Genomic DNA, 72,089 nt, shown 5'->3' with positions numbered 1-72,089 from the left:
GATGTGAAATTGTGCTTCGTGCAACATAATTCTGGGTGCCATTTACAAACCATACGTGCTAATGACTCCATTCCTTTTTGTGGTTGTAGGGGCTGTTGATTGGAGTACACTAAAACAAACCTGATCTCTCTAGGACATTCAGAAGCCAAGTTATAAGCCCACAAAGGTGTAACTGCAATACTTCTTTAAAGTGACACCAGGCCCGGTGACGTTTGGGACATGGTTTGACCCCCTATAGGAATGTGCGATCACCATGAAACGTTCAGGTCACTTACAACTCAATAGATTCTACCTTCTTGTAACGTTTCAGCCTGATCTGACCTTGTTTTAACACAAATGGACCCAGAATGATGTGAAATTGTGATTCCTGCAACATAATTCTGGGTGCCATTTACAAACTGTAAGTGCTAATGACTCCATTCATTTTTGTGGTTGTAGGGGCTGTTGATTGGAGTACACTAAAACAAACCTGATCTCTCTAGGACATTCAGAAGCCAAGTTATAAGCCCACAAAGGTGTAACTGGACTACTTCTTTAAATTGACACCAGATCCAGTGACCTTTGGGACATGGTTTGACCCCCTATAGGAATGTACGATCATCATGAAACGTTCAGATCACTTACAACTCAATTGATTCTACCTTCTTGTAACGTTTCAGCCTGATTGGACCTTGTTTTCACACAAATGGACCCAGAATGATGTGAAATTGTGATTCCTGCAACATAATTCTGGGTGCCATTTACAAACTATAAGTGCTAATGACTCAATTCATTTTTGTGGTTGTAGGGGCTGTTGATTAGAGTACACTAAAACAAACCTGATCTCTCTAGGACATTCAGAAGCAAAGTTATAAGCCCACAAAGGTGTAACTGGACTACTTCTTTAAATTGACACCAGATCCAGTGACCTTTGGGACATGGTTTGACCCCCTATAGGAATGTACAATCATCATGAAACGTTCAGATCACTTACAACTCAATTGATTCTACCTTCTTGTAACGTTTCAGCCTGATTGGACCTTGTTTTCACACAAATGGACCCAGAATGATGTGAAATTGTGCTTTGTGCAACATAATTCTGGGTGCCATTTACAAACCATAAGTGCTAATGACTCCATTCCTTTTTGTGGTTGTAGGGGCTGTTGATTGGAGTACACTAAAACAAACCTGATCTCTCTAGGACATTCAGAAGCCAAGTTATAAGCCCAAAAATGTGTAACTGGACTACTTCTTTAAATTGACACCAGATACGGTGACCTTTGGGACATGGTTTGACCCCCTTAGGAAAGTGCTATCATCATGAAACGTTCAGATCACTTATAACTCAATAGATTCTACCTTCCCGTAACGTTTCAGCCTGATTGGACCTTGTTTTCACACAAATGAACCCAGAATGATGTGAAATTGTGCTTCGTGCAACATAATTCTGGGTGCCATTTAAAAACCATAAGTGCTAATGACTCCATTCCTTTTTGAGGTAATAGGGGCTGTTAATTGGAGTACTCTAAAACAAACCTGACCTCTCTAGGATATTCAGATGCCAAGTTATAAGCCCACAAATGTGTAAATGGACTACTTCTTTAAAGTGACACCAGGCCCGGTGACCTTTGAGACATGGTTTGACCCCCTATAGGAATGTGAGATCATCATGAAACGTTCAGATCACTTACAACTCAATAGATTCTACCTTCTTGTAACGTTTCAGCCTGATTGGATCTTGTTTTCACACAAATGGACCCAGAATGATGTGAAATTGTGCTTCCTGCAACATAATTCTGGGTGCCATTTACAAACCATAAGTGCTAATGACTCCATTCCTTTTTGTGGTTGTAGGGGCTGTTGATTGGAGTACACTAAAACAAACCTGACCTCTTTAGGACATTCAGAAGCCAAGTTATAAGCCCACAAAGGTGTAACTGGACTACTTCTTTAAGGTGACACCAGGCCCGGTGACCTTTGGGACATGGTTTACCCCTATAGGAATGTGCGATCATCATGAAACATTCAGATCACTTACAACTCAATAAATTCTACCTTCTTGTAACGTTTCAGCCTGATTGGACCTTGTTTTCACACAAATGGACCCAGAATGATGTGAAATTGTGCTTCGTGCAACATAATTCTGGGTGCCATTTACAAACCATAAGTGCTAATGACTCCATTCCTTTGTGTGGTTGTAGGGGCTGTTGATTGGAGTACACTAAAACAAACCTGATCTCTCTAGGACATTCAGAAGCCAAGTTATAAGCCCACAAATGTGTAACTGGACCACTTCTTTAAATTGACACCAGATCCGGTGACGTTTGGGACATGGTTTGACCCCCTTAGGAAAGTGCTATCATCATGAAACATTCAGATCCCTTACAACTCAATAGATTCTACCTTCCTGTAACGTTTCCGCCTGATTGGACCTTGTTTTCACACAAATGGACCAAGAATGATGTAAATTGTGCTTCGTGCAACATAATTCTGGGTGCCATTTAAAAACCATAAGTGCTAATGACTCCATTCCTATTTGGGGTAATGGGAGCTGTTGATTGGAGTACACTAAAACAAACTGATCTCTCTAGGACATTCAGAAGCCAAGTTATAAGCCCACAAAGGTGTAACTGGACTACTTCTTTAAATTGACAACAGATCCGGTGACCTTTGGGACATGGTTTGACCCCCTATAGGAATGTGCGATCATCATGAAACGTTCAGATCACTTACATCTCAATTGATTCTACCTTCTTGTAACGTTTCAGCCTGATTGGACCTTGTTTTCACACAAATGGCCCCAGAATGATGTGAAATTGTGCTTCGTGCAACATAATTCTGGGTGCCATTTACAAACCATATGTGCTAATGACTCCATTCCTTTTTGTGGTTGTAGGGGCTGTTGATTGGAGTACACTAAAACAAACCTGATCTCTCTAGGACATTCAGAAGCGAAGTTATAAGCCCACAAAGGTGTAACTGCACTACTTCTTTAAAGTGACACCAGGCCCGGTGACCTTTGGGACATGGTTTGACCCCCTATAGGAATGTGCGATCATCATGAAACGTTCAGATCACTTACAACTCAATAGATTCTACCTTCCTGTAATGTTTCAGCCTGATTGGACCTTGTTTTCACACAAATGAACCCAGAATGATGTGAAATTGTGCTTCGTGCAACATAATTCTGGGTGCCATTTAAAAACCATAAGTGCTAATGACTCCATTCCTTTTTGAGGTAATAGGGGCTGTTAATTGGAGTACTCTAAAACAAACATGACCTCTCTAGGATATTCAGAAGCCAAGTTATAAGCCCACAAATGTGTAAATGGACTACTTCTTTAAAGTGACACCAGGCCCGGTGACCTTTGGGACATGGTTTGACCCCCTATAGGAATGTGCGATCATCATGAAACGTTCAGATCACTTACAACTCAATAGATTCTACCTTCTTGTAATGTTTCAGCCTGATTGGACCTTTTTTTCACACAAATGGACCCAGAATGATGTGAAATTGTGCTTCGTGCAACATAATTCTGGGTGCCATTTACAAACCATAAGTGCTAATGACTCCATTCCTTTTTGTGGTTGTAGGGGCTGTTGATTGGAGTACACTAAAACAAACTGATCTCTCTAGGACATTCAGAAGCCAAGTTATAAGCCCACAAAGGTGTAACTGGACTACTTCTTTAAATTGACAACAGATCCGGTGACCTTTGGGACATGGTTTGACCCCCTATAGGAATGTGCGATCATCATGAAACGTTCAAATCACTTACAACTCAATTGATTCTACCTTCTTGTAACGTTTCAGCCTGATTGGACCTTGTTTTCACACAAATGGACCCAGAATGATGTGAAATTGTGCTTCGTGCAACATAATTCTGGGTGCCATTTACAAACCATAAGTGCAAATGACTCCATTCCTTTTTGTGGTTGTAGGGGCTGTTAATTGGAGTACACTAAAACAAACCTGATCTCTCTAGGACATTCAGAAGCCAAGTTATAAGCCCACAAAGGTGTAACTGCACTTCTTCTTTAAAGTGACACCAGGCCCGGTGACCTTTGGGACATGGTTTGACCCCCTATAGGAATGTGCGATCATCATGAAACGTTCAGATCACTTACAACTCAATAGATTCTACCTTCCGGTAACGTTTCAGCCTGATTGGACCTTGTTTTCACACAAATGAACCCAGAATGATGTGAAATTGTGCTTCGTGCAACATAATTCTGGGTGTCATTTAAAAACCATAAGTGCTAATGACTCCATTCCTTTTTGAGGTAATAGGGGCTGTTAATTAGAGTACTCTAAAACAAACCTGACCTCTCTAGGATATTCAGAAGCCAAGTTATAAGCCCACAAATGTGTAAATGGACTACTTCTTTAAAGTGACCCCAGTCCCGGTGACCTTTGGGACATGGTTTGACCCCCTATAGGAATGTGCGATCATCATGAATCGTTCAAATCACTTACAACTCAATAGATTCTACCTTCTTGTAACGTTTCAGCCTGATTGGACCTTGTTTTTACACAAATGGACCCAGAATGATGTGATATTGTGCTTCGTGCAACATAATTCTGGGTGCCATTAACAAACCATAAGTGCTAATGACTCCATTCCTTTGTGTGGTTGTAGGGGCTTTTGATTGGAGTACACTAAAACAAACCTGATATCTCTAGGACATTCAGAAGCCAAGTTATAAGCCCACAAATGTGTAACTGGACCACTTCTTTAAATTGACACCAGATCCGGTGACCTTTGGGACATGGTTTGACCCCCTTAGGAAAGTGCTATCATCATGAAACGTTCAGATCCCTTACAACTCAATAGATTCTACCTTCCTGTAACGTTTCCGCCTGATTGGACCTTGTTTTCACACAAATGGACCCAGAATGATGTAAATTGTGCTTCTTGCAACATAATTCTGGGTTCCATTTAAAAATCATAAATGCTAATGACTCCATTCCTATTTGGGGTAATGGGGGCTGTTAATAGGAGTACTCTAAAACAAACCTGACCTCTCTAGGATATTCAGAAGCAAAGTTATAATCCCACAAATGTGTAACTGGACTACTTCTTTAAATTGACAACAGATCCGGTGACCTTTGGGACATGGTTTTCCCCCCTAGGAAAGTGCTATCATCATGAAACATTCAGATCACTTCTAACTCAATAGATTCTACCTTCCTGTAACGTTTCAGCCTGATTGGACCTTGTTTTCACACAAATGAACCCAGAATGATGTGAAATTGTGCTTCGTGCAACATAATTCTGGGTGCCATTTAAAAACCATAAGTGCTAATGACTCCATTCCTTTTTGTGGTTGTAGGGGCTGTTGATTGGAGTACACTAAAACAAACCTGATCTCTCTAGGACATTTAGAAGCCAAGTTATAAGCCCACAAATGTGTAACTGGACTACTTCTTTAAATTGACACCAGATCCGGTGACCTTTGGGACATGGTTTGACCCCCTTAGGAAAGTGCTATCATCATGAAACGTTCAGATCACTTACAACTCAATAGATTCTACCTTCCTGTAACGTTTCAGCCTGATTGGACCTTGTTTTCACACAAATGAACCCAGAATGATGTGAAATTGTGCTTTGTGCAACATAATTCTGGGTGCCATTTAAAAACCATAAGTGCTAATGACTCCATTCCTTTTTGGGGTAATGGGGGCTGTTAATTGGAGTACTCTAAATTAAACCTGACCTCTCTAGGATATTCAGAAGCCAAGTTATAAGCCCACAAAGGTGTAACTGCACTACTTCTTTAAAGTGACACCAGATCCGGTGACCTTTGGGACATGGTTTGACCCCCTTAGGAAAGTGCTATCATCATGAAACGTTCAGATCACTTACAACTCAATAGATTACACCTTCCTGTAACGTTTCAGCCTGATTGGACCTTGTGTTCACACAAATGAATCCAGAATGATGTGAAATTGTGCTTCGTGCAACATAATTCTGGGTGCCATTTTTAAACCATAAGTGCTAATGACTCCATTCCTTTTTGTGGTTGTAGGGGCTGTTGATTGGAGTACACTAAAAAAAACCTGATCTCTCTAGGACATTCAGAAGCCAAGTTATAAGCCCACAAATGTGTAACTGGACTACTTCTTTAAATTGACACCGATCCGGTGACCTTTGGGACATGGTTTTACCCCCTTAGGAAAGTGCTATCATCATGAAACGTTCAGATCACTTACAACTCAATAGATTCTACCTTCCTGTAACGTTTCAGCCTGATTGGATCGTGTTTTCACACAAATGAACCCAGAATGATGTGAAATTGTGCTTCGTGCAACATAATTCTGGGTGCCATTTAAAAACCATAAGTGCTAATGACTCCATTCCTTTTTGTGGTTGTAGGGGCTGTTGATTGGAGTACACTAAAACAAACCAGATCTCTCTAGGACATTTAGAAGCCAAGTTATAAGCCCACAAAGGTGTAACTGGACTACTTCTTTAAATTGACACCAGATCCGGTGACCTTTGGGACATGGTTTGACCCCCTTAGGAAAGTGCTATCTTCATGAAACGTTTAGATCACTTACAACTCAATAGATTCTACCTTCCTGTAACGTTTCGGCCTGATTGGACCTTGTTTTCACACAAATGAACCCAGAATGATGTGAAATTGTGATTTGTGCAACATAATTCTGGGTGCCATTTAAAAACCATAAGTGCTAATGACTCCATTCCTTTTTGTGGGTGTAGGGGCTGTTGATTGGAGTGCACTAAAACAAACCTGATCTCTCTAGGACATTTAGAAGCCAAGTTATAAGCCCACAAATGTGTAACTGGACTACTTTAAATTGACACCCATCCGGTGACCTTTGGGACATGGTTTTACCCCCTTAGGAAAGTGCTATCATCATAAAACATTCAGATCACTTACAACTCAATAGATTCTACCTTCCTGTAACGTTTCAGCCTGATTGGACCTTGTTTTCACACAAATGAACCCAGAATGATGTGAAATTGTGCTTCGTGCAACATTTTTCTGGGTGCCATTTAAAACCATAAGTGCGAATGACTCCATTCCTTTTTGGGGTAATGGGGGCTGTTAATTGGAGTACTCTAAATTAAACCTGACCTCTCTAGGATATTCAGAAGCCAAGTTATAAGCCCACAAAGGTGTAACTGGACTACTTCTTTAAAGTGACACCAGATCCGGTGACCTTTGGGACATGGTTTGACCCCCTTAGGAATGTGCGATCATCATGAAACGTTCAGATCACTTACAACTCAATAGATTCTACCTTCTTGTAAAGTTTCAGCCTGATTGGACCTTGTTTTCACACAAATGGACCCAGAATGATGTGAAATTGTGCTTCGTGCAACATAATTCTGGGTGCCATTTACAAACCATAAGTGCTAATGACTCCATTCCTTTTTGTGGTTGTAGGGGCTGTTGATTGGAGTACACTAAAACAAACCTGATCTCTCTAGGACATTCAGAAGTCAAGTTATAAGCCCACAAATGTGTAACTGGACTACTTCTTTAAATTGACACAGATCCGGTGACCTTTGGGACATGGCTTGACCCCCTTAGGAAAGTGCTATCACCATGAAACGTTCAGATCACTTACAACTCAATAGATTCTACCTTCCTGTAACGTTTCAGCCTGATTGGACCTTGTTTTCACACAAATGAACCCAGAATGTTGTGCAATTGTGCTTCGTGCAACATAATTCTGGGTGCCATTTAAAAACCATAAGTGCTAATGACTCCATTCCTTTTTGTGGTTGTAGGGGCGGTTGATTGGAGTACACTAAAACAAACCTGATCTCTCTAGGACATTAAGAAGCCAAGTTATAAGCCCACAAATGTGTAACTGGACTACTTCTTTAAATTGACACAAGATCCGGTGACCTTTGGGACATGGTTTGACCCCCTTAGGAAAGTGCTATCATCATGAAACGTTCAGATCACTTACAACTCAATAGATTCTACCTTCCTGTAACGTTTCAGCCTGATTGGACCTTGTTTTCACACAAATGAACCCAGAATGATGTGAAATTGTGCTTCGTGCAACATAATTCTGGGTGCCATTTACAAACCATAAGTGCTAATGACTCCGTTCCTTTTTGGGGTAATGGGGGCTGTTAATTGGAGTACTCTAAATTAAACCTGGCCTCTCTAGGATATTCAGAAGCCAAGTTATAAGCCCACAAAGGTGTAACTGCTCTACTTCTTTAAAGTGACACCAGGCCCGGTGACCTTTGGGACATGGTTTGACCCCCTATAGGAATGTGCGATCATCATGAAACGTTCAGATCACTTACAACTCAATAGATTCTACCTTCTTGTAACGTTTCAGCCTGATTGGACCTTGTTTTCACACAAATGGACCCAGAATGATGTGAAATTGTGCCTCGTGCAACATAATTCTGGGTGCCATTTACAAACCATAAGTGCTAATGACTCCATTCCTTTTTGTGGTTGTAGGGACTGTTTATTGGAGTACACTAAAACAAGCCTGACCTCTCTAGGACATTCAGAAGCCAAGTTATGAGCCCACAAAGGTGTAACTGCACTACATCTTTAAAGTGACACCAGGCCCGGTGACCTTTGGGACATGGTTTGACCCCCTATAGGAATGTGCAATCATCATGAAACGTTCAGATCACTTACAACTCAATAGATTCTACCTTCCTGTAACGTTTCTGCCTGATTGGACCTTGTTTTCACACAAATGGACCCAGAATGATGTGAAATTGTGCTTCGTGCAACATAATTCTGGGTGCCATTTACAAACCATAAGTGCTAATGACTGCGTTCCTTTTTGGGGTAATGGGGGCTGTTAATTGGAGTACTCTAAATTAAACCTGGCCTCTCTAGGATATTCAGAAGCCAAGTTATAAGCCCACAAAGGTGTAACTGCACTACTTCTTTAAAGTGACACAAGGCCCAGTGACCTTTGGGACATGGTTTGACCCCCTATAGGAATGTGCGATCATCATGAAACGTTCAGATCACTTACAACTCAATAGATTCTACCTTCTTGTAACGTTTCAGCCTGATTGGACCTTGTTTTCACACAAATGGACCCAGAATGATGTGAAATTGTGCTTCGTGCAACATAATTCTGGGTTCAATTTACAAACCATAAGTGCTAATCACTCCATTCCTTTTTGTGGTTGTAGGGGCTGTTGATTGGAGTACACTAAAACAAACCTGATCTCTCTAGGACATTCAGAAGCCAAGTTATAAGCCCACAAATGTGTAACTGGACTACTTCTTTAAAGTGACACCAGATCCGGTGACCTTTGGGACATGGTTGGACCCCCTTAGGAATGTGCGATCATCATGAAACGTTCAGATCACTTACAACTCAATAGATTCTACCTTCCTGTAATGTTCAGCCTGATTGGACCTTGTTTTCACACAAATGAACCCAGAATGATGTGAAATTGTGCTTCATGCAACAAAATTCTGGGTGCCATTTACAAACATTAAGTGCTAATGACTCCATTCCTTATTGTGGTTGTAGGGGCTGTTGATTGGAGTACACTAAAACAAACCTGATCCCTCTAGGACATTCAGAAGCCAAGTTATAAGCCCACAAATGTGTAACTGGACTACTTCTTTAAATTGACACCAGATCCGGTGACCTTTGGGACATGGTTTGACCCCCTTAGGAAAGTGCTATCATCATGAAACGTTCAGATCACTTACAACTCAATAGATTCTAGCTTCCTGTAACGTTTCAGCCTGATTGGACCTTGTTTTCACACAAATGAACCCAGAATGATGTGAAATTGGGCTTCGTGCAACATAATTCTGGGTGCCATTTACAAACCATAAGTGCTAATGACTCCATTCCTTTTTGTGGTTGCAGGGGCTGTTGATTGGAGTACACTGAAACAAACCTGATCTCTCTAGGACATTTAGAAGCCAAGTTATGAGCCCACAAATGTGTAACTGGACTACTTCTTTAAATTGACACCAGATCCGGTGACCTTTGGGACATGGTTTGACCCCCTTAGGAAAGTGCTATCATCATTATACGTTCAGATCACTTACAACTCAATAGATTCTACCTTCCTGTAACGTTTCAGCCTGATTGGACCTTGTTTTCACACAAATGAACCCAGAATGATGTGAAATTGTGCTTCGTGCAACATAATTCTGGGTGCCATTTAAAAACCATAAGTGCTAATGATTCCATTCCTTTTTGGGGTAATGGGGGCTGTTAATTGGAGTACGCTAAATTAAACCTGACCTCTCCAGGATATTCAGAAGCCAAATTATGAGCCCACAAAGGTGTAACTGGACTACTTCTTTAAATTGACACCAGATCCGGTGACCTTTGGGACATGGTTTGACCCCCTTAGGAAAGTGCTATCATCATGAAATGTTCAGATCACTTACATCTCAATAGATTCTACCTTCCTGTAACGTTTCAGCCTGATTGGACCTTGTTTTCACACAAATGAACCCAGAATGATGTGAAATTGTGCTTTGTGCAACATAATTCTGGGTGCCATTTAAAAACCATAAGTGCTAATGACTCCATTCCTTTTTGGGGTAATGGGGGCTGTTAATTGGAGTACTCTAAATTAAACTTGACCTCTCTAGGATATTCAGAAGCCAAGTTATAAGCCCACAAATGTGTAAATGGACTACTTCTTTAAAGTGACCCCAGTCCCGGTGACCTTTGGGACATGGTTTGACCCCCTATAGGAATGTGCGATCATCATGAATCGTTCAAATCACTTACAACTCAATAGATTCTACCTTCTTGTAACGTTTCAGCCTGATTGGACCTTGTTTTTACACAAATGGACCCAGAATGATGTGATATTGTGCTCCGTGCAACATAATTCTGGGTGCCATTAACAAACCATAAGTGCTAATGACTCCAATCCTTTGTGTGGTTGTAGGGGCTGTTGATTGGAGTACACTAAAACAAACCTGATCTCTCTAGGACATTCAGAAGCCAAGTTATAAGCCCACAAATGTGTAACTGGACCACTTCTTTAAATTGACACCAGATCCGGTGACCTTTGGGACATGGTTTGACCCCCTTAGGAAAGTGCTATCATCATGAAATGTTCAGATCCCTTACAACTCAATAGATTCTACCTTCCTGTAACGTTTCCGCCTGATTGGACCTTGTTTTCACACAAATGGACCCAGAATGATGTAAATTGTGCTTCGTGCAACATAATTCTGGGTTCCATTTAAAAACCATAAATGCTAATGACTCCATTCCTATTTGGGGTAATGGGGGCTGTTAATAGGAGTACTCTAAAACAAACCTGACCTCTCTAGGATATTCAGAAGCCAAGTTATAATCCCACAAATGTGTAACTGGACTACTTCTTTAAATTGACAACAGATCCGGTGACCTTTGGGACATGGTTTTACCCCCTTAGGAAAGTGCTATCATCATGAAACATTCAGATCACTTCTAACTCAATAGATTCTACCTTCCTGTAACGTTTCAGCCTGATTGGACCTTGTTTTCACACAAATGAACCCAGAATGATGTGAAATTGTGCTTCGTGCAACAAAATTCTGGGTGCCATTTACAAACCATAAAAGCTAATTACTCCATTCCTTATTGTGGTTGTAGGGGCTGTTGATTGGAGTACACTAAAACAAACCTGATCTCTCTAGGACATTCAGAAGCCAAGTTATAAGCCCACAAATGTGTAACTGGACTACTTCTTTAAATCGACACCAGATCCGGTGACCTTTGGGACATGGTTTGACCCCCTTAGGAAAGTGCTATCATCATGAAACGTTCAGATCACTTACAACTCAATAGATTCTAGCTTCCTGTAACGTTTCAGCCTGATTGGACCTTGTTTTCACACAAATGAACCCAGAATGATGTGAAATTGGGCTTCGTGCAACATAATTCTGGGTGCCATTTACAAACCATAAGTGCTAATGACTCCATTCCTTTTTGTGGTTGTAGGGGCTGTTGATTGGAGTACACTGAAACAAACCTGATCTCTCTAGGACATTTAGAAGCCAAGTTATGAGCCCACAAATGTGTAACTGGACTACTTCTTTAAATTGACACCAGATCCGGTGACCTTTGGGACATGGTTTGACCCCCTTAGGAAAGTGCTATCATCATTATACGTTCAGATCACTTACAACTCAATAGATTCTACCTTCCTGTAACGTTTCAGCCTGATTGGACCTTGTTTTCACACAAATGAACCCAGAATGATGTGAAATTGTGCTTCGTGCAACATAATTCTGGGTGCCATTTAAAAACCATAAGTGCTAATGATTCCATTCCTTTTTGGGGTAATGGGGGCTGTTAATTGGAGTACGCTAAATTAAACCTGACCTCTCCAGGATATTCAGAAGCCAAATTATGAGCCCACAAAGGTGTAACTGGACTACTTCTTTAAATTGACACCAGATCCGGTGACCTTTGGGACATGGTTTGACCCCCTTAGGAAAGTGCTATCATCATGAAACGTTCAGATCACTTACAACTCAATAGATTCTACCTTCCTGTAACGTTTCAGCCTGATTGAACCTTGTTTTCACACAAATGAACCCAGAATGATGTGAAATTGTGCTTCGTGCAACATAATTCTGGGTGCCATTTAAGAACCATAAGTGCTAATGACTCCATTCCTTTTTGGGGTAATGGGGGCTGTTAATTGGAGTACTCTAAATTAAACCTGACCTCTCCAGGATATTCAGAAGCCAAGTTATGAGCCCACAAAGGTGTAACTGGACTACTTCTTTAAATTGACACCAGATCCGGTGACCTTTGGGACATGGTTTGACCCCCTTAGGAAAGTGCTATCATCATGAAACGTTCAGATCACTTACATCTCAATAGATTCTACCTTCCTGTAACGTTTCAGCCTGATTGGACCTTGTTTTCACACAAATGAACCCAGAATGATGTGAAATTGTGCTTTGTGCAACATAATTCTGGGTGCCATTTAAAAACCATAAGTGCTAATGACTCCATTCCTTTTTGGGGTAATGGGGGCTGTTAATTGGAGTACTCTAAATTAAACCTGACCTCTCTAGGATATTCAGAAGCCAAGTTATAAGCCCACAAATGTGTAAATGGACTACTTCTTTAAAGTGACCCCAGTCCCGGTGACCTTTGGGACATGGTTTGACCCCCTATAGGAATGTGCGATCATCATGAATCGTTCAAATCACTTACAACTCAATAGATTCTACCTTCTTGTAACGTTTCAGCCTGATTGGACCTTGTTTTTACACAAATGGACCCAGAATGATGTGATATTGTGCTTCGTGCAACATAATTCTGGGTGCCATTAACAAACCATAAGTGCTAATGACTCCATTCCTTTGTGTGGTTGTAGGGGCTGTTGATTGGAGTACACTAAAACAAACCTGATCTCTCTAGGACATTCAGAAGCCAAGTTATAAGCCCACAAATGTGTAACTGGACCACTTCTTTAAATTGACACCAGATCCGGTGACCTTTGGGACATGGTTTGACCCCCTTAGGAAAGTGCTATCATCATGAAACGTTCAGATCCCTTACAACTCAATAGATTCTACCTTCCTGTAACGTTTCCGCCTGATTGGACCTTGTTTTCACACAAATGGACCCAGAATGATGTCAATTGTGCTTCGTGCAACATAATTCTGGGTTCCATTTAAAAACCATAAATGCTAATGACTCCATTCCTATTTGGGGTAATGGGGGCTGTTAATAGGAGTACTCTAAAACAAACCTGACCTCTCTAGGATATTCAGAAGCCAAGTTATAATCCCACAAATGTGTAACTGGACTACTTCTTTAAATTGACAACAGATCCGGTGACCTTTGGGACATGGTTTTACCCCCTTAGGAAAGTGCTATCATCATGAAACATTCAGATCACTTCTAACTCAATAGATTCTACCTTCCTGTAACGTTTCAGCCTGATTGGACCTTGTTTTCACACAAATGAACCCAGAATGATGTGAAATTGTGCTTCGTGCAACAAAATTCTGGGTGCCATTTACAAACCATAAGTGCTAATGACTCCATTCCTTATTGTGGTTGTAGGGGCTGTTGATTGGAGTACACTAAAACAAACCTGATCTCTCTAGGACATTCAGAAGCCAAGTTATAAGCCCACAAATGTGTAACTGGACTACTTCTTTAAATTGACACCAGATCCGGTGACCTTTGGGACATGGTTTGACCCCCTTAGGAAAGTGCTATCATCATGAAACGTTCAGATCACTTACAACTCAATAGATTCTAGCTTCCTGTAACGTTTCATTCTGATTGGACCTTGTTTTCACACAAATGAACCCAGAATGATGTGAAATTGGGCTTCGTGCAACATAATTCTGGGTGCCATTTACAAACCATAAGTGCTAATGACTCCATTTCTTTTTGTGGTTGTAGGGGCTGTTGATTGGAGTACACTGAAACAAACCTGATCTCTCTAGGACATTTAGAAGCCAAGTTATGAGCCCACAAATGTGTAACTGGACTACTTCTTTAAAGTGACACCAGATCCGGTGACCTTTGGGACATGGTTTGACCCCCTTAGGAAAGTGCTATCATCATTATACGTTCAGATCACTTACAACTCAATAGATTCTACCTTCCTGTAACGTTTCAGCCTGATTGGACATTGTTTTCACACAAATGAACCCAGAATGATGTGAAATTGTGCTTCGTGCAACATAATTCTGGGTGCCATTTAAAAACCATAAGTGCTAATGACTCCATTCCTTTTTGGGGTAATGGGGGCTGTTAATTGGAGTACTCTAAATTAAACCTGACCTCTCCAGGATATTCAGAAGCCAAGTTATGAGCCCACAAAGGTGTAACTGGACTACTTCTTTAAATTGACACCAGATCCGGTGACCTTTGGGACATGGTTTGACCCCCTTAGGAAAGTGCTATCATCATGAAACGTTCAGATCACTTACAACTCAATAGATTCTACCTTCCTGTAACGTTTCAGCCTGATTGGACCTTGTTTTCACACAAATGAACCCAGAATGATGTGAAATTGTGCTTTGTGCAACATAATTCTGGGTGCCATTTAAAAACCATAAGTGCTAATGACTCCATTCCTTTTTGGGGTAATGGGGGCTGTTAATTGGAGTACTCTAAATTAAACCTGACCTCTCTAGGATATTCAGAAACCAAGTTTTAAGCCCACAAATGTGTAAATGGACTACTTCTTTAAAGTGACCCCAGTCTCGGTGACCTTTGGGACATGGTTTGACCCCCTTAGGAAAGTGCTATCATCATGAAACGTTCAGATCACTTACAACTCAATAGATTCTAGCTTCCTGTAACGTTTCAGCCTGATTGGACCTTGTTTTCACACAAATGAACCCAGAATGATGTGAAATTGGGCTTCGTGCAACATAATTCTGGGTGCCATTTACAAACCATAAGTGCTAATGACTCCATTCCTTTTTGTGGTTGTAGGGGCTGTTGATTGGAGTACACTGAAACAAACCTGATCTCTCTAGGACATTTAGAAGCCAAGTTATGAGCCCACAAATGTGTAACTGGACTACTTCTTTAAATTGACACCAGATCCGGTGACCTTTGGGACATGGTTTGACCCCCTTAGGAAAGTGCTATCATCATTATACGTTCAGATCACTTACAACTCAATAGATTCTACCTTCCTGTAACGTTTCAGCCTGATTGAACCTTGTTTTCACACAAATGAACCCAGAATGATGTGAAATTGTGCTTCGTGCAACATAATTCTGGGTGCCATTTAAGAACCATAAGTGCTAATGACTCCATTCCTTTTTGGGGTAATGGGGGCTGTTAATTGGAGTACTCTAAATTAAACCTGACCTCTCCAGGATATTCAGAAGCCAAGTTATGAGCCCACAAAGGTGTAACTGGACTACTTCTTTAAATTGACACCAGATCCGGTGACCTTTGGGACATGGTTTGACCCCCTTAGGAAAGTGCTATCATCATGAAACGTTCAGATCACTTACATCTCAATAGATTCTACCTTCCTGTAACGTTTCAGCCTGATTGGACCTTGTTTTCACACAAATGAACCCAGAATGATGTGAAATTGTGCTTTGTGCAACATAATTCTGGGTGCCATTTAAAAACCATAAGTGCTAATGACTCCATTCCTTTTTGGGGTAATGGGGGCTGTTAATTGGAGTACTCTAAATTAAACCTGACCTCTCTAGGATATTCAGAAGCCAAGTTATAAGCCCACAAATGTGTAAATGGACTACTTCTTTAAAGTGACCCCAGTCCCGGTGACCTTTGGGACATGGTTTGACCCCCTATAGGAATGTGCGATCATCATGAATCGTTCAAATCACTTACAACTCAATAGATTCTACCTTCTTGTAACGTTTCAGCCTGATTGGACCTTGTTTTTACACAAATGGACCCAGAATGATGTGATATTGTGCTTCGTGCAACATAATTCTGGGTGCCATTAACAAACCATAAGTGCTAATGACTCCATTCCTTTGTGTGGTTGTAGGGGCTGTTGATTGGAGTACACTAAAACAAACCTGATCTCTCTAGGACATTCAGAAGCCAAGTTATAAGCCCACAAATGTGTAACTGGACCACTTCTTTAAATTGACACCAGATCCGGTGACCTTTGGGACATGGTTTGACCCCCTTAGGAAAGTGCTATCATCATGAAACGTTCAGATCCCTTACAACTCAATAGATTCTACCTTCCTGTAACGTTTCCGCCTGATTGGACCTTGTTTTCACACAAATGGACCCAGAATGATGTCAATTGTGCTTCGTGCAACATAATTCTGGGTTCCATTTAAAAACCATAAATGCTAATGACTCCATTCCTATTTGGGGTAATGGGGGCTGTTAATAGGAGTACTCTAAAACAAACCTGACCTCTCTAGGATATTCAGAAGCCAAGTTATAATCCCACAAATGTGTAACTGGACTACTTCTTTAAATTGACAACAGATCCGGTGACCTTTGGGACATGGTTTTACCCCCTTAGGAAAGTGCTATCATCATGAAACATTCAGATCACTTCTAACTCAATAGATTCTACCTTCCTGTAACGTTTCAGCCTGATTGGACCTTGTTTTCACACAAATGAACCCAGAATGATGTGAAATTGTGCTTCGTGCAACAAAATTCTGGGTGCCATTTACAAACCATAAGTGCTAATGACTCCATTCCTTATTGTGGTTGTAGGGGCTGTTGATTGGAGTACACTAAAACAAACCTGATCTCTCTAGGACATTCAGAAGCCAAGTTATAAGCCCACAAATGTGTAACTGGACTACTTCTTTAAATTGACACCAGATCCGGTGACCTTTGGGACATGGTTTGACCCCCTTAGGAAAGTGCTATCATCATGAAACGTTCAGATCACTTACAACTCAATAGATTCTAGCTTCCTGTAACGTTTCATTCTGATTGGACCTTGTTTTCACACAAATGAACCCAGAATGATGTGAAATTGGGCTTCGTGCAACATAATTCTGGGTGCCATTTACAAACCATAAGTGCTAATGACTCCATTTCTTTTTGTGGTTGTAGGGGCTGTTGATTGGAGTACACTGAAACAAACCTGATCTCTCTAGGACATTTAGAAGCCAAGTTATGAGCCCACAAATGTGTAACTGGACTACTTCTTTAAAGTGACACCAGATCCGGTGACCTTTGGGACATGGTTTGACCCCCTTAGGAAAGTGCTATCATCATTATACGTTCAGATCACTTACAACTCAATAGATTCTACCTTCCTGTAACGTTTCAGCCTGATTGGACATTGTTTTCACACAAATGAACCCAGAATGATGTGAAATTGTGCTTCGTGCAACATAATTCTGGGTGCCATTTAAAAACCATAAGTGCTAATGACTCCATTCCTTTTTGGGGTAATGGGGGCTGTTAATTGGAGTACTCTAAATTAAACCTGACCTCTCCAGGATATTCAGAAGCCAAGTTATGAGCCCACAAAGGTGTAACTGGACTACTTCTTTAAATTGACACCAGATCCGGTGACCTTTGGGACATGGTTTGACCCCCTTAGGAAAGTGCTATCATCATGAAACGTTCAGATCACTTACAACTCAATAGATTCTACCTTCCTGTAACGTTTCAGCCTGATTGGACCTTGTTTTCACACAAATGAACCCAGAATGATGTGAAATTGTGCTTTGTGCAACATAATTCTGGGTGCCATTTAAAAACCATAAGTGCTAATGACTCCATTCCTTTTTGGGGTAATGGGGGCTGTTAATTGGAGTACTCTAAATTAAACCTGACCTCTCTAGGATATTCAGAAACCAAGTTTTAAGCCCACAAATGTGTAAATGGACTACTTCTTTAAAGTGACCCCAGTCTCGGTGACCTTTGGGACATGGTTTGACCCCCTATAGGAATGTGCGGTCATCATGAATCGTTCAAATCACTTACAACTCAATAGATTCTACCTTCTTGTAACGTTTCAGCCTGATTGGACCTTGTTTTTACACAAATGGACCCAGAATGATGTGATATTGTGCTTCGTGCAACATAATTCTGGGTGCCATTAACAAACCATAAGTGCTAATGACTCCATTCCTTTGTGTGGTTGTAGGGGCTGTTGATTGGAGTACACTAAAACAAACCTGATCTCTCTAGGACATTCAGAAGCCAAGTTATAAGCCCACAAATGTGTAACTGGACCACTTCTTTAAATTGACACCAGATCCGGTGACCTTTGGGACATGGTTTGACCCCCTTAGGAAAGTGCTGTCATCATGAAACGTTCAGATCCCTTACAACTCAATAGATTCTACCTTCCTGTAACGTTTCCGCCTGATTGGACCTTGTTTTCACACAAATGGACCCAGAATGATGTAAATTGTGCTTCGTGCAACATAATTCTGGGTTCCATTTAAAAACCATAAATGCTAATGACTCCATTCCTATTTGGGGTAATGGGGACTGTTAATAGGAGTACTCTAAAACAAACCTGACCTCTCTAGGATATTCAGAAGCCAAGTTATAATCCCACAAATGTGTAACTGGACTACTTCTTTAAATTGACAACAGATCCGGTGACCTTTGGGACATGGTTTTACCCCCTTAGGAAAGTGCTATCATCATGAAACATTCAGATCACTTCTAACTCAATAGATTCTACCTTCCTGTAACGTTTCAGCCTGATTGGACCTTGTTTTCACACAAATGAACCCAGAATGATGTGAAATTGTGCTTCGTGCAACATAATTCTGGGTGCCATTTAAAAACCATAAGTGCTAATGACTCCATTCCTTTTTGTGGTTGTAGGGGCTGTTGATTGGAGTACACTAAAACAAACCTGATCTCTCTAGGACATTTAGAATCCAAGTTATAAGCCCACAAATGTGTAACTGGACTACTTCTTTAAATTGACACCAGATCCGGTGACCTTTGGGACATGGTTTGACCCCCTTAGGAAAGTGCTATCATCATGAAACGTTCAGATCACTTACAACTCAATAGATTCTACCTTCCTGTAACGTTTCAGCCTGATTGGACCTTGTTTTCACACAAATGAACCCAGAATGATGTGAAATTGTGCTTTGTGCAACATAATTCTGGGTGCCATTTAAAAACCATAAGTGCTAATGACTCCATTCCTTTTTGGGGTAATGGGGGCTGTTAATTGGAGTACTCTAAATTAAACCTGACCTCTCTAGGATATTCAGAAGCCAAGTTATAAGCCCACAAAGGTGTAACTGCACTACTTCTTTAAAGTGACACCAGATCCGGTGACCTTTGGGACATGGTTTGACCCCCTTAGGAAAGTGCTATCATCATGAAACGTTCAGATCACTTACAACTCAATAGATTCTACCTTCCTGTAACGTTTCAGCCTGATTGGACCGTGTTTTCACACAAATGAACCCAGAATGATGTGAAATTGTGCTTCGTGCAACATAATTCTGGGTGCCATTTAAAAACCATAAGTGCTAATGACTCCATTCCTTTTTGTGGTTGTAGGGGCTGTTGATTGGAGTACACTAAATTAAACCTGATCTCTCTAGGACATTTAGAAGCCAAGTTATAAGCCCACAAAGGTGTAACTGGACTACTTCTTTAAATTGACACCAGATCCGGTGACCTTTGGGATATGGTTTGACCCCGTTAGGAAAGTGCTATCATCATGAAACGTTCAGATCACTTACAACTCAATAGATTCTACCTTCCTGTAACGTTTCAGCCTGATTGGACCTTGTTTTCACACAAATGAACCCAGAATTATGTGAAATTGTGATTTGTGCAACATAATTCTGGGTGCCATTTAAAAACCATAAGTGCTAATGACTCCATTCCTTTTTGTGGGTGTAGGGGCTGTTGATTGGAGTGCACTAAAACAAACCTGATCTCTCTAGGACATTTAGAAGCCAAGTTATAAGACCACAAATGTGTAACTGGACTACTTTAAATTGACACCCATCCGGTGACCTTTGGGACATGGTTTTACCCCCTTAGGAAAGTGCTATCATCATAAAACGTTCAGATCACTTACAACTCAATAGATTCTACCTTCCTGTAACGTTTCAGCCTGATTGGACCTTGTTTTCACACAAATGAACCCAGAATGATGTGAAATTGTGCTTCGTGCAACATAATTCTGGGTGCCATTTAAAAACCATAAGTGCTAATGACTCCATTCCTTTTTGAGGTAATGGGGGCTGTTAATTGGAGTACTCTAAATTAAACCTGACCTCTCTAGGATATTCAGAAGCCAAGTTATAAGCCCACAAAGGTGTAACTGGACTACTTCTTTAAAGTGACACCAGATCCGGTGACCTTTGGGACATGGTTTGACCCCCTTAGGAATGTGCGATCATCATGAAACGTTCAGATCACTTACAACTCAATAGATTCTACCTTCTTGTAAAGTTTCAGCCTGATTGGACCTTGTTTTCACACAAATGGACCCGGAATGATGTGAAATTGTGCTTCGTGCAACATAATTCTGGGTGCCATTTACAAACCATAAGTGCTAATGACTCCATTCCTTTTTGTGGTTGTAGGGGCTGTTGATTGGAGTACACTAAAACAAACCTGATCTCTCTAGGACATTCAGAAGCCAAGTTATAAGCCCACAAATGTGTAACTGGACTACTTCTTTAAATTGACACCGATCCGGTGACCTTTGGGACATGGCTTGACCCCCTTAGGAAAGTGCTATCACCATGAAACGTTCAGATCACTTACAACTCAATAGATTCTACCTTCCTGTAACGTTTCAGCCTGATTGGACCTTGTTTTCACACAAATGAACCCAGAATGTTGTGAAATTGTGCTTCGTGCAACATAATTCTGGGTGCCATTTAAAAACCATAAGCACTAATGACTCCATTCCTTTTTGTGGTTGTAGGGGCTGTTGATTGGAGTACACTAAAACAAACCTGATCTCTCTAGGACATTAAGAAGCCAAGTTATAAGCCCACAAATGTGTAACTGGACTACTTCTTTAAATTGACACAAGATCCGGTGACCTTTGGGACATGGTTTGACCCCCTTAGGAAAGTGCTATCATCATGAAACGTTCAGATCACTTACAACTCAATAGATTCTACCTTCCTGTAACGTTTCAGCCTGATTGGACCTTGTTTTCACACAAATGAACCCAGAATGATGTGAAATTGTGCCTCGTGCAACATAATTCTGGGTGCCATTTAAAAACCATAAGTGCTAATGACTCCGTTCCTTTTTGGGGTAATGGGGGCTGTTAATTGGAGTACTCAAAATTAAACCTGACCTCTCTAGGATATTCAGAAGCCAAGTTATAAGCCCACAAAGGTGTAACTGCACTACATCTTTAAAGTGACACCAGGCCAGGTGACCTTTGGGACATGGTTTGACCCCCTATAGGAATGTGCGATCATCATGAAACGTTCAGATCACTTACAACTCAATAGATTCTACCTTCCTGTAACGTTTCAGCCTGATTGGACCTTGTTTTCACACTAATGGACCCAGAATGATGTGAAATTGTGCTTCGTGCAACATAATTCTGGGTGCCATTTACAAACCATAAGTGCTAATGACTCCATTCCTTTTTGTGGTTGTAGGGACTGTTTATTGGAGTACACTAAAACAAGCTTGACCTCTCTAGGACATTCAGAAGCCAAAATATAAGCCCACAAAGGTGTAACTGCACTACATCTTTAAAGTGACACCAGGCCAGGTGACCTTTGGGACATGGTTTGACCCCCTATAGGAATGTGCGATCATCATGAAACGTTCTGATCACTTACAACTCAATAGATTCTACCTTCCTGTAACGTTTCAGCCTGATTGGACCTTGTTTTCACACAAATGAACCCAGCATGATGTGAAATTGTGCCTCGTGCAACATAATTCTGGGTGCCATTTAAAAACCATAAGTGCTAATGACTCCGTTCCTTTTTGGGGTAATGAGGGCTGTTAATTGGAGTACTCTAAATTAAACCTGACCTCTCTAGGATATTCAGAAGCCAAGTTATAAGCCCACAAAGGTGTAACTGCACTACTTCTTTAAAGTGACACCAGGCCCGGTGACCTTTGGGACATGGTTTGACCCCCTATAGGAATGTGCGATCATCATGAAACGTTCAGTTCACTTACAACTCAATAGATTCTACCTTCTTGTAATGTTTCAGCCTGATTGGACCTTGTTTTCACACAAATGGACCCAGAATGATGTGAAATTGTGCTTCATGCAACATAATTCTGGGTGCCATTTACAAACCATAAGTGCTAATGACTCCGTTCCTTTTTGGGGTAATGGGGGCTGTTAATTGGAGTACTCTAAATTAAACCTGGCCTCTCTAGGATATTCAGAAGCCAAGTTATAAGCCCACAAAGGTGTAACTGCACTACTTCTTTAAAGTGACACCAGGCCCGGTGACCTTTGGGACATGGTTTGACCCCCTTAGGAAAGTGCTATCATCATGAAACGTTCAGATCACTTACAACTCAATAGATTCTACCTTCCTGTAACGTTTCAGCCTGATTGGACCTTGTTTTCACACAAATGAACCCAGAATGATGTGAAATTGTGCTTTGTGCAACATAATTCTGGGTGCCATTTAAAAACCATAAGTGCTAATGACTCCATTCCTTTTTGGGGTAATGGGGGCTGTTAATTGGAGTACTCTAAATTAAACCTGACCTCTCTAGGATATTCAGAAACCAAGTTTTAAGCCCACAAATGTGTAAATGGACTACTGCTTTAAAGTGACCCCAGTCTCGGTGACCTTTGGGACATGGTTTGACCCCCTATAGGAATGTGCGGTCATCATGAATCGTTCAAATCACTTACAACTCAATAGATTCTACCTTCTTGTAACGTTTCAGCCTGATTGGACCTTGTTTTTACACAAATGGACCCAGAATGATGTGATATTGTGCTTCGTGCAACATAATTCTGGGTGCCATTAACAAACCATAAGTGCTAATGACTCCATTCCTTTGTGTGGTTGTAGGGGCTGTTGATTGGAGTACACTAAAACAAACCTGATCTCTCTAGGACATTCAGAAGCCAAGTTATAAGCCCACAAATGTGTAACTGGACCACTTCTTTAAATTGACACCAGATCCGGTGACCTTTGGGACATGGTTTGACCCCCTTAGGAAAGTGCTGTCATCATGAAACGTTCAGATCCCTTACAACTCAATAGATTCTACCTTCCTGTAACGTTTCCGCCTGATTGGACCTTGTTTTCACACAAATGGACCCAGAATGATGTAAATTATGCTTCGTGCAACATAATTCTGGGTTCCATTTAAAAACCATAAATGCTAATGACTCCATTCCTATTTGGGGTAATGGGGACTGTTAATAGGAGTACTCTAAAACAAACCTGACCTCTCTAGGATATTCAGAAGCCAAGTTATAATCCCACAAATGTGTAACTGGACTACTTCTTTAAATTGACAACAGATCCGGTGACCTTTGGGACATGGTTTTACCCCCTTAGGAAAGTGCTATCATCATGAAACATTCAGATCACTTCTAACTCAATAGATTCTACCTTCCTGTAACGTTTCAGCCTGATTGGACCTTGTTTTCACACAAATGAACCCAGAATGATGTGAAATTGTGCTTCGTGCAACATAATTCTGGGTGCCATTTAAAAACCATAAGTGCTAATGACTCCATTCCTTTTTGTGGTTGTAGGGGCTGTTGATTGGAGTACACTAAAACAAACCTGATCTCTCTAGGACATTTAGAATCCAAGTTATAAGCCCACAAATGTGTAACTGGACTACTTCTTTAAATTGACACCAGATCCGGTGACCTTTGGGACATGGTTTGACCCCCTTAGGAAAGTGCTATCATCATGAAACGTTCAGATCACTTACAACTCAATAGATTCTACCTTCCTGTAACGTTTCAGCCTGATTGGACCTTGTTTTCACACAAATGAACCCAGAATGATGTGAAATTGTGCTTTGTGCAACATAATTCTGGGTGCCATTTAAAAACCATAAGTGCTAATGACTCCATTCCTTTTTGGGGTAATGGGGGCTGTTAATTGGAGTACTCTAAATTAAACCTGACCTCTCTAGGATATTCAGAAGCCAAGTTATAAGCCCACAAAGGTGTAACTGCACTACTTCTTTAAAGTGACACCAGATCCGGTGACCTTTGGGACATGGTTTGACCCCCTTAGGAAAGTGCTATCATCATGAAACGTTCAGATCACTTACAACTCAATAGATTCTACCTTCCTGTAACGTTTCAGCCTGATTGGACCGTGTTTTCACACAAATGAACCCAGAATGATGTGAAATTGTGCTTCGTGCAACATAATTCTGGGTGCCATTTAAAAACCATAAGTGCTAATGACTCCATTCCTTTTTGTGGTTGTAGGGGCTGTTGATTGGAGTACACTAAATTAAACCTGATCTCTCTAGGACATTTAGAAGCCAAGTTATAAGCCCACAAAGGTGTAACTGGACTACTTCTTTAAATTGACACCAGATCCGGTGACCTTTGGGATATGGTTTGACCCCGTTAGGAAAGTGCTATCATCATGAAACGTTCAGATCACTTACAACTCAATAGATTCTACCTTCCTGTAACGTTTCAGCCTGATTGGACCTTGTTTTCACACAAATGAACCCAGAATTATGTGAAATTGTGATTTGTGCAACATAATTCTGGGTGCCATTTAAAAACCATAAGTGCTAATGACTCCATTCCTTTTTGTGGGTGTAGGGGCTGTTGATTGGAGTGCACTAAAACAAACCTGATCTCTCTAGGACATTTAGAAGCCAAGTTATAAGACCACAAATGTGTAACTGGACTACTTTAAATTGACACCCATCCGGTGACCTTTGGGACATGGTTTTACCCCCTTAGGAAAGTGCTATCATCATAAAACGTTCAGATCACTTACAACTCAATAGATTCTACCTTCCTGTAACGTTTCAGCCTGATTGGACCTTGTTTTCACACAAATGAACCCAGAATGATGTGAAATTGTGCTTCGTGCAACATAATTCTGGGTGCCATTTAAAAACCATAAGTGCTAATGACTCCATTCCTTTTTGAGGTAATGGGGGCTGTTAATTGGAGTACTCTAAATTAAACCTGACCTCTCTAGGATATTCAGAAGCCAAGTTATAAGCCCACAAAGGTGTAACTGGACTACTTCTTTAAAGTGACACCAGATCCGGTGACCTTTGGGACATGGTTTGACCCCCTTAGGAATGTGCGATCATCATGAAACGTTCAGATCACTTACAACTCAATAGATTCTACCTTCTTGTAAAGTTTCAGCCTGATTGGACCTTGTTTTCACACAAATGGACCCGGAATGATGTGAAATTGTGCTTCGTGCAACATAATTCTGGGTGCCATTTACAAACCATAAGTGCTAATGACTCCATTCCTTTTTGTGGTTGTAGGGGCTGTTGATTGGAGTACACTAAAACAAACCTGATCTCTCTAGGACATTCAGAAGCCAAGTTATAAGCCCACAAATGTGTAACTGGACTACTTCTTTAAATTGACACCGATCCGGTGACCTTTGGGACATGGCTTGACCCCCTTAGGAAAGTGCTATCACCATGAAACGTTCAGATCACTTACAACTCAATAGATTCTACCTTCCTGTAACGTTTCAGCCTGATTGGACCTTGTTTTCACACAAATGAACCCAGAATGTTGTGAAATTGTGCTTCGTGCAACATAATTCTGGGTGCCATTTAAAAACCATAAGCACTAATGACTCCATTCCTTTTTGTGGTTGTAGGGGCTGTTGATTGGAGTACACTAAAACAAACCTGATCTCTCTAGGACATTAAGAAGCCAAGTTATAAGCCCACAAATGTGTAACTGGACTACTTCTTTAAATTGACACAAGATCCGGTGACCTTTGGGACATGGTTTGACCCCCTTAGGAAAGTGCTATCATCATGAAACGTTCAGATCACTTACAACTCAATAGATTCTACCTTCCTGTAACGTTTCAGCCTGATTGGACCTTGTTTTCACACAAATGAACCCAGAATGATGTGAAATTGTGCCTCGTGCAACATAATTCTGGGTGCCATTTAAAAACCATAAGTGCTAATGACTCCGTTCCTTTTTGGGGTAATGGGGGCTGTTAATTGGAGTACTCTAAATTAAACCTGACCTCTCTAGGATATTCAGAAGCCAAGTTATAAGCCCACAAAGGTGTAACTGCACTACATCTTTAAAGTGACACCAGGCCAGGTGACCTTTGGGACATGGTTTGACCCCCTATAGGAATGTGCGATCATCATGAAACGTTCAGATCACTTACAACTCAATAGATTCTACCTTCCTGTAACGTTTCAGCCTGATTGGACCTTGTTTTCACACTAATGGACCCAGAATGATGTGAAATTGTGCTTCGTGCAACATAATTCTGGGTGCCATTTACAAACCATAAGTGCTAATGACTCCATTCCTTTTTGTGGTTGTAGGGACTGTTTATTGGAGTACACTAAAACAAGCTTGACCTCTCTAGGACATTCAGAAGCCAAGTTATAAGCCCACAAAGGTGTAACTGCACTACATCTTTAAAGTGACACCAGGCCAGGTGACCTTTGGGACATGGTTTGACCCCCTATAGGAATGTGCGATCATCATGAAACGTTCAGATCACTTACAACTCAATAGATTCTACCTTCCTGTAACGTTTCAGCCTGATTGGACCTTGTTTTCACACAAATGAACCCAGCATGATGTGAAATTGTGCCTCGTGCAACATAATTCTGGGTGCCATTTAAAAACCATAAGTGCTAATGACTCCGTTCCTTTTTGGGGTAATGAGGGCTGTTAATTGGAGTACTCTAAATTAAACCTGACCTCTCTAGGATATTCAGAAGCCAAGTTATAAGCCCACAAAGGTGTAACTGCACTACTTCTTTAAAGTGACACCAGGCCCGGTGACCTTTGGGACATGGTTTGACCCCCTATAGGAATGTGCGATCATCATGAAACGTTCAGTTCACTTACAACTCAATAGATTCTACCTTCTTGTAATGTTTCAGCCTGATTGGACCTTGTTTTCACACAAATGGACCCAGAATGATGTGAAATTGTGCTTCGTGCAACATAATTCTGGGTGCCATTTACAAACCATAAGTGCTAATGACTCCGTTCCTTTTTGGGGTAATGGGGGCTGTTAATTGGAGTACTCTAAATTAAACCTGGCCTCTCTAGGATATTCAGAAGCCAAGTTATAAGCCCACAAAGGTGTAACTGCACTACTTCTTTAAAGTGACACCAGGCCCGGTGACCTTTGGGACATGGTTTGACCCCCTTAGGAAAGTGCTATCATCATGAAACGTTCAGATCACTTACAACTCAATAGATTCTACCTTCCTGTAACGTTTCAGCCTGATTGGACCTTGTTTTCACACAAATGAACCCAGAATGATGTGAAATTGTGCTTTGTGCAACATAATTCTGGGTGCCATTTAAAAACCATAAGTGCTAATGACTCCATTCCTTTTTGGGGTAATGGGGGCTGTTAATTGGAGTACTCTAAATTAAACCTGACCTCTCTAGGATATTCAGAAACCAAGTTTTAAGCCCACAAATGTGTAAATGGACTACTGCTTTAAAGTGACCCCAGTCTCGGTGACCTTTGGGACATGGTTTGACCCCCTATAGGAATGTGCGGTCATCATGAATCGTTCAAATCACTTACAACTCAATAGATTCTACCTTCTTGTAACGTTTCAGCCTGATTGGACCTTGTTTTTACACAAATGGACCCAGAATGATGTGATATTGTGCTTCGTGCAACATAATTCTGGGTGCCATTAACAAACCATAAGTGCTAATGACTCCATTCCTTTGTGTGGTTGTAGGGGCTGTTGATTGGAGTACACTAAAACAAACCTGATCTCTCTAGGACATTCAGAAGCCAAGTTATAAGCCCACAAATGTGTAACTGGACCACTTCTTTAAATTGACACCAGATCCGGTGACCTTTGGGACATGGTTTGACCCCCTTAGGAAAGTGCTGTCATCATGAAACGTTCAGATCCCTTACAACTCAATAGATTCTACCTTCCTGTAACGTTTCCGCCTGATTGGACCTTGTTTTCACACAAATGGACCCAGAATGATGTAAATTGTGCTTCGTGCAACATAATTCTGGGTTCCATTTAAAAACCATAAATGCTAATGACTCCATTCCTATTTGGGGTAATGGGGACTGTTAATAGGAGTACTCTAAAACAAACCTGACCTCTCTAGGATATTCAGAAGCCAAGTTATAATCCCACAAATGTGTAACTGGACTACTTCTTTAAATTGACAACAGATCCGGTGACCTTTGGGACATGGTTTTACCCCCTTAGGAAAGTGCTATCATCATGAAACATTCAGATCACTTCTAACTCAATAGATTCTACCTTCCTGTAACGTTTCAGCCTGATTGGACCTTGTTTTCACACAAATGAACCCAGAATGATGTGAAATTGTGCTTCGTGCAACATAATTCTGGGTGCCATTTAAAAACCATAAGTGCTAATGACTCCATTCCTTTTTGTGGTTGTAGGGGCTGTTGATTGGAGTACACTAAAACAAACCTGATCTCTCTAGGACATTTAGAATCCAAGTTATAAGCCCACAAATGTGTAACTGGACTACTTCTTTAAATTGACACCAGATCCGGTGACCTTTGGGACATGGTTTGACCCCCTTAGGAAAGTGCTATCATCATGAAACGTTCAGATCACTTACAACTCAATAGATTCTACCTTCCTGTAACGTTTCAGCCTGATTGGACCTTGTTTTCACACAAATGAACCCAGAATGATGTGAAATTGTGCTTTGTGCAACATAATTCTGGGTGCCATTTAAAAACCATAAGTGCTAATGACTCCATTCCTTTTTGGGGTAATGGGGGCTGTTAATTGGAGTACTCTAAATTAAACCTGACCTCTCTAGGATATTCAGAAGCCAAGTTATAAGCCCACAAAGGTGTAACTGCACTACTTCTTTAAAGTGACACCAGATCCGGTGACCTTTGGGACATGGTTTGACCCCCTTAGGAAAGTGCTATCATCATGAAACGTTCAGATCACTTACAACTCAATAGATTCTACCTTCCTGTAACGTTTCAGCCTGATTGGACCGTGTTTTCACACAAATGAACCCAGAATGATGTGAAATTGTGCTTCGTGCAACATAATTCTGGGTGCCATTTAAAAACCATAAGTGCTAATGACTCCATTCCTTTTTGTGGTTGTAGGGGCTGTTGATTGGAGTACACTAAATTAAACCTGATCTCTCTAGGACATTTAGAAGCCAAGTTATAAGCCCACAAAGGTGTAACTGGACTACTTCTTTAAATTGACACCAGATCCGGTGACCTTTGGGATATGGTTTGACCCCGTTAGGAAAGTGCTATCATCATGAAACGTTCAGATCACTTACAACTCAATAGATTCTACCTTCCTGTAACGTTTCAGCCTGATTGGACCTTGTTTTCACACAAATGAACCCAGAATTATGTGAAATTGTGATTTGTGCAACATAATTCTGGGTGCCATTTAAAAACCATAAGTGCTAATGACTCCATTCCTTTTTGTGGGTGTAGGGGCTGTTGATTGGAGTGCACTAAAACAAACCTGATCTCTCTAGGACATTTAGAAGCCAAGTTATAAGACCACAAATGTGTAACTGGACTACTTTAAATTGACACCCATCCGGTGACCTTTGGGACATGGTTTTACCCCCTTAGGAAAGTGCTATCATCATAAAACGTTCAGATCACTTACAACTCAATAGATTCTACCTTCCTGTAACGTTTCAGCCTGATTGGACCTTGTTTTCACACAAATGAACCCAGAATGATGTGAAATTGTGCTTCGTGCAACATAATTCTGGGTGCCATTTAAAAACCATAAGTGCTAATGACTCCATTCCTTTTTGAGGTAATGGGGGCTGTTAATTGGAGTACTCTAAATTAAACCTGACCTCTCTAGGATATTCAGAAGCCAAGTTATAAGCCCACAAAGGTGTAACTGGACTACTTCTTTAAAGTGACACCAGATCCGGTGACCTTTGGGACATGGTTTGACCCCCTTAGGAATGTGCGATCATCATGAAACGTTCAGATCACTTACAACTCAATAGATTCTACCTTCTTGTAAAGTTTCAGCCTGATTGGACCTTGTTTTCACACAAATGGACCCGGAATGATGTGAAATTGTGCTTCGTGCAACATAATTCTGGGTGCCATTTACAAACCATAAGTGCTAATGACTCCATTCCTTTTTGTGGTTGTAGGGGCTGTTGATTGGAGTACACTAAAACAAACCTGATCTCTCTAGGACATTCAGAAGCCAAGTTATAAGCCCACAAATGTGTAACTGGACTACTTCTTTAAATTGACACCGATCCGGTGACCTTTGGGACATGGCTTGACCCCCTTAGGAAAGTGCTATCACCATGAAACGTTCAGATCACTTACAACTCAATAGATTCTACCTTCCTGTAACGTTTCAGCCTGATTGGACCTTGTTTTCACACAAATGAACCCAGAATGTTGTGAAATTGTGCTTCGTGCAACATAATTCTGGGTGCCATTTAAAAACCATAAGCACTAATGACTCCATTCCTTTTTGTGGTTGTAGGGGCTGTTGATTGGAGTACACTAAAACAAACCTGATCTCTCTAGGACATTAAGAAGCCAAGTTATAAGCCCACAAATGTGTAACTGGACTACTTCTTTAAATTGACACAAGATCCGGTGACCTTTGGGACATGGTTTGACCCCCTTAGGAAAGTGCTATCATCATGAAACGTTCAGATCACTTACAACTCAATAGATTCTACCTTCCTGTAACGTTTCAGCCTGATTGGACCTTGTTTTCACACAAATGAACCCAGAATGATGTGAAATTGTGCCTCGTGCAACATAATTCTGGGTGCCATTTAAAAACCATAAGTGCTAATGACTCCGTTCCTTTTTGGGGTAATGGGGGCTGTTAATTGGAGTACTCTAAATTAAACCTGACCTCTCTAGGATATTCAGAAGCCAAGTTATAAGCCCACAAAGGTGTAACTGCACTACATCTTTAAAGTGACACCAGGCCAGGTGACCTTTGGGACATGGTTTGACCCCCTATAGGAATGTGCGATCATCATGAAACGTTCAGATCACTTACAACTCAATAGATTCTACCTTCCTGTAACGTTTCAGCCTGATTGGACCTTGTTTTCACACTAATGGACCCAGAATGATGTGAAATTGTGCTTCGTGCAACATAATTCTGGGTGCCATTTACAAACCATAAGTGCTAATGACTCCATTCCTTTTTGTGGTTGTAGGGACTGTTTATTGGAGTACACTAAAACAAGCTTGACCTCTCTAGGACATTCAGAAGCCAAGTTATAAGCCCACAAAGGTGTAACTGCACTACATCTTTAAAGTGACACCAGGCCAGGTGACCTTTGGGACATGGTTTGACCCCCTATAGGAATGTGCGATCATCATGAAACGTTCAGATCACTTACAACTCAATAGATTCTACCTTCCTGTAACGTTTCAGCCTGATTGGACCTTGTTTTCACACAAATGAACCCAGCATGATGTGAAATTGTGCCTCGTGCAACATAATTCTGGGTGCCATTTAAAAACCATAAGTGCTAATGACTCCGTTCCTTTTTGGGGTAATGAGGGCTGTTAATTGGAGTACTCTAAATTAAACCTGACCTCTCTAGGATATTCAGAAGCCAAGTTATAAGCCCACAAAGGTGTAACTGCACTACTTCTTTAAAGTGACACCAGGCCCGGTGACCTTTGGGACATGGTTTGACCCCCTATAGGAATGTGCGATCATCATGAAACGTTCAGTTCACTTACAACTCAATAGATTCTACCTTCTTGTAATGTTTCAGCCTGATTGGACCTTGTTTTCACACAAATGGACCCAGAATGATGTGAAATTGTGCTTCGTGCAACATAATTCTGGGTGCCATTTACAAACCATAAGTGCTAATGACTCCGTTCCTTTTTGGGGTAATGGGGGCTGTTAATTGGAGTACTCTAAATTAAACCTGGCCTCTCTAGGATATTCAGAAGCCAAGTTATAAGCCCACAAAGGTGTAACTGCACTACTTCTTTAAAGTGACACCAGGCCCGGTGACCTTTGGGACATGGTTTGACCCCCTATAGGAATGTGCGATCATCATGAAACGTTCAGATCACTTACAACTCAATAGAATCTACCTTCTTGTAACGTTTCAGCCTGATTGGACCTTGTTTTCACACAAATGGACCCAGAATGATGTGAAATTGTGCTTCGTGCAACATAATTCTGGGTTCCATTTACAAACCATAAGTGCTAATCACTCCATTCCTTTTTGTGGTTGTAGGGGCTGTTGATTGGAGTACACTAAAACAAACCTGATCTCTCTAGGACATTCAGAAGCCAAGTTATAAGCCCACAAATGTGTAACTGGACTACTTCTTTAAAGTGACACCAGATCCGGTGACCTTTGGGACATGGTTGGACCCCCTTAGGAATGTGCGATCATCATGAAACGTTCAGATCACTTACAACTCAATAGATTCTACCTTCTTGTAATGTTTCAGCCTGATTGGACCTTGTTTTCACACAAATGGACCGAGAATGATGTGAAATTGTGCTTCGTGCAACATAATTCTGGGTGCCATTTAAAAACCATAAGTGCTAATGACTCCATTCCTTTTTGAGGTAATAGGGGCTGTTAATTGGAGTACGCTAAAACAAACCTGACCTCTCTAGGATATTCAGAAGCCAAGTTATAAGCCCACAAATGTGTAACTGGACTACTTCTTTAAAGTGACACCAGGCCCGGTGACCTTTGGGACATGGTTTGACCCCCTATAGGAATGTGCGATCATCATGAAACGTTCAGATCACTTACAACTCAATAGATTCTACCTTCCTGTAATGTTCAGCCTGATTGGACCTTGTTTTCACACAAATGAACCCAGAATGATGTGAAATTGTGCTTCATGCAACAAAATTCTGGGTGCCATTTACAAACCATAAGTGCTAATGACTCCATTCCTTATTGTGGTTGTAGGGGCTGTTGATTGGAGTACACTAAAACAAACCTGATCTCTCTAGGACATTCAGAAGCCAAGTTATAAGCCCACAAATGTGTAACTGGACTACTTCTTTAAATTGACACCAGATCCGGTGACCTTTGGGACATGGTTTGACCCCCTTAGGAAAGTGCTATCATCATGAAACGTTCAGATCACTTACAACTCAATAGATTATAGCTTCCTGTAACGTTTCAGCCTGATTGGACCTTGTTTTCACACAAATGAACCCAGAATGATGTGAAATTGGGCTTCGTGCAACATAATTCTGGGTGCCATTTACAAACCATAAGTGCTAATGACTCCATTCCTTTTTGTGGTTGTAGGGGCTGTTGATTGGAGTACACTGAAACAAACCTGATCTCTCTAGGACATTTACAAGCCAAGTTATGAGCCCACAAATGTGTAACTGGACTACTTCTTTAAATTGACAACAGATCCGGTGACCTTTGGGACATGGTTTGACCCCCTTAGGAAAGTGCTATCATCATTAAACGTTCAGATCACTTACAACTCAATAGATTCTACCTTCCTGTAACGTTTCAGCCTGATTGGACCTTGTTTTCACACAAATGAACCCAGAATGATGTGAAATTGTGCTTCGTGCAACATAATTCTGGGTGCCATTTAAAAACCATAAGTGCTGATGACTCCATTCCTTTTTGTGGTAATGGGGGCTGTTAATTGGAGTACTCTAAATTAAACCTGACCTCTCTAGGATATTCAGAAGCCAAGTTATGAGCCCACAAAGTTGTAACTGGACTACTTCTTTAAAGTGACACCAGATCCGGTGACCTTTGGGACATGGTTTGACCCCCTTAGGAATGTGCGATCATCATGAAACGTTCAGATCACTTACAACTCAATAGATTCTAACTTCTTGTAACGTTTCAGCCGGATTGGACCTTGTTTTCACACAAATGGACCCAGAATGATGTGAAATTGTGCTTTGTGCCACATAATTCTGGGTGCCATTTACAAACCATAAGTGCTAATGACTCCATTCCTTTTTGTGGTTGTAGGGGCTGTTGATTGGAGTACACTAAAACAAACCTGATCTCTCTAGGACATTCAGAAGCCAAGTTATAAGCCCACAAATGTGTAACTGGACTACTTCTTTAAATTGACACCGATCCGGTGACCATTGGGACATCCCTTACGAAAAAGAAGTATACTTTAAGTATTTAATTTCAAGTATACTTAAGTGTACAGAAGTTTATTTGCATACTTGTTCTTAAAGTTTACTTAGAAGTATACTCCTTGGGACTAAATTGGGCCGCTAAAAGTATACTTGAAGTATACTACAAGTATACTTCAAAGTAATAATTTAAGTTTATTTGTAGTGTACTTCTGATATAATTGAGTATACTTTTCTCTTTGAAAGTATACTTAAAGTAACCTCACAAGTGTACTTGGAGTGTACTTCAGATATAATTGAGTATACTTTTCTCCTTGAAAGTATACTTATAAGTTTACTTGTAGTGTACTTCTGATATAAATGAGTATACTTTTCTCCTTGGAAGTATACTTAAAAGTAACAATATAAGTTTACTTGTAGTGTACTCCTGATATAGTTGAGTATACTTTTCTCCTTGAAAGTATACTTATAAGTTTACTTGTAGTGTACTTCTGATATAATTGAGTATACTTTTCTCCTTGGAAGTATACTTAAAAGTAACAATATAAGTTTACTTGTAGTGTACTCCTGATATAGTTGAGTATACTTTTCTCCTTGAAAGTATACTTATAAGTTTACTTGTAGTGTACTTCTGAAAGAATTGAGTATACTTTTCTCCTTGGAAGTATACTTAAAAGTAACAATATAAGTTTACTTGTAGTGTACTCCTGATATAGTTGAGTATACTTTTCTCATTGAAAGTATACTTAAAAGTAACAGTATAAGTTTACTTCTAATAAAATTGAGTAAACTTTTGCCCTTGAAAGTATACTTAAAAATAAACTTTAAGTAACATTATAAGTTTACTTGTAGTGTACTTCTGAAATAATTGAGTATACTTTTCTCTTTGAATGTATACTTAAAATTATACTTAAAGTAATAATGTATGTTTACTTGTAGTGTACTTCTTATATAATTGAGTATACTTACAGTTTTGAAAGTACACTTTACAGTAAACTTGACATAATATTCTTTTAGTACATTTAAGTATCTCTATTTTTTCTATAAACACATACTGCAAGTAACATTTAACATCTATTTGCTTACTACCAATACATTTACTTTCCACTATTTACTGATACTTCGTCTTTATGCAGAGAAAAAAAGTAAATAAAATAGCTAAGTCATTTTGTTTAAATTTATTAAACAGAGAGAATTAGAACATAACAAAAACAGACCTGTTTACCAGGATTAATCAAAGATGAGAACGCAAACTGTTCTGAACATGACGCGTTAATTCTGTCCATTTTGAAAGACTTTTTAAAAATGCCTTTAAAAAAATCAGTCCATTTTATGGATCCACTTGCTTGGTTGTTGATGCCTTTTTGAAGTTTTCGTTGTTGCATTTCTTTCGTGTTATTTTTCTTACATCTTGAACGCGCAGAGATGGAAACTTCAACTGAGCACGCCCTGTGAACACACAAAGCAAAAAAATGAACACTTGAACTGTTAGGTGAACTCTGACACCACAAAATCTTTACAGTTCGTACACTGTAAACCCGAATAAGTAGGCAGAACTCAAAAAATGTAAGGCAATCAGTTGCCTCATATTTTCTGAGTTTATAAACTCAGATATTTGAGTATATCAGACCATAAATAAACTTAAATATTTGGAGTTTATATTAAATATATTTTCAAATTATGATCAAATTAAAGTTACCGATTAAGCCAACTCAAACAGAAAATAAAACAAAATTTGAAAGAAACAATTACAAACGCACACTTTTGAAAACTGGACAACAGCAGTGTGTAGTCTTTCTTTGAGTAGGTGGTTTAAAGCAACATCAGGATGCACATCAATTCAACATTAACAAAATATGAATTACACTAACCACTATCAAGTAAGTCAGTGAGTACTTTATGCCATTTGGCATAAAACTAGTTGAATGGGCTAATCCGATTCAATTATTCACGCTAAACTAAAGCCACAAATGGAGTTGCCAGACTCAGAACGGCTGGACGAACAGAGAAAATGTAAAACTCAACTGTTCCTCCCACTGTCTTTATGGGTGACCCCGAGAGGAAAGTTGACCATTGAGCAGGGTTGATGGTTTATCCCTTGAGGTCCACGTGACAGGGGTGAGGAGTGAGCACCACCTCACCCCTGCCACGTGGACCTCAAGGGATAAACCATCAACCCTGCTCAATGGTCAACTTTCCTCGCGGGGGTCCTACCCATTAGGACAGAGGGAGGGTTAACTCAAGAAGTGGAAAATGAACATATTTGCCCAAATGGTGGTGTGTTACTTTAACATCAACAATTAAAGAGCAGACAAATAGTAAATTACATTGTGGATGTGGACAATGCTCTAACAGAGTGAGCCATCTGAATCCACCACTCTTTCAGATTTTGAGTTACACATGTAACATCAGGTCATTTTTGACTCTGCAGCGTGGGTGACAGTTTAGACTCATCAAGACCAAGTAAGATTTTCTGCGTGAACTCAAATGTGGTGGTCAGTCCCTTCGGATAATCTAGGTGTAAGGCATAGATGAGGCCGAACATTACCAGGAAGACATCAGGAAGGCTGGAGAGGTTGACAATCACATCACCCTCTAGGATAACAGATTCTCACTGGGTCGTACGTAACTGGACTCTCGGCATCATCTGTGATGGTTGTCAGGAGGACAACTGCTGCATCCCGGAGGTCCAGCTCATTGGTATCATCCTTACAAAAATGAAAGGGAGATCATACACTAATCACATCTGAACTGAAACTCTGACTGTGGACATTTTTATTTCAGTAGATTGTCATGTAAATAACAATAAATGCAGTCTGATAGACTCCTGTTTAGGGCTGGGCAACATATCAAAGATTTATCGCTATCCAAGTTCTTGTCTCTCATCCAGATAATTTTTCCCATGTCAATAAATTTGATAATAAAAATATGAAAAGATGTGTAAGTTGGCCACATTTATGTCCCTTTAAGAAGCTGTAGCACCTTGAGTCATGTAAAATTTTAGTCATTGTAATACACGAGACAGCCCCATCTAGTGGACAAATATTGTTGCTACGCATTCCTGTAGTTATCGTCTACTTATCGTTATCCAGGTGAGATCTTCAATATATGGTGATATTGATTTTAGGCCATATCGCCCAGCCCTACCCCTGTTCATTCTGTTGCTTTGTGCTCTCATTTACGAATAAAGTGAGATGGCTTCCGTGTGTGCCAGTGTTATGCTAATGAAAGCTGCTTGAATTCTTTGCAGTGATTGTTGATTTTTCTCAGTGCCTTAAAGCCTGCCACACATGAGGGCCATCTGCTGAGCAAACGGTCTCGAATGACCGCTTATTCAGCAGATACCTCGCCATGTGCGCCTGATTTTCACAGAGTTTTCCGCCTCACGAGACGCTGAGGTGAATATCTGACCAGTTAAGATATTTTCCGCCTCACAGGGGTAAAAACTCGCCGTGTGCGCATTACCGAGCTGCTGGTTGAGCTGAAATATTCTAGTGGCCAATCAAAGCACGTTCTCCGCTCACATGACCCCAAGATGGCAGCCCCGTCTGCATGTCAGAAAAGAAACAACACAGAGACAGAGCTGGAAACGGAGGAAATGCCTATCCTTTTTTGTTGAAACGTCGCCGCCACGGCATTTGAAGGTTAGGAAAATATGGGTACGGTAGCTGGAAAGATGGACCAGGCAAGGAGTTTATGCCAATTTACTCCAAGAGATGCACCTGGAAGACCCAGAATCCTTCCGAAAGGGTAATGGAAACAGTGGGCCCATCGATCCGCAAGGTACCATTTTGTTTATTTTTCAGACACACAGACAGGGTAAGGGGCTGTATCTGAATACATCTTGGGGTCATGTGAGCGGAGAAAGTGCTTTGATTGGCCACTAGAATATTTCAGCTCAGCCAGCAGCTCAGTAGTGCACACACAGCGAGTTTTTACCCCTGTGAGGCAGAAAATATCTAACTGGTCAGATATTCACCTCAGCGTCTCGTGAGGCGGAAAACTCGGTGAAAATTAGGCGCACACAGCGAGCAATCTGCTGAGCAAACAGTCCTTCGAGGCCGTTTGCTCAGCTGATTGCTCTCGTGTGTGGCAGGCTTAAACATCTTGCCAAAGGTTTGTAGTTGAAACAATGGCACTTTTTCCAAAATGTTCATGTGCGTTGTCTTTATGCATAAATAAATAGAATGATTTGTTCAAATTTACAATACTGGGACTTACCACACATGTCCTCAAAAACCCAGAGGTTTCCTCACGTAGATAGACAGGAAGGGCATGGAGAACAGTGGTACGCCTTGTGTGGACATCATGTAATTCCTAAGAAGATTAAGAGTGTAAATACTGTAAAGTTTACTAATCAAACTTAATGCCAAATTGCTCTGACCAATTTTCCAAGACAGTGATATCTGCATCTAAATCCAATGATAAACTGCTGAATTCAAAGTTAATTTGAAGTGTTTAGCATTACATAATACGGAGGGGTATTAGGGCCACTGAAGAAAAAATTCTGAAAATAAATAAAATTAATAAAGTCAGAATTCTGACATTTATCTCAGTATTCAATTGTTTCCTTCATTGGCCCTAATACTGCCTTATTGCCTAAGAGTATTAGAGTCACTGAAGAAAAAGAAAAGAATTGAGAAAAAAAAAGTCAGATAATTTCAAAATTCTGGGATTAAAGTCAGAATTCTGACTTTTTTCATGAACCTAAAGCCAAACAAACAAAAAACTATTTAGGAATTGTTTTTGTTAAAAAAAATCTAAACAAAAAAAAAAAAGCCTGAATTTTAAGATTTAAGTCAGAATTCTGATCCCCCCTCATAATCTTCCCCAATTTCCCCCTTTTTTTGTTTTAGGTACCAGTCAGAACTCTGAGATTAAACTCAGATTTATGACTTATTTTCTCAGAATTCTATATTTTTTTCCATCAGTGGCTCTAATACTCATAGCATAAAGGCATTACCTGTAAATTGTAAATTCACCAGTTTTAAAAGACAAATCTGTATACATTAGGGCTGCAACAAACGATTATTTGGATAATCGATGAATCGGATGGGGTCTCGACACGATTAATCGATTAATCGGATTACATGGGGAAATTTTTTAAAACTGCTAGGGAAACGTTATTTCTCTCCTTCCTTCACTTTATTTAACACAACATTATTAGAAAACAGTTCAATAGCAGAAAAACAACATGCCATCACCTAAATTGTCTTATAAGGTGTATAGACAGAGACCCTAAGCTACATCTATCTGTGACCTAAAATGCTTGGTCCAAGTTAAACAGCTTAAGGGCAATTCTCATCTGTTTTGCTTGATCTCATCTGTTGACATTTATTTTAAATGTAATTAAACATAGGCTGTGAATTAATCAAAATTGATCACTATTTCCAAAAATGACTGAAAAAATACCAAATAAAACAAAAGTAAATGAATGCCATCCTCCTTGTGATGATGCCCTGGGCAACTGCCATAAAGTCACATCAAGAAATGCTGCTGATCATTCCAATGATCCCAAATAGACTCACATTAGGCCACATGAAAGCAACTGAACCCAAAAATATATTAACCAGTATATAACTGCACTCTCACACAACATGCCTGCAGCAACAGTTAGGACTCCTCCCTCCCTTTTAAAAGCGTTTTTGCTTCTGAGGACATTGTGGTTGTAAAACCACATACTAGTAGTCTGGCCCCGGTGTGATCAACCAGTTTCTGCGGGAATGTGACGGCGGAACCAGGGCCAGATTAACACTTTGTTGTACCCTGGGCAACAATATTCAAGGGCTCCATCATCACGACCCAAGGATCACCATAATGTGGTCACATACAGAATATTTTACTGTAATATGCAGTAAATATACTCAATACTTGAATGCCTGACAACACGTAAGCCACCCAGAGTAACCTTTGACCCACCTCGTGTGGACTGACCAATGAGGAGAGGGTCTTAACTTGAGGCCCTCTCTTCATTGGTCAGTCTGCATGAGACTGACTCTCAACTGACGTTCAGTCGTAGGCAGCGAAGCGTCTCTGTGCAGTGCAAAAGCCCGGGTGGACAGTTTGTTTAATGTAGGGTGACCATATTTCCATTTCCAAACAAGAGGACAGGGGATCTGTGCCTATGACGTCACACTATGGCAACGCCACAAAAACCATGTTGGGACCCATTTTTTGTAAGAACTAAATTAATATCAGATTCTGCCAATTAAAGGGCTCTAAAACAATTCATATGTAAATATTTTGCATATTTAATGCAAAATCTAATTTTTCTGCTTTAGTGCTGCAACAAGTTTTTATTAATAATAAATTATTATACCTTTTGTTTTACTACAGCATCAGTAAGCTTCCTGTGCACAGATTATTAAGGATACTTGTTTCAGCTGTGAGATTAGACAATAGGATCAATGAAAAAAATAAGTTGTCACACACTCCATGGAAACTTTCAGAGAATCCACAAATAGTGGCTTTCAAATGGTTTTGTTACTTTTTGCAAGTTTATAAAAGAAGCAGATGAGACAGCATGTCTGATAATTTAGTTTTTCATCTGATAATATTAGAACATGTCAGTAATGTCTGAGGGGCTTTTATAAACACCATATAACTAACACTACTGGAGAGGGCATGAATTACACAGAGGCTTCTGGGGAGCCCAGTTATTGGGGGGGGGGGGGGGGGGCATTTTGCCTTGGCCCCCAAAATGTCTTGAAACGGCCCTGGGTGTGTGACTGAGTTTTGAAGGTGATCTGAATTGTATCAGCTGTATAAATATGACATGTGTATAACTTATTGTTTTTAACTGGTAAAAACGTGTAGTGGAGATAAATCTACCTACATTTTACTTTTCAACACTTTGTTTTGTTTTCTTGTTTTTATTTAACTATTTTCCTGTCCTGTCTGTCTCTCATCTTCCTGCATCTCCTCTTAATTCTCCAGAAAATCTGTTGCCTGGATTCTTACCTTTTCACCTCATCAGTTACTTTTGAGCAGATCAAAGGAATCTCCTGACCGAAAAGCTCAGAGCGCGTTTTCGATGCTGCGTGAGGTAACATCACCACAGCACAGGTGATGAGCTCCGCAGTAGCGCGCTTCAGGCACAAATAAGACAGAAAATAGAGAACATGTGCGGACATGAACGATCGTGTGCTAATTATAGTTTTTTGGTTGCGCCACTTTGAGAATGGACCATGCGCTGGAAGCAGCTGCCTGGATCGCTGCGCAACAATGCGGAACCGGTTCGCAGCAGCGCAAGTCTGCCGGCTCTCCCTCGAGCTGATCTGCCGGTACCGGCTCTCCCTCGCGCTGATCTGCCGGTACCGGCTCTCCCTCGCGCTGATCTGCGGCTCTCCCTCGCGCTGATCTGCCGGCTCTCCCTCGCGCTGATCTGCCGGCTCTCCCTCGCGCTGATCTGCCGGTACCGGCTCTCCCTCGCGCTGATCTGCGGCTCTCCCTCGCGCTGATCTGCCGGCTCTCCCTCGCGCTGATCTGCGGCTCTCCCTCACGCTGATCTGACTTGCTCTGGTCTGCGCGCAACGGCGGGCGGGAGGGGGGTCGCTTTTGGAAGAGTTGTGCGACACAACGAATCGATGACGCAATTCGTTGCCAACGCTTTTAGTAATCGATTTTCATCGAATTTATCGATTCGTTGTTGCAGCCCTAGTATACATATATACATACATACATATATAGTCATGTTATTTAGGATATGTCATCAAAAATGCAGATTGTGAGAATTACTCACCAGTGGTCTCACTTGTATGAACCTCTTGGGGGTCAACAGCAGCATGCCATCAATCTTGTGTGCAGAGAGTGGGGTTGGATCATTGAAGTCTGACTGCAGATTCATAGACACGCTTCCCGGTGTGGCTGACAGCTCATAGGAACGCAGATGCTCTACATTTACACATCTACACCAGGAAGCATAATCAGTACAGAAAACATTGTGAATCACAAGGTAGATCTGTGTTAGTCTGAAAAATTTAGGCAGTCCTCCACTATATATATGAAGCTAAGTCATTAATCATCTAAATTGTGTGTGTGTGTGTGTGTGTGTGTGTGTGTGTGTGTGTGTGTGTGTGTGTGAGGAGATTCAAGTGTAATTTGACTTATCCACACAAAGCTAAAAACATAACATTTAAGAATCTGGAGTAACAGTGTACAGTAAGGACAAAATTACAACACTAAAATACTGTGAAATTAATAGAAACAGCGTTCTGCGGTTCAAGATATGTGCAACTGAGCACTATTTAAAAAAACTATGGAGGGGACAAAATTGGAGGGAAGGAGGGAACATAGCATCGAGATACAGCACCGCTTCATCTTTTGCGGTCACAATCCTCTTCTACGGTTAAAAAAAAGCAGGCTGCTTGCAAAGCTATCGCACGGGTGCTACGGGGAAATAGTTTATAACACAGACTGATTTTGTCATCGCTGTACAAGAGACCACTGCTCATTTACTTTTAATAAGTGGACGTTTAAGTTTGACTTGGTGGCGCTGAACTCCCGCTTTCATTTTTTTCTCAGAACGTCACGTTTAAAAAATTATGATGGAGGGGACAAAAATGGAGGGAATAAGTCTCTAGAAGTCTAATAAAAAAGTATCTAAAGTAATGCTAACCTTTAATAATGAGATAGCGCTGCTCATTTAATTAAATAAACGGACTTTAGTCACACACAAAGTTAATAACACAGCTAACTCATGCAATGACTTAGCATATTAGCTTGCTACGTGGCCAACATTACTCACCATGTCCGTCTTAAAAACATTTAAAACATTTAAGCAACTTTTACGGCGGCTACTTACATTTAACTCAGTGGTGCAGAACCAGTGACTGTCAAGTGCAGATGCAGAACAAAAGCGCGACCTCCGACGGTTAATGCTCCTCCAACCCTTGCTCTTCTTCTCGGTCTGCTGAGAAGCTTCGAGAGCTGACTGCGCAAATGCTACAAAATAAAAGCACTTCCTGTGCGTGTAATTTCACAATAATTCGTAATTTCATGCTTAATATGTTATTTAGGACAGACAGACAGAGTAGTTATTTCAAAATAAGGCAAAGTTTCAAGCAAGGATAAACTTAATATGGAGGAAGTGATTATGTTAAACAGAAAGGACATGTCAAAAAGGACTGATTTCAAAATATATAAAGCTTTACAACAGGATTTGATTGTTAAGAATATAGATATTAAAGAAAAATGGGAACTGGAAGTGAACATAATGATAACAGATGAGGAATGGGAGGAAACACTTGAAGCAGGCCATAAACTACTAATAGTCCGTCTTGGAGGGAATTTGAATGGAAGGTGAAGATGCATGCTTTAAAACTCCACTTATCATGTCTAAATAGTAATGTTTCAAATTTATATTGGAGAAAATGCGGGCTAGTGGGAGACTTTTCACATATATTTTTGGACTGCCCTAAATTCATACCATTCTGGGAAGGTGTTAGGGAGAAATTGAAAGAACCTGGAAGGTGAAATTACAATTTAAGTTAAAATGGTTTGTACTGGGAATGCTGTACCAAAAATCATACACACATAATGGAGACATACGTAATCAGAATTCTGCTTATGACTGCCAAGAAGTGTATTACAGTTTTATGGCTGGACACAGAACCACCAAGGGTGGCACAGTGGAGAGACAGAGTTAGACAGGTCTACAAAATGGAACAAATTAATGCAAGACTATGACTGGGACTAGGGAAATTAGAAAAAAAATTGGGAACCAATAAAACAAATGTTAGAAAGATAGTACTCTCGTGTGAAAATTATTATTATTAATTTTTATTCTTTTTATTTATGTTTTTTTGTCTTTTGGGTGAGTTATTTAGCTAGATCAAAGTAAAATGAATGTAGAAGAGAGCAGATACGATGAATACAGAGAAAGCTTGTCAGAACTAAATGTACTGATTGGTGACTTGGTTAAGTTGGATAGATCTTATGGCCACAAGGAAATTCGAACTTTGTTCAGGGAAACACTGCCCTGGAGAAGGGAAGAAGAAACTCAAATGCATCTCCATGTAAATGTTGTTGTTCTAATTCAAAAATAAAAAGTTCCAAATATATATATCTATATCTATCTATCTATCTATCTATCTATCTATATATATATGTATATATATATATATATATATATATATATATATATATATATATATATATATAATAAAGACATTAAAGAACCGAACTTCATGAATGTTTTTTGTGACAAAGAAGTATCTGTTCCAATCACTCTATCAGAGAAAAATCAGAGTTTTAGAAATAACGGGACACTCAGTAGAGCCATTATATTATATTTTTTACAAGTGTATGTAAACTTCTGACCACAACTGTATGTATATATATATATATATATATATATATATATATATATATATATATATATATATATATATATACTTATATATATATACATATATACTTATATATATATATATATATATATATATATATACTTATATATATATACATATATACTTATATATATATATATATATATACATATATACTTATATATATATATATACTTATATATTATATATAAGTATATATATATATATATATATATATATATATATATATACTTATATATTATATATAAGTATATATATAATATATATATATATATATATATATATATATATATATATTAAGTATACTTATACATTACTTGGTGAAATATACTTCTGATAGAGTCAAGTACAAGTATAGTTTAAATGTAAGTAAACTTTAATGTAAGTATGTATTAAAGTATACTTAGTAGTATTTAAAAAATGTACTCGGATAACTATACTTCTAATAAGTACATTGAAAGTAAACTTGGAAGTATACTGTATTCATTTTTAGTATACTTCAAGTATACTTCAGTGTACTTCTTTTTGGTAAGGGATGGTTTGACCCCCTTAGGAAAGTGCTATCATCATGAAACGTTCAGATCACTTACAACTAAATAGATTCTACCTTCCTTTAACGTTTCAGCCTGATTGGACCTTGTTTTCACACAAATGACCCAGAATGATGTGAAATTGAGCTTCGTGCAACATAATTCTGGGTGCCATTTAAAAACCATAAGTGCTAATGACTCCAGTCCTTTTTGGGGTAATGGGGGCTGTTATTTGGAGTACTCTAAATTAAACCTGACCTCTCTAGGATACTCAGAAGCCAAGTTATAAGCCCACAAAGGTGTAACTGGACTACTTCTTTAAAGTGACACCAGATCCGGTGAACTTTGGGACATGGTTTGAGCCCCTTAGGAATGTGCGATCATCATGAAACGTTCAGATCACTTACAACTCAATAGATTCTACCTTCTTGTAACGTTTCAGCCTGATTGGACCTTGTTGTCACACAAATGGACCCAGAATGATGTGAAATTGTGCTTTGTGCCACATAATTCTGGGTGCCATTTACAAACCATAAGTGCTAATGACTCCATTCCTTTTTGTGGTTGTAGGGGCTGTTGATTGGAGTACACTAAAACAACCCTGATCTCTCTAGGACATTCAGAAGCCAAGTTATAAGCCCACAAATGTGTAACTGGACTACTTCTTTAAATTGACACCGATCCGGTGACCATTGGGACATGGTTTGACCCCCTTAGGAAAGTGCTATCATCATGAAACGTTCAGATCACTTACAACTAAATAGATTCTACCTTCCTGTAACGTTTCAGCCTGATTGGACCTTGTTTTCACACAAATGACCCAGAATGATGTGAAATTGAGCTTCGTGCAACATAATTCTGGGTGCCATTTAAAAACCATAAGTGCTAATGACTCCATTCCTTTTTGGGGTAATGGGGGCTGTTATTTGGAGTACTCTAAATTAAACCTGACCTCTCTAGGATATTCAGAAGCCAAGTTATAAGCCCACAAAGGTGTAACTGCACTACTTCTTTAAAGTGACACCAGGCCCGGTGACCTTTGGGACATGGTTTGACCCCCTATAGGAATGTGCGATCATCATGAATCATTCAGATCACTTACAACTCAATAGATTCTACCTTCCTGTAACGTTTCAGCCTGATTGGACCTTGTTTTCACACAAATGAACCCAGAATGATGTGAAATTGTGCTTTGTGCAAAATAATTCTGGGTGCCATTAAAAAACCATAAGTGCTAATGACTCCATTCCTTTTTGTGGTTGTAGGGGCTGTTGATTGGAGTACACTAAAACAAACCTGATCTCTCTAGGACATTTAGAAGCCAAGTTATGAGCCCACAAATGTGTAACTGGACTACTTTAAATTGACACCGATCCGGTGACCTTTGGGACATGGTTTTACCCCCTTAGGAAAGTGCTATCATCATGAAACATTCAGATCACTTACAACTCAATAGATTCTACCTTCCTGTAACGTTTCAGCCTGATTGGACCTTGTTTTCACACAAATGAACCCAGAATGATGTGAAATTGTGCTTCGTGCAACATAATTCTGGGTGCCATTTAAAAACCATAAGTGCTAATGACTCCATTCCTTTTTGTGGTTGTAGGGGCTGTTGATTGGAGTACACTAAAACAAACCTGATCTCTCTAGGACATTTAGAAGCCAAGTTATAAGCCCACAAATGTGTAACTGGACTACTTCTTTAAATTGATACCTGATCCGGTGACCTTTGGGACATGGTTTGACCCCCTTAGGAAAGTGCTATCATCATGAAACATTCAGATCACTTACAACTCAAGAGATTCTACCTTCTTGTAACGTTTCAGCCTGATTGGACCTTGTTTTCACACAAATGGACCCGGAATGATGTGAAATTGTGCCTCGTGCAACATAATTCTGGGTGCCATTTAAAAACCATAAGTGCTAATGACTCCGTTCCTTTTTGGGGTAATGGGGGCTGTTAATTGGAGTACTCTAAATTAAACCTGACCTCTCTAGGATATTCAGAAGCCAAGTTATAAGCCCACAAAGGTGTAACTGCACTACTTCTTTAAAGTGACACCAGGCCCGGTGACCTTTGGGACATGGTTTGACCCCCTATAGGAATGTGCGATCATCATGAAACGTTCAGATCACTTACAACTCAATAGATTCTACCTTCTTGTAATGTTTTAGCCTGATTGGACCTTGTTTTCACACAAATGGACCCAGAATGATGTGAAATTGTGCTTCGTGCAACATAATTCTGGGTGCCATTTACAAACCATAAGTGCTAATGACTCCGTTCCTTTTTGGGGTAATGGGGGCTGTTAATTGGAGTACTCTAAATTAAACCTGGCCTCTCTAGGACATTCAGAAGCCAAGTTATAAGCCCACAAAGGTGTAACTGCTCTACTTCTTTAAAGTGACACCAGGCCCGGTGACCTTTGGGACATGGTTTGACCCCCTATAGGAATGTGCGATCATCATGAAACGTTCAGATCACTTACACCTCAATAGATTCTAACTTCTTGTAACGTTTCAGCCTGATTGGACCTTGTTTTCACACAAATGGACCCAGAATGATGTGAAATTGTGCTTCGTGCAACATAATTCTGGGTGCCATTTACAAACCATAAGTGCTAATGACTCCATTCCTTTTTGTGGTTGTAACGACTGTTTATTGGAGTACACTAAAACAAGCCTGACCTCTCTAGGACATTCAGAAGCCAAGTTATAAGCCCACAAAGGTGTAACTGCACTACATCTTTAAAGTGACACCAGGCCCGGTGACCTTTGGGACATGGTTTGACCCCCTATAGGAATTTGCGATCATCATGAAACGTTCAGATCACTTACAACTCAATAGATTCTACCTTCCTGTAACTTTTCAGCCTGATTGGACCTTGTTTTCACACAAATTAACCCAGCATGATGTGAAATTGTGCCTCGTGCAACATAATTCTGGGTGCCATTTAAAAACCATAAGTGCTAATGACTCCGGTCCTTTTTGGGGTAATGGGGGCTGTTAATTGGAGTACTCTAAATTATACCTGACCTCTCTAGGATATTCAGAAGCCAAGTTATAAGCCCACAAAGGTGTAACTGCACTACTTCTTTAAAGTGACACCAGGCCCGGTGACCTTTGGGACATGGTTTGACCCCCTATAGGATTGTGTGATCATCATGAAACGTTCAGTTCACTTACAACTCAATAGATTCTACCTTCTTGTAACGTTTCAGCCTGATTGGACCTTGTTTTCACACAAATGGACCCAGAATGATGTGAAATTGTGCTTTGTGCCACATAATTCTGGGTGCCATTTACAAACCATAAGTGCTAATGACTCCATTCCTTTTTGTGGTTGTAGGGGCTGTTGATTGGAGTACACTAAAACAAACCTGATCTCTCTAGGACATTCAGAAGCCAAGTTATAAGCCCACGAATGTGTAACTGGACTACTTCTTTAAATTGACACCGATCCGGTGACCATTGGGACATGGTTTGACCCCCTTAGGAAAGTGCTATCATCATGAAACGTTCAGATCACTTACAACTAAATAGATTCTACCTTCCTTTAACGTTTCAGCCTGATTGGACCTTGTTTTCACACAAATGACCCAGAATGATGTGAACTTGAGCTTCGTGCAACATAATTCTGGGTGCCATTTAAAAACCATAAGTGCTAATGACTCCAGTCCTTTTTGGGGTAATGGGGGCTGTTATTTGGAGTACTCTAAATTAAACCTGACCTCTCTAGGATATTCAGAAGCCAAGTTATAAGCCCACAAAGGTGTAACTGGACTAATTCTTTAAAGTGACACCAGATCCAGTGAACTTTGGGACATGGTTTGAGCCCCTTAGGAATGTGCGATCATCATGAAACGTTCAGATCACTTACAACTCAATAGATTCTACCTTCTTGTAACGTTTCAGCCTGATTGGACCTTGTTGTCACACAAATGGACCCAGAATGATGTGAAATTGTGCTTTGTGCCACATAATTCTGGGTGCCATTTACAAACCATAAGTGCTATTGACTCCATTCCTTTTTGTGGTTGTAGGGGCTGTTGATTGGAGTACACTAAAACAACCCTGATCTCTCTAGGACATTCAGAAGCCAAGTTATAAGCCCACAAATGTGTAACTGGACTACTTCTTTAAATTGACACCGATCCGGTGACCATTGGGACATGGTTTGACCCCCTTAGGAAAGTGCTATCATCATGAAACGTTCAGATCACTTACAACTAAATAGATTCTACCTTCCTGTAACGTTTCAGCCTGATTGGACCTTGTTTTCACACAAATGACCCAGAATGATGTGAAATTGAGCTTCGTGCAACATAATTCTGGGTGCCATTTAAAAACCATAAGTGCTAATGACTCCAGTCCTTTTTGGGGTAATGGGGGCTGTTATTTGGAGTACTCTAAATTAAACCTGACCTCTCTAGGATATTCAGAAGCCAAGTTATAAGCCCACAAAGGTGTAACTGCACTACTTCTTTAAAGTGACACTAGGCCCTGTGACCTTTGGGACATGGTTTGACCCCCTATAGGAATGTGCGATCATCATGAATCATTCAGATCAATTTACAACTCAATAGATTCTACCTTCCTGTAACGTTTCAGCCTGATTGGACCTTGTTTTCACACAAATGAACCCAGAATGATGTGAAATTGTGCTTTGTGCAAAATAATTCTGGGTGCCATTAAAAAACCATAAGTGCTAATGACTCCATTCCTTTTTGTGGTTGTAGGGGCTGTTGATTGGAGTACACTAAAACAAACCTGATCTCTCTAGGACATTTAGAAGCCAAGTTATGAGCCCACAAATGTGTAACTAGACTACTTTAAATTGACACCGATCCGGTGACCTTTGGGACATGGTTTTACCCCCTTAGGAAAGTGCTATCATCATGAAACGTTCAGATCACTTACAACTCAATAGATTCTACCTTCCTGTAACGTTTCAGCCTGATTGGACCTTGTTTTCACACAAATGAACCCAGAATGATGTGAAATTGTGCTTCGTGCAACATAATTCTGGGTGCCATTTAAAAACCATAAGTGCTAATGACTCCATTCCTTTTTGTGGTTGTAGGGGCTGTTGATTGGAGTACACTAAAACAAACCTGATCTCTCTAGGACATTTAGAAGCCAAGTTATAAGCCCACAAATGTGTAACTGGACTACTTTTTTAAATTGATACCTGATCCGGTGACCTTTGGGACATGGTTTGACCCCCTATAGGAATGTGCGATCATCATGAAACGTTCAGATCACTTACAACTCAATAGATTCTACCTTCTTGTAATGTTTTAGCCTGATTGGACCTTGTTTTCACACAAATGGACCCAGAATGATGTGAAATTGTGCTTCGTGCAACATAATTCTGGGTGCCATTTACAAACCATAAGTGCTAATGACTCCGTTCCTTTTGGGGTAATGGGGGCTGTTAATTGGAGTACTCTAAATTAAACCTGGCCTCTCTAGGACATTCAGAAGCCAAGTTATAAGCCCACAAAGGTATAACTGCTCTACTTCTTTAAAGTGACACCAGGCCCGGTGACCTTTGGGACATGGTTTGACCCCCTATAGGAATGTGCGATCATCATGAAACGTTCAGATCACTTACACCTCAATAGATTCTACCTTCTTGTAACGTTTCAGCCTGATTGGACCTTGTTTTCACACAAATGGACCCAGAATGATGTGAAATTGTGCTTCGTGCAACATAATTCTGGGTGCCATTTACAAACCATAAGTGCTAATGACTCCATTCCTTTTTGTGGTTGTAGGGACTGTTTATTGGAGTACACTAAAACAAGCCTGACCTCTCTAGGACATTCAGAAGCCAAGTTATAAGCCCACAAAGGTGTAACTGCACTACATCTTTAAAGTGACACCAGGCCCGGTGACCTTTGGGACATGGTTTGACCCCCTATAGGAATGTGCGATCATCATGAAATGTTCAGATCACTTACAACTCAATAGATTCTACCTTCCTGTAACGTTTCAGCCTGATTGGACCTTGTTTTCACACAAATTAACCCAGCATGATGTGAAATTGTGCCTCGTGCAACATAATTCTGGGTGCCATTTAAAAACCATAAGTGCTAATGACTCCGTTCCTTTTTGGGGTAATGGGGGCTGTTAATTGGAGTACTCTAAATTAAACCTGACCTCTCTAGGATATTCAGAAGCCAAGTTATAAGCCCACAAAGGTGTAACTGCACTACTTCTTTAAAGTGACACCAGGCCCGGTGACCTTTGGGACATGGTTTGACCCCCTATAGGAATATGTGATCATCATGAAACGTTCAGTTCACTTACAACTCAATAGATTCTACCTTCTTGTAATGTTTCAGCCTGATTGGACCTTGTTTTCACACAAATGGACCCAGAATGATGTGAAATTGTGCTTCGTGCAACATAATTCTGGGTGCCATTTACAAACCATAAGTGCTAATGACTCCGTTCCTTTTTGGGGTAATGGGGGCTGTTAATTGGAGTACTCTAAATTAAACCTGGCCTCTCTAGGATATTCAGAAGCCAAGTTATAAGCCCACAAAGGTGTAACTGCACTACTTCTTTAAAGTGACACCAGGCCCGGTGACCTTTGGGACATGGTTTGACCCCCTACAGGAATGTGCGATCATCATGAAACGTTCAGATCACTTACAACTCAATAGATTCTACCTTCTTGTAATGTTTTAGCCTGATTGGACCTTGTTTTCACACAAATGGACCCAGAATGATGTGAAATTGTGCTTCGTTCAACATAATTCTGGGTGCCATTTAAAAACCATAAGTGCTAATGACTCCATTCCTTTTTGAGGTAATAGGGGCTGTTAACTGGAGTACGCTAAAACAAACCTGACCTCTCTAGGATATTCAGAAGCCAAGTTATAAGCCCACAAATGTGTAACTGGACTACCTCTTTAAAGTGACACCAGGCCCGGTGACCTTTGGGACATGGTTTGACCCCCTATAGGAATGTGAGATCATCATGAAACGTTCAGATCACTTACAACTCAATAGATTCTACCTTCCTGTAATGTTCAGCCTGATTGGACCTTGTTTTCACACAAATGAACCCAGAATGATGTGAAATTGTGCTTCATGCAACATAATTCTGGGTGCCATTTCCAAACCATAAGTGCTAATGACTCCATTCCTTATTGTGGTTGTAGGGGCTGTTGATTGGAGTACACTGAAACAAACCTGATCTCTCTAGGACATTTAGAAGCCAAGTTATAAGCCCACAAATGTGTAACTGGACTACTTCTTTAAATTGACACCAGATCCGGTGACCTTTGGGACATGGTTTGACCCCCTTAGGAAAGTGCTATCATCATTAAACGTTCAGATCACTTACAACTCAATAGATTCTACCTTCCTGTAACGTTTCAGCCTGATTGGACCTTGTTTTCACACAAATGAACCCAGAATGATGTGAAATTGTGCCTCGTGCAACATAATTCTGGGTGCCATTTAAAAACCATAAGTGCTAATGACTCCATTCCTTTTTGGGGTAAAGGGGGCTGTTAATTGGAGTACTCTAAATTAAACCTGACCTCTCTAGGATATTCAGAAGCCAAGTTATGAGCCCACAAATGTGTAACTGGACTACTTCTTTAAAGTGACACCAGATCCGGTGACCTTTGGGACATGGTTTGACCCCCTTAGGAATGTGCGATCATCATGAAACGTTCAGATCACTTACAACTCAATAGATTCTACCTTCTTGTAACGTTTCAGCCTAATTGGACCTTGTTTTCACACAAATGAACCCAGAATGTTGTGAAATTGTGCTTCGTGCAACATAATTCTGGGTGCCATTTACAAACCATAAGTGCTAATGACTCCATTCCTTTTTGTGGTTGTAGGGGCTGTTGATTGGAGTACACTGAAACAAACCTGATCTCTCTAGGACATTTAGAAGCCAAGTTATAAGCCCACAAATGTGTAACTGGACTACTTCTTTAAATTGACACCAGATCCGGTGACCTTTGGGACATGGTTTGACCCCCTTAGGAAAGTGCTATCATCATGAAACGTTCAGATCACTTACAACCCAATAGATTCTACCTTCCTGTAACGTTTCAGCCTGATTGGACCTTGTTTTCACACAAATGAACCCAGAATGATGTGAAATTGTGCTTCGTGCAACATAATTCTGGGTGCCATTTAAAAACCATAAGTGCTAATGACTCCATTACTTTTTGGGGTAATGGGGGCTGTTAATTGGAGTACTCTAAATTAAACCTGACCTCTCTAGGATATTCAGAAGCCAAGTTATAAGCCCACAAAGGTGTAACTGGACTACTTCTTTAAAGTGACACCAGATCCGGTGAACTTTGGGACATGGTTTGACCCCCTTAGGAATGTGCGATCATCATGAAACGTTCAAATCACTTACAACTCAATAGATTCTACCTTCTTGTAACGTTTCAGCCTGATTGGACCTTGTTTTCACACAAATGGACCCAGAATGATGTGAAATTGTGCTTTGTGCCACATAATTCTGGGTGCCATTTACAAACCATAAGTGCTAATGACTCCATTCCTTTTTGTGGTTGTAGGGGCTGTTGATTGGAGTACACTAAAACAAACCTGATCTCTCTAGGACATTCAGAAGCCAAGTTATAAGCCCACGAATGTGTAACTGGACTACTTCTTTAAATTGACACCGATCCGGTGACCATTGGGACATGGTTTGACCCCCTTAGGAAAGTGCTATCATCATGAAACGTTCAGATCACTTACAACTAAATAGATTCTACCTTCCTTTAACGTTTCAGCCTGATTGGACCTTGTTTTCACACAAATGACGCAGAATGATGTGAAATTGAGCTTCGTGCAACATAATTCTGGGTGCCATTTAAAAACCATAAGTGCTAATGACTGCAGTCCTTTTTGGGGTAATGGGGGCTGTTATTTGGAGTACTCTAAATTAAACCTGACCTCTCTAGGATATTCAGAAGCCAAGTTATAAGCCCACAAAGGTGTAACTGGACTACTTCTTTAAAGTGACACCAGATCCGGTGAACTATGGGACATGGTTTGAGCCCCTTAGGAATGTGCGATCATCATGAAACGTTCAGATCACTTACAACTCAATAGATTCTACCTTCTTGTAACGTTTCAGCCTGATTGGACCTTGTTGTCACACAAATGGACCCAGAATGATGTGAAATTGTGCTTTGTGCCACATAATTCTGGGTGCCATTTACAAACCATAAGTGCTAATGACTCCATTCCTTTTTGTGGTTGTAGGGGCTGTTGATTGGAGTACACTAAAACAAACCTGATCTCTCTAGGACATTCAGAAGCCAAGTTATAAGCCCACAAATGTGTAACTGGACTACTTCTTTAAATTGACACCGATCCGGTGACCATTGGGACATGGTTTGACCCCCTTAGGAAAGTGCTATCATCATGAAACGTTCAGATCACTTACAACTAAATAGATTCTACCTTCCTGTAACGTTTCAGCCTGATTGGACCTTGTTTTCACACAAATGACCCAGAATGATGAGAAATTGAGCTTCGTGCAACATAATTCTGGGTGCCATTTAAAAACCATAAGTGCTAATGACTCCAGTCCTTTTTGGGGTAATGGGGGCTGTTATTTGGAGTACTCTAAATTAAACCTGACCTCTCTAGGATATTCAGAAGCCAAGTTATAAGCCCACAAAGGTGTAACTGCACTACTTCTTTAAAGTGACACCAGGCCCGGTGACCTTTGGGACATGGTTTGACCCCCTATAGGAATGTGCGATCATCATGAATAATTCAGATCACTTACAACTCAATAGATTCTACCTTCCTGTAACGTTTCAGCCTGATTGGACCTTGTTTTCACACAAATGAACCCAGAATGATGTGAAATTGTGCTTTGTGCAAAATAATTCTGGGTGCCATTTAAAAACCATAAGTGCTAATGACTCCATTCCTTTTTGTGGTTTTAGGGGCTGTTGATTGGAGTACACTAAAACAAACCTGATCTCTCTAGGACATTTAGAAGCCAAGTTATGAGCCCACAAATGTGTAACTGGACTACTTTAAATTGACACCGATCCGGTGACCTTTGGGACATGGTTTTACCCCCTTAGGAAAGTGCTATCATCATGAAACGTTCAGATAACTTACAACTCAATAGATTCTACCTTCCTGTAACGTTTCAGCCTGATTGGACCTTGTTTTCACACAAATGAACCCAGAATGATGTGAAATTGTGCTTCGTGCAACATAATTCTGGGTGCCATTTAAAAACCATAAGTGCTAATGACTCCATTCCTTTTTGTGGTTGTAGGGGCTGTTGATTGGAGTACACTAAAGCAAACCTGATCTCTCTAGGACATTTAGAAGCCAAGTTATAAGCCCACAAATGTGTAACTGGACTACTTCTTTAAATTGATACCAGATCCGGTGACCTTTGGGACGTGGTTTGACCCCCTTAGGAAAGTGCTATCATCATGAAACATTCAGATCACTTACAACTCAATAGATTCTACCTTCTTGTAACGTTTCAGCCTGATTGGACCTTGTTTTCACACAAATGAACCCAGAATGATGTGAAATTGTGCTTCGTGCAACATAATTCTGGGTGCCATTTAAAAACCATAAGTGCTAATGACTCCATTCCTTTTTGTGGTTGTAGGGGCTGTTGATTGGAGTACACTAAAACAAACCTGATCTCTCTAGGACATTAAGAAGCCAAGTTATAAGCCCACAAATGTGTAACTGGACTATTTCTTTAAATTGACACCAGATCAGGTGACCTTTGGGACATGGTTTGACCCCCTTAGGAAAGTGCTATCATCATGAAACGCTCAGATCACTTACAATTCAATAGATTCTACCTTCTTGTAACGTTTCAGCCTGATTGGACCTTGTTTTCAAACAAATGTACCCAGAATGATGTGAAATTGTGCTTCGTGCAACATAATTCTGGGTGCCATTTACAAACCATAAGTGCTAATGACTCCATTCCTTTTTGTGGTTGTAGGGACTGTTGATTGGAGTACACTAAAACAAGCCTGACCTCTCTATGACATTCAGAAGCCAAGTTATAAGCCCACAAAGGTGTAACTGGACTACTTTAAATTGACACCGATCCGGTGACCTTTGGGACATGGTTTTACCCCCTTAGGAAAGTGCTATCATCATGAAACGTTCAGATCACTTACAACTCAATAGATTCTACCTTCCTGTAACGTTTCAGCCTGATTGGACCTTGTTTTCACACAAATGGACCCAGAATGATGTGAAATTGTGCTTCGTGCAACATAATTCTGGGTGCCATTTAAAAACCATAAGTGCTAATGACTCCATTCCTTTTTGTGGTTGTAGGGGCTGTTGATTGGAGTACACTAAAACAAACCTGATCTCTCTAGGACATTTAGAAGCCAAGTTATAAGCCCACAAATGTGTAACTGGACTACTTCTTTAAATTGACACCAGATCCGGTGACCTTTGGGACATGGTTTGACCCCCTTAGGAAAGTGCTATCATCATGAAATGTTCAGATCACTTACAACTCAATAGATTCTATCTTCCTGTAACGTTTCAGCCTGATTGGACCTTGTTTTCACACAAATGAACCCAGAATGATGTGAAATTGCGCTTTGTGCAACATAATTCTGGGTGCCATTTAAAAACCATAAGTGCTAATGACTCCATTCCTTTTTTTGTTTGTAGGGGCTGTTGATTGGAGTATACTAAAACAAACCTGATCTCTCTAGGACATTCAGAAGCCAAGTTATAAGCCCACAAATGTGTAACTGGACTACTTCTTTAAATTGACACCAGATCCGGTGACCTTTGGGACATTGTTTGACCCCCTTAGGAAAGTGCTATCAACATGAAACGTGCAGATCACTTACAACTCAATAGATTCTACCTTCCTGTAACGTTTCAGCCTGATTTGACCTTGTTTTCACACAAATGGACCCAGAATGATGTGTAATTGTGCTTCATGCAACATAATTCTGGGTGCCATTTACAAACCATAAGTGCTAATGACTTTATTCCTTTTTGTGGTTGTAGGGGCTGTTGATTGGACTACTCTGAAACAAACCTGATCTCTCTAGGACATTCAGAAGAAAAGTTATATGCCCACAAATGTGTAACTGGACTACTTCTTTAAAGTGACACCAGGCCCGGTGACCTTTGGGACATGGTTTGACCCCCTATAGGAATGTGTGATCATCATGAAACGTTCAGATGACTTACAACCCAATAGATTCTACCTTCCTGAAATGTTTCAGCCTGTTTGGACCTTGTTTTCACACAAATGGACCCAGAATGATGTGAAATTGTGCTTTGTGCAACATAATTCTGGGTGCCATTTAAAAACCTGAAGTGCTAATGACTCCATTCCTTTTAGTGGTTGTAGGGGCTGTTGATTGGAGTACTCTGAAACAAACCTAATCTCTCTAGGACATTCAGAAGAAAAGTTATAAGCCCACAAATGTGTAACTGGACTACGTCTTTAAATTGACACCAGATCCGGTGACCTTTGGGACATGGTTTGACCCCCTTAGGAAAGTGCTATCATCATGAAATGTTAAGATCACTTACAACTCAATAGATTCGACCTTCCTGTAACGTTTCAGCCTGATTGGACCTTGTTTTCACACAAATGGACCCAGAATGATGTGAAATTGTGCCTCGTGCAACATAATTCTGGGTGCCATTTAAAAACCATAAGTGCTAATGACTTCATTCCTTTTTGGGGTAATAAGGGCTGTTGATTGGAGTACACTAAGACAAACCTGACTTCTCTGAGACATTCATAAGCTAAGTTATAAGCCCCCAAATGTGTGTTTGGAACTCCGCCTTAAAGGAACAAGTGATCCGGTGACCTTTATGACCTGATTTGACACCCTTAGGAATGTGCTATCATCATGAAACACAGGAATCCTTTACAACTCAATAGATTCTAACTTCTTGTAACGTTTCAGCCTGACTGGACCTTGTTTTCACACAAATGGACCCAGAATGATGTGAAATTGTGCTTCGTGCAACATAATTCTGGGTGCCATTTACAAACCATAAGTGCTAATGACTCCATTCCTTTTTGAGGTTGTAGGGGCTGTTGATTGGAGTACTCTGAAACAAACCTAATCTCTCTAGGACATTCAGAATAAAAGTTATAAACCCACAAATGTGTAACTGGACTACGTCTTTAAATTGACACCAGATCCGGTGACCTTTGGGACATGGTTTGACCCCCTTAGGAAAGTGCTATCATCATGAAATGTTAAGATCACTTACAACTCAATAGATTCTACCTTCCTGTAACGTTTCAGCCTGATTGGACCTTGTTTTCACACAAATGGACCCAGAATGATGTGAAATTGTGCCTCGTGCAACATAATTCTGGGTGCCATTTAAAAACCATACGTGCTAATGACTCCATTCCTTTTTGGGGTAATAAGGGCTGTTGATTGGAGTACACTAAGACAAACCTGACTTCTCTGAGACATTCATAAGCTAAGTTATAAGCCCCCAAATGTGTGTTTGGAACTCCGCCTTTAAGGAACTAGTGATCCGGTGACGTTTATGACCTGATTTGACACCCTTAGGAATGTGCTATCATCATGAAACACAGGAATCGTTTACAACTCAATAGATTCTACCTTCTTGTAACGTTTCAGCCTGATTGGACCTTGTTTTCACACAAATGGACCCAGAATGATGTGAAATTGTGCTTCGTGCAACATAATTCTGGGTGCCATTTACAAACCATAAGTGCTAATGACTCCATTCCTTTTTGAGGTTGTAGGGGCTGTTGATTGGAGTACTCTGAAACAAACCTAATCTCTCTAGGACATTCAGAAGAAAAGTTATAAACCCACAAATGTGTAACTGGACTACGTCTTTAAATTGACACCAGATCCGGTGACCTTTGGGACATGGTTTGACCCCCTTAGGAAAGTGCTATCATCATGAAATGTTAAGATCACTTACAACTCAATAGATTCTACCTTCCTGTAACGTTTCAGCCTGATTGGACCTTGTTTTCACACAAATGGACCCAGAATGATGTGAAATTGTGCCTCGTGCAACATAATTCTGGGTGCCATTTAAAAACCATACGTGCTAATGACTCCATTCCTTTTTGGGGTAATAAGGGCTGTTGATTGGAGTACACTAAGACAAACCTGACTTCTCTGAGACATTCATAAGCTAAGTTATAAGCCCCCAAATGTGTGTTTGGAACTCCGCCTTTAAGGAACTAGTGATCCGGTGACGTTTATGACCTGATTTGACACCCTTAGGAATGTGCTATCATCATGAAACACAGGAATCGTTTACAACTCAATAGATTCTACCTTCTTGTAACGTTTCAGCCTGATTGGACCTTGTTTTCACACAAATGGACCCAGAATGATGTGAAATTGTGCTTCGTGCAACATAATTCTGGGTGCCATTTACAAACCATAAGTGCTAATGACTCCATTCCTTTTTGGGGTAATGGGGGCTGTTAATTGGAGTACTCTAAAACAAACCTGATCTCTCTAGGACATTCAGAAGCCAAGTTATAAGCCCACAAATGTGTAACTGGACTACTTCTTTAAATTGACACCAGGTCCGGTGACCTTTGGGACATGGTTTGACCCCCTTAGGAAAGTGCTATCATCATGAAACGTTCAGATCACTTACAACTCAATAGATTCTACCTTCCTGTAACGTTTCAGCCTGATTGGACCTTGTTTTCACACAAATGAAAACAGAATGATGTGAAATTGTGCTTCGTGCAACATAATTCTGGGTGACATTTAAAAACCATAAGTGCTAATGACTCCATTCCTTTTTGTGGTTGTAGGGGCTGTTGATTGGAGTACACTAAAACAAACCTGATCTCTCTAGAACATTCAGAAGCCAAGTTATAAGCCCACAAATGTGTAACTGGACTACTTATTTAAATTGACACCAGATCCGATGACCTTTGGGACATGGTTTGACCCCCTTAGGAAAGTGCTATCAACATGAAGCGTTCAGATCACTTACAACTCAATAGATTCTAACTTCCTGTATTGTTTCAGCCTGATTGGACCTTGTTTTCACACAAATGGACCCAGAATGATGTGAAATTGTGCTTCGTGCAACATAATTCTGGGTGCCATTTAAAAACCATAAGTGCTAATGACTCCATTCCTTTTTGTGGTTGTAGGGGCTATTGATTGGAGTACACTAAAACAAACCTGATCTCTCTAGGACATTCAGAAGCCAAGTTGTAAGCCCACAAATATGTAACTCGACTACTTCTTTAAATTGACACCAGATCCGGTTACATTTGGGACATAGTTTGACCCCCTTAGGAAAGTGCTATCATCATGAAACGTTCAGATCACTTACAACTCAATAGATTCTACCTTCCTGTAACGTTTCAGCCTGATTGGACCTTGTTTTCACACAAATGAACCCAGAATGATGTGAAATTGTGCTTTGTGCAAAATAATTCTGGGTGCCATTAAAAAACCATAAGTGCTAATGACTCCATTCCTTTTTGTGGTTGTAGGGGCTGTTGATTGGAGTACACTAAAACAAACCTGATCTCTCTAGGACATTTAGAAGCCAAGTTATGAGCCCACAAATGTGTAACTAGACTACTTTAAATTGACACCGATCCGGTGACCTTTGGGACATGGTTTTACCCCCTTAGGAAAGTGCTATCATCATGAAACGTTCAGATCACTTACAACTCAATAGATTCTACCTTCCTGTAACGTTTCAGCCTGATTGGACCTTGTTTTCACACAAATGAACCCAGAATGATGTGAAATTGTGCTTCGTGCAACATAATTCTGGGTGCCATTTAAAAACCATAAGTGCTAATGACTCCATTCCTTTTTGTGGTTGTAGGGGCTGTTGATTGGAGTACACTAAAACAAACCTGATCTCTCTAGGACATTTAGAAGCCAAGTTATAAGCCCACAAATGTGTAACTGGACTACTTTTTTAAATTGATACCTGATCCGGTGACCTTTGGGACATGGTTTGACCCCCTATAGGAATGTGCGATCATCATGAAACGTTCAGATCACTTACAACTCAATAGATTCTACCTTCTTGTAATGTTTTAGCCTGATTGGACCTTGTTTTCACACAAATGGACCCAGAATGATGTGAAATTGTGCTTCGTGCAACATAATTCTGGGTGCCATTTACAAACCATAAGTGCTAATGACTCCGTTCCTTTTGGGGTAATGGGGGCTGTTAATTGGAGTACTCTAAATTAAACCTGGCCTCTCTAGGACATTCAGAAGCCAAGTTATAAGCCCACAAAGGTATAACTGCTCTACTTCTTTAAAGTGACACCAGGCCCGGTGACCTTTGGGACATGGTTTGACCCCCTATAGGAATGTGCGATCATCATGAAACGTTCAGATCACTTACACCTCAATAGATTCTACCTTCTTGTAACGTTTCAGCCTGATTGGACCTTGTTTTCACACAAATGGACCCAGAATGATGTGAAATTGTGCTTCGTGCAACATAATTCTGGGTGCCATTTACAAACCATAAGTGCTAATGACTCCATTCCTTTTTGTGGTTGTAGGGACTGTTTATTGGAGTACACTAAAACAAGCCTGACCTCTCTAGGACATTCAGAAGCCAAGTTATAAGCCCACAAAGGTGTAACTGCACTACATCTTTAAAGTGACACCAGGCCCGGTGACCTTTGGGACATGGTTTGACCCCCTATAGGAATGTGCGATCATCATGAAATGTTCAGATCACTTACAACTCAATAGATTCTACCTTCCTGTAACGTTTCAGCCTGATTGGACCTTGTTTTCACACAAATTAACCCAGCATGATGTGAAATTGTGCCTCGTGCAACATAATTCTGGGTGCCATTTAAAAACCATAAGTGCTAATGACTCCGTTCCTTTTTGGGGTAATGGGGGCTGTTAATTGGAGTACTCTAAATTAAACCTGACCTCTCTAGGATATTCAGAAGCCAAGTTATAAGCCCACAAAGGTGTAACTGCACTACTTCTTTAAAGTGACACCAGGCCCGGTGACCTTTGGGACATGGTTTGACCCCCTATAGGAATATGTGATCATCATGAAACGTTCAGTTCACTTACAACTCAATAGATTCTACCTTCTTGTAATGTTTCAGCCTGATTGGACCTTGTTTTCACACAAATGGACCCAGAATGATGTGAAATTGTGCTTCGTGCAACATAATTCTGGGTGCCATTTACAAACCATAAGTGCTAATGACTCCGTTCCTTTTTGGGGTAATGGGGGCTGTTAATTGGAGTACTCTAAATTAAACCTGGCCTCTCTAGGATATTCAGAAGCCAAGTTATAAGCCCACAAAGGTGTAACTGCACTACTTCTTTAAAGTGACACCAGGCCCGGTGACCTTTGGGACATGGTTTGACCCCCTACAGGAATGTGCGATCATCATGAAACGTTCAGATCACTTACAACTCAATAGATTCTACCTTCTTGTAATGTTTTAGCCTGATTGGACCTTGTTTTCACACAAATGGACCCAGAATGATGTGAAATTGTGCTTCGTTCAACATAATTCTGGGTGCCATTTAAAAACCATAAGTGCTAATGACTCCATTCCTTTTTGAGGTAATAGGGGCTGTTAACTGGAGTACGCTAAAACAAACCTGACCTCTCTAGGATATTCAGAAGCCAAGTTATAAGCCCACAAATGTGTAACTGGACTACCTCTTTAAAGTGACACCAGGCCCGGTGACCTTTGGGACATGGTTTGACCCCCTATAGGAATGTGAGATCATCATGAAACGTTCAGATCACTTACAACTCAATAGATTCTACCTTCCTGTAATGTTCAGCCTGATTGGACCTTGTTTTCACACAAATGAACCCAGAATGATGTGAAATTGTGCTTCATGCAACATAATTCTGGGTGCCATTTCCAAACCATAAGTGCTAATGACTCCATTCCTTATTGTGGTTGTAGGGGCTGTTGATTGGAGTACACTGAAACAAACCTGATCTCTCTAGGACATTTAGAAGCCAAGTTATAAGCCCACAAATGTGTAACTGGACTACTTCTTTAAATTGACACCAGATCCGGTGACCTTTGGGACATGGTTTGACCCCCTTAGGAAAGTGCTATCATCATTAAACGTTCAGATCACTTACAACTCAATAGATTCTACCTTCCTGTAACGTTTCAGCCTGATTGGACCTTGTTTTCACACAAATGAACCCAGAATGATGTGAAATTGTGCCTCGTGCAACATAATTCTGGGTGCCATTTAAAAACCATAAGTGCTAATGACTCCATTCCTTTTTGGGGTAAAGGGGGCTGTTAATTGGAGTACTCTAAATTAAACCTGACCTCTCTAGGATATTCAGAAGCCAAGTTATGAGCCCACAAATGTGTAACTGGACTACTTCTTTAAAGTGACACCAGATCCGGTGACCTTTGGGACATGGTTTGACCCCCTTAGGAATGTGCGATCATCATGAAACGTTCAGATCACTTACAACTCAATAGATTCTACCTTCTTGTAACGTTTCAGCCTAATTGGACCTTGTTTTCACACAAATGAACCCAGAATGTTGTGAAATTGTGCTTCGTGCAACATAATTCTGGGTGCCATTTACAAACCATAAGTGCTAATGACTCCATTCCTTTTTGTGGTTGTAGGGGCTGTTGATTGGAGTACACTGAAACAAACCTGATCTCTCTAGGACATTTAGAAGCCAAGTTATAAGCCCACAAATGTGTAACTGGACTACTTCTTTAAATTGACACCAGATCCGGTGACCTTTGGGACATGGTTTGACCCCCTTAGGAAAGTGCTATCATCATGAAACGTTCAGATCACTTACAACCCAATAGATTCTACCTTCCTGTAACGTTTCAGCCTGATTGGACCTTGTTTTCACACAAATGAACCCAGAATGATGTGAAATTGTGCTTCGTGCAACATAATTCTGGGTGCCATTTAAAAACCATAAGTGCTAATGACTCCATTACTTTTTGGGGTAATGGGGGCTGTTAATTGGAGTACTCTAAATTAAACCTGACCTCTCTAGGATATTCAGAAGCCAAGTTATAAGCCCACAAAGGTGTAACTGGACTACTTCTTTAAAGTGACACCAGATCCGGTGAACTTTGGGACATGGTTTGACCCCCTTAGGAATGTGCGATCATCATGAAACGTTCAAATCACTTACAACTCAATAGATTCTACCTTCTTGTAACGTTTCAGCCTGATTGGACCTTGTTTTCACACAAATGGACCCAGAATGATGTGAAATTGTGCTTTGTGCCACATAATTCTGGGTGCCATTTACAAACCATAAGTGCTAATGACTCCATTCCTTTTTGTGGTTGTAGGGGCTGTTGATTGGAGTACACTAAAACAAACCTGATCTCTCTAGGACATTCAGAAGCCAAGTTATAAGCCCACGAATGTGTAACTGGACTACTTCTTTAAATTGACACCGATCCGGTGACCATTGGGACATGGTTTGACCCCCTTAGGAAAGTGCTATCATCATGAAACGTTCAGATCACTTACAACTAAATAGATTCTACCTTCCTTTAACGTTTCAGCCTGATTGGACCTTGTTTTCACACAAATGACGCAGAATGATGTGAAATTGAGCTTCGTGCAACATAATTCTGGGTGCCATTTAAAAACCATAAGTGCTAATGACTGCAGTCCTTTTTGGGGTAATGGGGGCTGTTATTTGGAGTACTCTAAATTAAACCTGACCTCTCTAGGATATTCAGAAGCCAAGTTATAAGCCCACAAAGGTGTAACTGGACTACTTCTTTAAAGTGACACCAGATCCGGTGAACTATGGGACATGGTTTGAGCCCCTTAGGAATGTGCGATCATCATGAAACGTTCAGATCACTTACAACTCAATAGATTCTACCTTCTTGTAACGTTTCAGCCTGATTGGACCTTGTTGTCACACAAATGGACCCAGAATGATGTGAAATTGTGCTTTGTGCCACATAATTCTGGGTGCCATTTACAAACCATAAGTGCTAATGACTCCATTCCTTTTTGTGGTTGTAGGGGCTGTTGATTGGAGTACACTAAAACAAACCTGATCTCTCTAGGACATTCAGAAGCCAAGTTATAAGCCCACAAATGTGTAACTGGACTACTTCTTTAAATTGACACCGATCCGGTGACCATTGGGACATGGTTTGACCCCCTTAGGAAAGTGCTATCATCATGAAACGTTCAGATCACTTACAACTAAATAGATTCTACCTTCCTGTAACGTTTCAGCCTGATTGGACCTTGTTTTCACACAAATGACCCAGAATGATGAGAAATTGAGCTTCGTGCAACATAATTCTGGGTGCCATTTAAAAACCATAAGTGCTAATGACTCCAGTCCTTTTTGGGGTAATGGGGGCTGTTATTTGGAGTACTCTAAATTAAACCTGACCTCTCTAGGATATTCAGAAGCCAAGTTATAAGCCCACAAAGGTGTAACTGCACTACTTCTTTAAAGTGACACCAGGCCCGGTGACCTTTGGGACATGGTTTGACCCCCTATAGGAATGTGCGATCATCATGAATAATTCAGATCACTTACAACTCAATAGATTCTACCTTCCTGTAACGTTTCAGCCTGATTGGACCTTGTTTTCACACAAATGAACCCAGAATGATGTGAAATTGTGCTTTGTGCAAAATAATTCTGGGTGCCATTTAAAAACCATAAGTGCTAATGACTCCATTCCTTTTTGTGGTTTTAGGGGCTGTTGATTGGAGTACACTAAAACAAACCTGATCTCTCTAGGACATTTAGAAGCCAAGTTATGAGCCCACAAATGTGTAACTGGACTACTTTAAATTGACACCGATCCGGTGACCTTTGGGACATGGTTTTACCCCCTTAGGAAAGTGCTATCATCATGAAACGTTCAGATAACTTACAACTCAATAGATTCTACCTTCCTGTAACGTTTCAGCCTGATTGGACCTTGTTTTCACACAAATGAACCCAGAATGATGTGAAATTGTGCTTCGTGCAACATAATTCTGGGTGCCATTTAAAAACCATAAGTGCTAATGACTCCATTCCTTTTTGTGGTTGTAGGGGCTGTTGATTGGAGTACACTAAAGCAAACCTGATCTCTCTAGGACATTTAGAAGCCAAGTTATAAGCCCACAAATGTGTAACTGGACTACTTCTTTAAATTGATACCAGATCCGGTGACCTTTGGGACGTGGTTTGACCCCCTTAGGAAAGTGCTATCATCATGAAACATTCAGATCACTTACAACTCAATAGATTCTACCTTCTTGTAACGTTTCAGCCTGATTGGACCTTGTTTTCACACAAATGAACCCAGAATGATGTGAAATTGTGCTTCGTGCAACATAATTCTGGGTGCCATTTAAAAACCATAAGTGCTAATGACTCCATTCCTTTTTGTGGTTGTAGGGGCTGTTGATTGGAGTACACTAAAACAAACCTGATCTCTCTAGGACATTAAGAAGCCAAGTTATAAGCCCACAAATGTGTAACTGGACTATTTCTTTAAATTGACACCAGATCAGGTGACCTTTGGGACATGGTTTGACCCCCTTAGGAAAGTGCTATCATCATGAAACGCTCAGATCACTTACAATTCAATAGATTCTACCTTCTTGTAACGTTTCAGCCTGATTGGACCTTGTTTTCAAACAAATGTACCCAGAATGATGTGAAATTGTGCTTCGTGCAACATAATTCTGGGTGCCATTTACAAACCATAAGTGCTAATGACTCCATTCCTTTTTGTGGTTGTAGGGACTGTTGATTGGAGTACACTAAAACAAGCCTGACCTCTCTATGACATTCAGAAGCCAAGTTATAAGCCCACAAAGGTGTAACTGGACTACTTTAAATTGACACCGATCCGGTGACCTTTGGGACATGGTTTTACCCCCTTAGGAAAGTGCTATCATCATGAAACGTTCAGATCACTTACAACTCAATAGATTCTACCTTCCTGTAACGTTTCAGCCTGATTGGACCTTGTTTTCACACAAATGGACCCAGAATGATGTGAAATTGTGCTTCGTGCAACATAATTCTGGGTGCCATTTAAAAACCATAAGTGCTAATGACTCCATTCCTTTTTGTGGTTGTAGGGGCTGTTGATTGGAGTACACTAAAACAAACCTGATCTCTCTAGGACATTTAGAAGCCAAGTTATAAGCCCACAAATGTGTAACTGGACTACTTCTTTAAATTGACACCAGATCCGGTGACCTTTGGGACATGGTTTGACCCCCTTAGGAAAGTGCTATCATCATGAAATGTTCAGATCACTTACAACTCAATAGATTCGACCTTCCTGTAACGTTTCAGCCTGATTGGACCTTGTTTTCACACAAATGGACCCAGAATGATGTGAAATTGTGCCTCGTGCAACATAATTCTGGGTGCCATTTAAAAACCATAAGTGCTAATGACTTCATTCCTTTTTGGGGTAATAAGGGCTGTTGATTGGAGTACACTAAGACAAACCTGACTTCTCTGAGACATTCATAAGCTAAGTTATAAGCCCCCAAATGTGTGTTTGGAACTCCGCCTTAAAGGAACAAGTGATCCGGTGACCTTTATGACCTGATTTGACACCCTTAGGAATGTGCTATCATCATGAAACACAGGAATCCTTTACAACTCAATAGATTCTAACTTCTTGTAACGTTTCAGCCTGACTGGACCTTGTTTTCACACAAATGGACCCAGAATGATGTGAAATTGTGCTTCGTGCAACATAATTCTGGGTGCCATTTACAAACCATAAGTGCTAATGACTCCATTCCTTTTTGAGGTTGTAGGGGCTGTTGACTGGAGTACTCTGAAACAAACCTAATCTCTCTAGGACATTCAGAATAAAAGTTATAAACCCACAAATGTGTAACTGGACTACGTCTTTAAATTGACACCAGATCCGGTGACCTTTGGGACATGGTTTGACCCCCTTAGGAAAGTGCTATCATCATGAAATGTTAAGATCACTTACAACTCAATAGATTCTACCTTCCTGTAACGTTTCAGCCTGATTGGACCTTGTTTTCACACAAATGGACCCAGAATGATGTGAAATTGTGCCTCGTGCAACATAATTCTGGGTGCCATTTAAAAACCATACGTGCTAATGACTCCATTCCTTTTTGGGGTAATAAGGGCTGTTGATTGGAGTACACTAAGACAAACCTGACTTCTCTGAGACATTCATAAGCTAAGTTATAAGCCCCCAAATGTGTGTTTGGAACTCCGCCTTTAAGGAACTAGTGATCCGGTGACGTTTATGACCTGATTTGACACCCTTAGGAATGTGCTATCATCATGAAACACAGGAATCGTTTACAACTCAATAGATTCTACCTTCTTGTAACGTTTCAGCCTGATTGGACCTTGTTTTCACACAAATGGACCCAGAATGATGTGAAATTGTGCTTCGTGCAACATAATTCTGGGTGCCATTTACAAACCATAAGTGCTAATGACTCCATTCCTTTTTGAGGTTGTAGGGGCTGTTGATTGGAGTACTCTGAAACAAACCTAATCTCTCTAGGACATTCAGAAGAAAAGTTATAAACCCACAAATGTGTAACTGGACTACGTCTTTAAATTGACACCAGATCCGGTGACCTTTGGGACATGGTTTGACCCCCTTAGGAAAGTGCTATCATCATGAAATGTTAAGATCACTTACAACTCAATAGATTCTACCTTCCTGTAACGTTTCAGCCTGATTGGACCTTGTTTTCACACAAATGGACCCAGAATGATGTGAAATTGTGCCTCGTGCAACATAATTCTGGGTGCCATTTAAAAACCATACGTGCTAATGACTCCATTCCTTTTTGGGGTAATAAGGGCTGTTGATTGGAGTACACTAAGACAAACCTGACTTCTCTGAGACATTCATAAGCTAAGTTATAAGCCCCCAAATGTGTGTTTGGAACTCCGCCTTTAAGGAACTAGTGATCCGGTGACGTTTATGACCTGATTTGACACCCTTAGGAATGTGCTATCATCATGAAACACAGGAATCGTTTACAACTCAATAGATTCTACCTTCTTGTAACGTTTCAGCCTGATTGGACCTTGTTTTCACACAAATGGACCCAGAATGATGTGAAATTGTGCTTCGTGCAACATAATTCTGGGTGCCATTTACAAACCATAAGTGCTAATGACTCCATTCCTTTTTGGGGTAATGGGGGCTGTTAATTGGAGTACTCTAAAACAAACCTGATCTCTCTAGGACATTCAGAAGCCAAGTTATAAGCCCACAAATGTGTAACTGGACTACTTCTTTAAATTGACACCAGGTCCGGTGACCTTTGGGACATGGTTTGACCCCCTTAGGAAAGTGCTATCATCATGAAACGTTCAGATCACTTACAACTCAATAGATTCTACCTTCCTGTAACGTTTCAGCCTGATTGGACCTTGTTTTCACACAAATGAAAACAGAATGATGTGAAATTGTGCTTCGTGCAACATAATTCTGGGTGACATTTAAAAACCATAAGTGCTAATGACTCCATTCCTTTTTGTGGTTGTAGGGGCTGTTGATTGGAGTACACTAAAACAAACCTGATCTCTCTAGAACATTCAGAAGCCAAGTTATAAGCCCACAAATGTGTAACTGGACTACTTATTTAAATTGACACCAGATCCGATGACCTTTGGGACATGGTTTGACCCCCTTAGGAAAGTGCTATCAACATGAAGCGTTCAGATCACTTACAACTCAATAGATTCTAACTTCCTGTATTGTTTCAGCCTGATTGGACCTTGTTTTCACACAAATGGACCCAGAATGATGTGAAATTGTGCTTCGTGCAACATAATTCTGGGTGCCATTTAAAAACCATAAGTGCTAATGACTCCATTCCTTTTTGTGGTTGTAGGGGCTATTGATTGGAGTACACTAAAACAAACCTGATCTCTCTAGGACATTCAGAAGCCAAGTTGTAAGCCCACAAATATGTAACTCGACTACTTCTTTAAATTGACACCAGATCCGGTTACATTTGGGACATAGTTTGACCCCCTTAGGAAAGTGCTATCATCATGAAACGTTCAGATCACTTACAACTCAATAGATTCTACCTTCCTGTAACGTTTCAGCCTGATTGGACCTTGTTTTCACAAGAATGAACCCAGAATGATGTGAAATTGTGCTTCGTGCAACATAATTCTGGGTGCCATTTAAAAACCATAAGTGCTAATGACTCCATTCCTTTTTGTGGTTGTGGGGGCTGTTAATTGGAGTACTCTAAAACAAACCTGATCTCTCTAGGACATTCAGAAGCCAAGTTATAAGCCCACAAATGTGTAACTGGACTACTTCTTTAAATTGACACCAGATCCGGTGACCTTTGGAACATTGTTTGACCCCCTTAGGAAAGTGCTATCATCATGAAACGTTCAGATCACTTACAACTCAATAGATTCTACCTTCTTCTAACGTTTCAGCCTGATTGGACCTTGTTTTCACACAAATGAACCCAGAATGATTTGAAATTGTGCTTCGTGCAACATAATTCTGGGTGCCATTTACAAACCATAAGTGCTAATGACTCCATTCCTTTTTGGGGTAATGGGGGCTGTTAATTGGAGTACTCTAAAACAAACGTGACCTCTCTAGGATATTCAGAAGCCAAGTTATGAGTCCAGAAAGCTTTAACTGGACTACTTCTTTAAAGTGACACCAGGCCCGGTGACCTTTGGGACATGGTTTGACCCCCTATAGGAATGTGCGATCATCATGAAACGTTCAGATCACTTACAACTCAATAGATTCTACCTTCCTGTAACGTTTCAGCCTGATTGGACCTTGTTTTCACACAAATGGACCCAGAATGATGTGAAATTGTGCTTCGTGCAACATAAATCTGGGTGCCATTTAAAAACCATAAGTGCTAATGACTCCATTCCTTTTTGGGGTAATAGGGGCTATTAATTGGAGTACTCTAAAACAACCCTGACCTCTCTAGGATATTCAGAAGCCAAGTTATAAGCCCACAAATGTGTAACTGGACAACTTATTTAAAGTGACACCAGGCCCGGTGACCTTTGGGACATGGTTTGACCCCGTATAGGAATGTGCGATCATCATGAAACGTTCAGATCACTTCCAACTCAATAGATTCAACCTTCTTGTAATGTTTCAGCCTGACTGGACCTTGTTTTCACACAAATGGACCCAGAATGATGTGAAATTGTGATTCGTGCAACATAATTTTGGGTGCCATTTAAAAACCATAAGTGCTAATGACTCCATTCTTTCTTGTGGTTGTAGGGGCTGTTGATTGGAGTACACTAAAACAAACCTGACCTCTCTAGGACATTCAGAAGCGAAGTTATAAGCCCACAAACGTGTAACTGGACTACTTCTTTAAAGTGACACCAGGCCCGGTGACCTTTGGGACATGGTTTGACCCCCTATAGGAATGTGCGATCATCATGAAACGGTCAGATCACTTACAACTCAATAGATTCTACCTTCTTGTAACGTTTCAGCCTGATTGGACCTTGTTTTCACACAAATGGACCCAGAA

The sequence above is a fragment of the Nothobranchius furzeri genome, chromosome 7, assembly GCF_043380555.1.
Source record: "Nothobranchius furzeri strain GRZ-AD chromosome 7, NfurGRZ-RIMD1, whole genome shotgun sequence".
Taxonomy (NCBI): Eukaryota; Metazoa; Chordata; class Actinopteri; order Cyprinodontiformes; family Nothobranchiidae; genus Nothobranchius; species Nothobranchius furzeri.
Note: the sequence above shows the minus strand (reverse complement) of the source record.